This window comes from Physella acuta, unplaced genomic scaffold, assembly GCF_028476545.2.
Source record: "Physella acuta isolate Inbredline_101_S28 unplaced genomic scaffold, ASM2847654v3 ptg000648l, whole genome shotgun sequence".
Lineage (NCBI taxonomy): Eukaryota > Metazoa > Mollusca > Gastropoda > Physidae > Physella > Physella acuta.
Genome location: NW_026732167.1, coordinates 580399 through 652487, shown reverse-complemented (window position 1 = coordinate 652487; position 72089 = coordinate 580399). Strand labels below are relative to the sequence as shown.

At 38.5% G+C, this 72089-nt stretch overlaps 2 protein-coding genes across 5 annotated transcripts in view; both read left to right on the top strand.

Annotated features, from left to right (window-relative positions):
• The first annotated feature begins 26686 nt into the window (after positions 1-26686).
• On the top strand, positions 26687-54253 carry LOC131948552 (protein NDNF). Of its 4 annotated transcripts, none has more exons than XM_059310141.1 (5): positions 26687-26755; positions 32214-32449; positions 44073-44291; positions 49466-49566; positions 50413-54253. In XM_059310141.1, the coding sequence occupies exons 3-5, from the start codon at positions 44083-44085 to the stop codon at positions 51690-51692; spliced, it is 1590 nt and encodes a 529-aa protein (XP_059166124.1). In that variant the 5' UTR covers positions 26687-26755; positions 32214-32449; positions 44073-44082; the 3' UTR covers positions 51693-54253. The 4 variants fall into 4 exon arrangements, with proteins under 4 accessions (XP_059166124.1, XP_059166121.1, XP_059166122.1 ...); XM_059310138.1 differs by having other exon boundaries at positions 44068-44291; XM_059310139.1 differs by lacking the exon at positions 26687-26755 and adding an exon at positions 27898-27991 and having other exon boundaries at positions 44068-44291.
• A 7661-nt stretch (positions 54254-61914) lies between these two features.
• Positions 61915-72089, top strand: part of LOC131948559 (uncharacterized) — a 19217-nt gene continuing 9042 nt past the window's right edge. Inside the window, exons 1-5 of the mRNA XM_059310148.1 lie at positions 61915-62069; positions 67915-68046; positions 70462-70665; positions 70871-71042; positions 71923-72060. Coding sequence (XP_059166131.1) covers positions 70462-70665; positions 70871-71042; positions 71923-72060 — 514 coding nt within the window. The 5' untranslated portion in view covers positions 61915-62069; positions 67915-68046. The remainder of the gene's footprint in view (positions 62070-67914; positions 68047-70461; positions 70666-70870; positions 71043-71922; positions 72061-72089) is intronic.

The following is a 72089-nucleotide window of genomic DNA, read 5'->3' as shown; positions in this document are numbered from 1 at the left end:
CTAAACTGTGTTGTAATGTCCCCCCCCTTACACTTGGCACACAATGTCCTCCCCTTACAGTTGGCACACAATGTCCTCATGTTCTCCCCTTACAGTTGGCACACAATGTCCTATCCTTACAGTTGGCACACAATGTCCTCATGTCCTCCCCTTACAGTTGGCACACAATGTCCACCCCTGACAGTTGGCACACAATGTCCTCCCCTTACAGTTGGCACACAATGTCCTCCCCTTACAGTTGGCACACAATGTCCTCCCCTTACAGTTGGCACACAATGTCCTCCCCTTACAGTTGGCACACAATGTCCTATCCTTACAGTTGGCACACAATGTCCTCATGTCCTCCCCTTACAGTTGGCACACAATGTCCTCATGTCCTCCCCTTACAGTTGGCAAACAATGTCCTCCCCTGACAGTTGGCACACAATGTCCTCCCCTTACAGTTGGCAAAAATGTCCTCCCCTTACAGTTGGCAAACAATGTCCTCCCCTTACAGTTGGCACACAATGTCCTCCCCTTACAGTTGGCACAGAATGTCCTCATGTCCTCCCCTTACAGTTGGCACACAATGTCCTCATGTCCTCCCCTTACAGTTGGCACACAATGTCCTCCACTTACAGTTGGCACACAATGTCCTCATGTCCTCCCCTTACAGTAGGCACACAATGTCCTCCACTTACAGTTGGCACACAATGCCCTCCCCTTACAGTTGGTACACAATGTCCTCCCCTTACAGTTGGCACACGATGTCCTCATGTCCTCCCCTTACAGTTGGCACACGATGTCCTCATGTCCTCCCCTTACAGTTGGCACACTATGTCCTCATGTCCTCCCCTTACAGTTGGCACACTATGTCCTCATGTCCTCCCCTTACAGTTGGCACACTATGTCCTCATGTCCTCCCCTTACTGTTGGCACACGATGTCCTCATGTCCTCCCCTTACAGTTGGCAAACAATGTCCTCATGTCCTCCCCTTACAGTTGGCACACTATGTCCTCATGTCCTCCCCTTACAGTTGGCACACAATGTCCTCATGTACCCCTATCAGTTGGCACACAATGTCCTCCCCTTACAGTTGGCACACAATGTCCTCATGTCCTCCCCTTACAGTTGGCACAGAATGTCCTCCCCTTACACTTGGCACAGAATGTCCTCCCCTTACAGTTGGCACACAATGTCCTCCCCTTACAGTTGCCACACAATGTCCTCCCCTTACAGTAGGCACACAATGTCCTCCCCTTACAGTTGGCACACAATGTCCTTCCCTTACAGTTGGCACACAATGTCCTCCCCTTACAGTAGGCACACAATGTCCTTCCCTTACAGTTAGCACACAATGTCCTTCCCTTACAGTTGGCACACAATGTCCTCCCCTTACAGTAGGCACACAATGTCCTCATGTCCTCCCCTTAGAGTAGGCACACAATGTCCTCCCCTTACAGTAGGCACACAATGTCCTCCCCTTACAGTTGGCACACAATGTCCTCATGTCCTCCCCTTACAGTTGCCACACAATGTCCTCCCCTTACAGTAGGCACACAATGTCCTCCCCTTACAGTTGGCACACAATGTCCTTCCCTTACAGTTGGCACACAATGTCCTCCCCTTACAGTAGGCACACAATGTCCTTCCCTTACAGTTGGCACACAATGTCCTTCCCTTACAGTTGGCACACAATGTCCTCCCCTTACAGTAGGCACACAATGTCCTCATGTCCTCCCCTTAGAGTAGGCACACAATGTCCTCCCCTTACACGTGGCACAGAATGTCCTCCCCTTACAGTTGGCACACAATGTCCTCCCCTTACAGTTGGCACACAATGTCCTCCCCTTACAGTTGGCACACAATGTCCTCCCCTTACAGTTGGCACACAATGTCCTCCCCTTACAGTTGGCACACAATGTCCTATCCTTACAGTTTGCACACTATGTCCTCATGTCCTCCCCTTACAGTTGGCACACAATGTCCTCCGCTTACAGTTGGCACACAATGTCCTCCCCTATCAGTTGGCACACAATGTCCTCCCCTTACAGTTGGTACACAATGTCCTCCACTTACAGTTGGCACACAATGTCCTCCACTTACAGATGGCATACAATGTCCTCCCCTTACAGTTGGCACACAATGTCCTTCCCTTACAATTGGCACACAATGTCCTCATGTCCTCCCCTTACAGTAGGCACACAATGTCCTCCCCTTACAGTTGGCACACAATGTCCTCGCCTTACAGTTGGCACACAATGTCCTCCACTTACAGTTGGCACACAATGTCCTCCACTTACAGTTGGCACACAATGTCCTCCACTTACAGTTGGCACACAATGTCCTCCCCTTACAGTTGGCACACAATGTCCTCATGTCCTCCCCTTACAGTTGGCACACGATGTCCTCATGTCCTCCCCTTACAGTTGGCACACAATGTCCTCCGCTTACAGTTGGCACAGAATGTCCTCCCCTTACAGTTGGCACACAATGTCCTCATGTCCTCCCCTTACAGTTGGCACACGATGTCCTCATGTCCTCCCCTTACACACACAATGTCCTCCGCTTACAGTTGGCACACAGTGTTCTTTTGATATGACATCTTCAATATGTTTACCTGCATTTCGATTTCATATATAACTAGAATACCCGTCATCCGTTGGATAACTGTGGGTTTCGGGGGTCATCCATCAAAAAACATCACGTCTGTCACTCAGAGGCATAGCGACCCTTCCCGGCGCCCGGGGACATACTTTTCGATTTTAACCCCCCCCCCTCCCCCCAAGATTTCGATTTTCACCCCCCCCCCCCTCAAACTTTTGATGTGCACCCCCCCCCCCCCCAACTTTCGATTTGAACCCCCCCCCTCAACCTTTCAATTTATTTTTCCAAACCATTTTGGCGCCCCAACATATGTCCCCCCCCCACCCCCCCCGCCCCCCCTTCCCCCCTCCACCAGTGTCCCGCCAAGTCTCAGACAACATGTTTTTATCGTTTAAAAAACGATTCCAGCCGAGCATGTCTCTGACCACACTATCCTTTCATATGCTTAGGACAAAGAAACAGATGAACTCTACTTCACCTGCCCTGTATCCTGCCAAGTTCAGATAGGCAACTTTATCATTCACATCTAAAAAAAAAATTGAAAAAAAAATATCATTGACATATTGGTCTAGAACCTGTGCCACCCGCATGAGAGCGGACTACGCTACCAAGTTAGCTATTTACTCGTGACGTCACAAACGAATTTTTATACTATACTTTGAGTCTCCTTATGCAACTTGATTTACGCGCATAGATCTAGATCTAAGTCTAGTAGTAGTAACTTTCAAATTAAATTTTATCTTAAATTAGCCAAACAAAGATTTATATAAAATAATTAAGGCCTGAAATAGATTCTATGTGTATTAAGGCCTGAAATAGATTCTAGATGTAGAATTTACATTAAGTCTAGATCTAGAATTTACATTGAGTCTAGTGACCTAGATCTAGGCTAGATCTAGATCTAGGCTAGATTCATAACTTAATTAACTTTCCTTCGACAGCTGATCTTTAGATCTAGAGAAATTTATTGTAAAACTAAATGAAAAAAGACAGTTGAAAATTGATATTAGTGTTGGAACGTAATAAATACAGCAAACGGACGTATTGTTAAAGTTATGACCGACAGAAAATTAGATTTAGAACGCGTTAAACTTTTGAATGGGAACACGATTTTCTTCGATAGACGCCGCCATTTTATTGTACTAAAGAGTAAACAAAAAACTGTGACGTCACGGTCCCGCCGAGTGTAGTGGTCGTTCTAAACTTTTAAAAAAAATAGGGTTACTCTACGTATGAATAAATCAATAAATTAATTAACGTCTTTAAATAAATGTGTGATTAACAGTCTGTCTTAACATAAAAAAATTTCTCTACCTACATACTATTTTACAGCTCTCCACGATGAGTGCAACCATGCGCAATAGTCAATCAGCCAAAGAAAAAAACAAACAAAAAAACAAACAAACAAAAAAATAAATATTCAAACATGTAAACAAACTTGACTTTTAGTAGTATAATAGATGAGATTCATCAGAAACCTCTCTGTATTCTGTCTTCGAGATAAATAATGATATAAATATGTTCTATTTCACTTGTTTTTATGTTTCTAAAAAAATGGTTATTCTGAAGGTTGGTTTTGTGATACTTGTGTTTATTTTTTTTCACATCAATCTTTACGGTTACATTTCTTCTCCTTACACGTGTAAGCCACGCTAAACACATATTTCTTTGGATGACTACCTAAAACAATATTATAATCTGAAATATGTAACTTGTTATAAAACTTCTTTTATGCAATTTCAATATATTGCTGAATGTATGTATAAACACGATTATCTTTTAAAGTTCTTTAAAAAAAATTGTTCTCGATTGTTAGCGGACAACGAACCTTACTCTCATTAAATCAGCTTCCAGATTAGTTTCTTTAAACCGTTGCACCATCCTAATCCTATCCTATCCATATCCCTAATTAGCGATTAACCTTTCAATATCCCTATCATTGAATAACGGTGTGGATAGACAGGGGTTAATGCTCTACAGCAGTTTTTAAGCTGGGATTAAAGTTCAGGGGATAATTGATCTGGGATAATGACGATGGATTGACTGTTGGTGAGTGAAGGTGTTAAGTGAAAACGAGGTGGTAACGTCCATCTCTGAGTTTGAGTATCGGTATCATTTAATTGCACAATTATTATCCCCAAAGTGTATACAGTATCGCATTTTAGAGGGGGGAAAAAGCGAAACCTGCCAACTATTTTATCGGTATTCACGAGAATCGTCCAACTATTCCGTTTATATTGGCTGCAATATCGTTGTCTTGATCGATACCGCCCAATGATTCTTGACTTAGAGTTAGTAGCGCTCTGCTCTATCTCCTTTATCGATATTGTACATATCTTCTTTCTGTTCCCTTCGTGTTATTGGATCTTAATTCTTTTCAAATCGGTATCGCTGTAAGTAAGTTACCGTCTATTAAAATCGGTTCGGTCGTCCCTTGCTTCTGTACAGATCGGTATCGTCCTATATCTACTTAAGTATATATCGATATCGTCCAACACCGCCTTCAATATAAATCGGCATCGCCCTACACCTATTTCAGTATATATCGGTATCGCCCTACTCTGGCCTCTGCAGAAATCAGTATCGCCCAGCACTGCCTCCTGTACTAATCGGCTTTCTCTAGAAACGAAAAGGTCACCCAGTTCACAGACCATCCAGCGTCTACAGCATTTAACTCTGTCCCGGGCAGGGGGGGGGGGGGGAGGCAGGAGATGAGGGTTGGGGAGAAAGTAGTGAGATCATGTTTTTAAGCGATAAAAAGGACGGGGGGAGGGAGGGGGTGGGGGGAGAAGTTTAAAAAAAAAAGATGTAAGCTGTCTAGCAAATACAAAACACCTGCGTAGAGTGGGTGAGTCAATGAGAAAAGGAAGTAAATACAAACTAGTTAAATGTAGGAAATTAAACAAGGGTCATCTGATAGTTAACATGGATACTCATCTCGTATTTTTTTTTTAAAATATGTTATTTCCAAACCTGTAATGTAATATAACAAGTGTTTCTTCCAGACTTTTTTCTCCGGGGGCGCACTTGAAATTTTCGCGGGGGGGGGGGGGGGGGCAACCATTTTTGGATTGGGGGGGGGGGGGGGGCGGACATTGTCAAAAGTATATATTTTCTATATAAATTCTATTTCGTTCGGGGGGCGGGGGTACTTTCTTCGGGGGGGGGGGGGGGGGAGGGCGAGATGCCTGGAAGAAACTCTGAATATAACATGTATATTTCATTTAAATAGTGCATATTTTAAATGCAGACAGAAAGTTTTTTAAAATATTTTGTTAACTTCAAGCTTGGGGTTTGGTGATTTGATGATATTTTAGAACTTACGTTCGTTGTGTCAGGATTTGACTTGACTGTTGGATGTGTCTATATTGAGTCGCGACAGATAGATGTGTCAAATTTTAAACTTGACAGTTGGACTAGTCAATATTTAGCTTTGGCAGTTGGACGAGTCAACATTTAGCTGTGGCAGTTGGACGAGTTAACATTTAGCTGCGACAGTGTCAACATTTAGCTGTGGCAGTTGGACGAGTCAACATTTAGCTGTGGCAGTTGGACGAGTCAACATTTAGCTGCGACAGTTGGACGAGTCAACATTTAGCTGCGACAGTTGGACGAGTCAACATTTAGCTGTGGCAGTTGGACGAGTCAACATTTAGCTGCGGCAGTTAGACGAGTCAACATTTAGCTGCGACAGTGTCAACATTTAGCTGTGGCAGTTGGACGAGTCAACATTTAGCTGTGGCAGTTGGACGAGTCAACATTTAGCTGTGGCAGTTAGACGAGTCAACATTTAGCTGCGACAGTGTCAACATTTAGCTGTGGCAGTTGGATGAGTCAACATTTAGCTGCGACAGTGTCAACATTTAGCTGTGGCAATTGGATGAGTCAACATTTAGCTGCGACAGTGTCAACATTTAGCTGTGGCAGTTGGATGAGTCAACATTTAGCTGCGACAGTGTCAACATTTAGCTGTGGCAGTTGGACGAGTCAACATTTAGCTGCGACAGTTGGACGAGTCAACATTTAGCTGCGACAGTGTCAACATTTAGCTGTGGCAGTTGGACGAGTCAACATTTAGCTGTGACAGTTGGACGAGTCAACATTTAGCTGTGGCAGTTGGACGAGTCAACATTTAGCTGCGACAGTTGGCCGATTCAACATTTAGCTGTGGCAGTTGGACGAGTCAACATTTAGCTGTGGCAGTTGGATGAGTCAACATTTAGCTGTGACAGTTGGACGAGTCAACATTTAGCTGCGACAGTTGGACGAGTCAACATTTAGCTGTGGCAGTTGGATGAGTCAACATTTAGCTGTGGCAGTAGGACGAGTAAATATTTATTCATGAGATAGAATTAGAATGTGTTAAAATTCAAAAACTTGACCTTTAGATGTGTCAATATTTAGTCGCGACAGCTGGATTTGTCCAAATTGAACCCTTTCAGGTTCTTCAGTTGAATGTGTCAACATTTAAACTTGACATTTTGTGTCAATACTTTATCGCGATGGCTGGATTTGTCCAAATTGAACCAGCTCAGTTGGATGAGTCAAAAATTTAGCCCCGACAGCTGAACGATCAAAAGCGTACGCTTATCCCCCTTGCCAGAGGCCTAATGTCCTTCATCAATTCTCGCGGCCGGATTCCGCCCCACACGTTACCGAGTGACGAAATTAAAATAAAAACTATTTCGGAAAATAATTAATATTTATTTATTCAACACCCCCTATTTTCGTCTGAAAAGGCGTGCTCGGGCTGTGTTTCCCAGGAAATTTGTTCTTATCTTCTGCCTCGAGTCGTTTGGCAGCCCCGACGTTATGACTTCCTCAATGATTTGTCAAGAGAAAAAGAAATGCAAGTTTTAGCACTGCGAGCAGTTAAGCGGAATAATTTATCTGTCTGGCTGTCTACTAAAATAACTTTACGGCTATCGTGTGGGCGTGAGCTACAAAAATAGCATATGAGACATAAAAAAACACTAGGGTTACACTGTCGCGAAAGAGAGGGTAGACGGGAAAAATGTATATTTGTGGTCAAAAGGATTGGAATACTCAAAGAAGTATACTTTATGACAATAATCAATTAGTTGCTAAAAATAACGAAAATTTACAAAATAAATTAATAACACTACGAACACTAGGAACAACAAATAAAATATGTTCGGTCGAGTGGTACGGGGTACAATTAGAAATTAGCATTAACCAGTTTTTTTTAAAATAATATATTGTTTACAAATTAATCAAGGACAGATAATACCTAATCCGTGCACAGACAAAACATATTTGAGTTGTAAAATGAAGAAAGATTGGCGGTTTGAAGTAGATCAACACAAATATTGATAAAAAAACGGCATCGTACACAAAGAAAATTCTATTGAGAATATCAAATAAAAACCTCGACATATTATCTAATATATAAAGCTCAGTTCTGTAACGTGTGGCAAAAAAAAAAAAGTTTGTCGTTGACATTTCTACGGATTTAAGTGTTAGATTTTTTATCGTGCTCAAAGTCTAAATTTACGAGTCAAAAAATTACCATTGAAAGTCTTTAAAAACAATTTTCATTCTATTTACTTAGAAGAATAATTTTCAATTATGAACACGACATAAAATTTTTAAAAAGTGTATCGACGTTTATAAAATTTCTAAAATTGTGTCGGAAATGTATTGACTGCAAAGTTACTTCCCTTTAATGAAAAATAAATCCTTAAGAAGAGAGAATTAACATTTTATTATTACTTTGTTTTTGGTGTTAAGAAAAAAAAAATAATTACACAATTAGCGGGGATTGATTAAGTGCAATGTCGTTAGGTATTTTTAACACTGCCTTTTATTTATTCTATACACTGAACATACTGTTCAATAATTATTATTTTTTTTTTAAAATCAATAACATTTAATAAGCCAGGTCCTACAAATCATATACGTTTATTTCTTTCCATTTACGGATAAGCTTGGAGTATTATCATTTTTGTTCACTAAATTGAAACAGGCGCGTCCGCCGGCGCCCCTGCACGGTTTGATTTGGCACCCTGGGCTATCATGTGAGCGCTATGCTGCATAATTTTGTTTTAAACAGTGCGATAGACTATGGATAAGAAAGGTTACTATAGTCTTTAAGTGAATCAAATCCGGGCGTCCTCCGGCACCCCGACAGGGTGCTATTTGGCGCCCCGGGCCTTCCGGTGTACGCTATGGTATCTACGTTCGCGTGAGTTCAAAAGACTATAAATAAGTTATGCACTATAGGCGTTTACTAAGTTCAATCAGGCGGTGACGTCATGGTGCGTCCTCTGGCGCCCAGACAGGGTGCTTTTTGGGGTCCCGGGCCTCCCGTGTTCGGTTTCGCGCCTACGTTCATTAAAGTGAGTGCAAAAGACTATGAATAAGTTGGGGTACTATAGTCGTTTATTAAGTTGAAGTAGGCGATTCAGCCCCGTGAGCACTTTGCGTTTATATTCGCGTTAGTGTTTTCTTTGTGTTTAGGTTGGGTTTGCGTTAGTGGTTGCGTTTTGATTTGGTTCGTTTTTGTTCTTTCTTTTTTCGTTTTCGTTTGTGTTTTATTTTCATTGGGTTTGTGTTTGTATTTGTGTTTGAGGTTGGTTTTGCGTTTGGATTTGGTTTGTTTTCGTTTGTTTTTTCTTTTGTGTTTTTTTTCTTTGGGTTTGTGGTTGGTTTTGCGTTTGTATTTGGTTTGTTTTCGTTTGCTTTGCTTTTTCGTTTGTTTTTTTCTTTGGGTTTGTGTTTGTGGTTGGTTTTGTGTTTGGATTTGGTTTGTTTTCGTTTGCTTTTTTCTTTGTGTTCGTATTGGTGTTTGTGGTTGTGGTTGGTTTGTTGTAAGTTTTTGTTTTCGTTTGTATTTGTAATTGTGTTAGCGTTATGTTTGCGTTTTGTTGTTTTGGTTTTGGTTGGTTGTGGTTTGGGTGGGCAATGCCGGGTTTATGATGATTACTAAACACACAGGTAATGGTCTTTAACAGAAAGGTTTTTCACAGAAGCCAGAGCAGGGCCTGGCCGGGACGGCTAGTTATTACATATAATACGTTCATACGATTTTTGCGAACTTATTAAAAAAAATTGATTCATTGTGCTTAGTGTTTTAGTCTGTGTTGAATGCTTCGTCCGTCATGTTAACAAGATATCTACTTCTATCAAACCGATTTGTTTCCAACTTGACAACTACGTCAAGATCAGATGACAATGCTATGTCACATTACCTTTTTAATAATGTTTAGATGCCCAATTGTTTCTTTGTTTTACAAAGTAATTTTAGTTACGCAATTTGATTTTATTTAAAACAAAAATCCTGTTTTCAGTGCATATATTATATAAGCGTGTTATTTTTAACTTTTTTTAGATTTTTTTTTTAGAATTAGATTTGTTAATTTTGATCAGTAGCGATAGCGATCTAATTTGATGACATTACAATGCATTAATTCTTTTTAGTTTAGTTTTTAGTGTTAGTATGGCGTTTCATTGGTCTCTATATATTTCATAGTTATTTCGTAATGCCAATTAGATTCGTTGTTTTGTGATACAACTTCGATCTCTGTTGGTGTGACAATTGTATTCCGTTTTTAATAATTAGAATACTGTATAAGCTATTTGGTGGGGTTTTTTTATGTTTCCCTCGGGCTAACAGTAAACAATTTAGGTCTCTAACACTATCAGCATCATGAGGCAAAAATGAGAATATAGTCAAAGTATGTAGTGGAAAAAAAAGAAGAGACAAAAAAATCTTCACTGTAAGGCTTAAAACTTTTTATTGAAATACAAAACTACCTCCTCGTAATAATTGCTGTACTTCACTAAACTAACACATTCTATATTGTATATCAACACTCCACCATACATTTTTCCAACCCCCTCCCCCATTTCTACGCTGAAATTTTCATTCTACATCAAAATCTAATAACCCATCGCTACACTATTATCTTCATTCTAGAACACACTCCCATAACCTATATCTACACTGTAATCATCATTCAACACAAATTTACCATGAACCACATCTACACTAGAATCATAATTCAACACTAATTTACCATGAAACATACCTTCACTATAATCATCATTCAACACCAATTTACCATGAACCACATCTACACTAGAATCATCATTCAACACTAATTTACCATGAAACATACCTTCACTATAATCATCATTCAACACCAATTTACAATGAACCACATCTACACTAGAATCATAATTCAACACTAATTTACCATGAAACATACCTTCACTATAATCATCATTCAACACCAATTTACAATGAACCACATCTACACTAGAATCATCATTCAACACTAATTTACCATGAAACATACCTTCACTATAATCATCATTCAACACCAATTTACAATGAACCACATCTACACTAGAATCATCATTCAACACCAATTTACCATGAGCCACATCTACACTAGAATAATCATTCAACACCAATTTACCATGAACCACATCTGCACTAGAATCATCATTCAACACCAATTTAACATGAACCACATCTACACTAGAATCATCATTCAACACCAATTTACCATGAACCACATCTACACTATAATCATCATTCAACACCAATTTACCAAAACCCTTCTCTACATTGAAATTATTGTTTTCTTGTTCTTTGTTCATCATTGCAATATTGAAAGGTATATCAAGTACAGTGGGTCAGAATTTTGTGCACCAAATGTGGCGTTGACTCTGACGTTAGCCTGTATCCAATTTTTGATTTTGGTTTTTTCTCTACTACATGTGTTGCTGTCCCTATCTAAAAGGCCTCTCTAAGCCTGGGAGGGTAGATGTGATGGGTTCGAACACTTTTGGTGTTGACAGTCATACTCTCTCCCACCCGACCACGCCATCCCAACTCTAATCACCAAATCACCATTCTACACTACACCGCCATAACCCATATCCATACTGAAATCATCATACACCACCAAAGCACTACACCGCCATAACCCATATCCATACTGAAATCATCATACACCACCAAAGCACTACACCGCCACAACCCATCTCTACTGAAATCATCATACACCACCAAAGCACTACACCGCCACAACCCATCTCTACTGAAATCATCATACACCACCAAAGCACTACACCGCCACAACCCATCTCTACTGAAATCATCATACACCACCAAAGCACTACACCGCCACAACCCATCTCTACTGAAATCATCATACACCACCAAAGCACTACACCGCCACAACCCATCTCTACTGAAATCATCATACACCACCAAAGCACTATACCGCCATAACCCATCTCCATACTGAAATCATCATACACCACCAAAGCACTACACCGCCACAACCCATCTCTACTGAAATCATCATACACCACCAAAGCACTACACCGCCACAACCCATCTCTACTGAAACCATCATACATCACCAAAGCACTATACCGCCATAACCCATCTCCATACTGAAATCATCATACACCACCAAAGCACTACCGCAGCCTCTTCGCCAAACCTCGTCCTCTCGACACCTTAAACCCCCATTTTACTTCAATACATGTAACGTTTTCTTTTTCCTATGTAGAGATTACGTGTGTTGTAATTAGATAAATTAGGAAGGGGTACCTTCGATACAGACGGCAGGCCACCCGTAACTGTTAAAAACTTCAATTACTTTGTTCCACCAAAGTACCTTGTAATCTTTTTTTTTTCGTCTATCTATTTTTTTATGAAAAGACAGGTAGCGCGCTATCTTCTTATAAAAATATAATTATAAAAAGTAGCTTAAAAAACCGCCAGAGGTTCACGCTGCAAGGAGAGGGGGTAATATCGTTTACAAAATGCAGTCCAATTTCTTTTAAACAGGAACACGAGAGCCTTCAAAAAGTGGTTTCCGTGAAACAGAAGTTGTCTTTATCAGCCAACTTATCGGGAGTGAACTAGGGGAGAGAAGCGAGATTGAAAGAGTTAATGTTCCTGCGTGTTCCACAATTATTGGACGTTGATTAGAAAGTGTCTCGCGAAGATGGGCGGGACGGTTTAAAAAAAAATTACGATGGGAGGAACTAGTCACAGTTTTAATGAGCTGTGGGATAATGAGAGTAGCAAGTGTAAGTGTTGACACCGTGTTAAAGTAGCAAGTAGCTACAAAACGTTAAACAAGTGGCAGTGTTAGCAAAAATGTTAAAACAGCAGCAAGTAAGTGTCAACTAAATCTTAAGCGGTAGTATTAACAAAATGTTAAGTAGAAAGTGGAAGTGTCAACAAAATGTTGAGTAGGAAGTGGAAGTGTCAACAAAATGTTAAATGTAGCAAGTAGTAGTGTTTACACAATTGAGAGTAACAAGTGGAAGTGTCAACAAAATGTTAAAGTAGGAAGTAGAAGTGTCAGCACAATGCTAATGTAGTAAGTAGCAGTGTTTACACAATTTAAAGTAACAAGTAGCAGTGTTAACAAAATGTGATACAATATTTGCTCAAGGTCCTGCACATTGGATGCACTGCGCACCAAGGTTCATTGTGTCTGAGTATAGTTCCTGTTACATGGGTTCATGACGCTGACCACTGTTACGCGAGGGGTTAAAGATCAATATGATAACGCTGGATAGAATCAGTGGCGTAGCTACCGTAAAGCTAGCGTAAGCAAGGCATAGGGGCCCAAGGCAAATAGGGGCCATTTTTCGAAAGTTTGAGGGGGGGGGGGGGGGGGTGAAAATCAAAAGTCTGAGGGGGGGGGGGGGTGGAAGTCGAAAGTCTGAGGGGGGTGGGGTGCAAATCGAAACTTTGTCCCCGGTCGCCGGGAAGGGCCGCTACGCCTCTGCGGGGCCCACTAACACTTTTTGCATAGGGCCCAAAAATCCTAGCTACGCCACTGGGTAGACTGTCATCTCACAGACCAGTCAGATACTCAACATACCTGGGACCTCCGACCAACCCGAGGTCGGAATTGGAATTGAACTAGAGATTTCTCTCTCTAGACTTAGGAAATGTGTAGTGTAAACGTTTATCAAGATCAGCTGACTACCGTTTGTCGTACGTGAAAATATCTTAAGGAAAATGAAATGATGGTGGTACTGCCGATAAAACATAATGAAAAAGTACAGCAAACTTCTGCATGTAAAGAATGTCTACTCACAAGCCCCTAAAGAACAATCAGCAGAATGAGAGTTACGACAATCTTCTGCATGCGAATAATCTACAACCACCAGTCCTTAACTATCAGCATAAAGAAAGAGTTACGACAATCTTCTGCATGTGAAGAATCTATAACCACTGGTCCTTAAGAAGTATCAACATAAAGAAATAGATTATGAAAATCTTCTGCATGTTAAGAATTTGTAACCACAAGCCATTAACATTAAATATATATCAGCAGCATGGAAGCTTATGTCACCCTAAATTCAAACTTCTAAATGTAAAAAAGAACCTCAAGTCAATAACCTTGAACTTCAAGATTCTCTTAACACATAACTCTAAAGTACGTATCCTTGTATGTATAATTCACACGTAACTGGCTTCACGATTTTTTTTTGAAAAAAAAAATTCCCTTAATATCTAACATCATATAATTATTATGATTTGTATGTTTAGACTCGGGTAAAGGACGTTTACATTGGTCTAAATTTAGCAAATTTCTGGCGTGGATAGAGCAAAGAGTAGGAGGAAAGATGATAAACTATCCTCTGTTTTTATCATTTGCTTGCAAGTAATAATAACCCGATTCCGCAATCATTTAACAGCATATTCATACCATGTCATAGTACCACTGCTCTTGCCACTCACGTTCTTACAGCGCTGCTCGCTAGTTCACGTTAGACCGGTCGGTGTATTAAAGCAAGGTGTCGATAAACCGAGGTTCCCGTAGACGGCACCGGGACAAATTTGCTTACCGTGCTTTAGGGATCAGCGCACGTCGACTTGGCAGGGTCACCGGTTGGAGTTGGGGAGTTTACTTGGGAAGGTAGACTAGTAGGGTTAGGGGCGGGCTGTTTAGCCAGACACCGGCAACCTCACACAAACATATTAGATGGAAGTCTAGGAGTACTTGTATAAACATATCCTGCCCTCCATCCACCCTGTCTCATTACTCGGGTCTCCTCTTTACGTTGGGGGGAGGAAAAAAAATTCTCGCTGGTTTATAGTTCTTAACCTATCCGACGAGTACAGCATTCGCTAGCCGACTGCTGATTTTATATTACATCAGGCAGGCAAATACATGCGCTTTTCCTACTCAAGTTGATCTGCTAGGGTAATTGTTTAAAAGAGTCCTTTAGCAAATCATCTTAAAGTTTGAACATGACTCTGCTGAATATCCCGTAGCTAAAATAAAAATAGAACTTAATGAAACCAGTGGAGATACAAAGTGTTAGAGAACTCAGAGTCTTTTAGCTACAGTTATGTCAGTGGTTTAGTAGCGCCGTTGTAAACGGGCAGTGATCTTTAGTCATGGGTCAGCAATATCGATAGTCAGTGGTCAGTAGTAGGGAATGACGGGGAGAAGGGGCATTAGAACAAATTGACCTTCACGTTTAGACAAATCGGAAATGAAGCACGCTGGTTTCAATCCACCAAAAGACGGTATAATAAAGTTGGTACAGATATTTCTTCTTTTATATTCTTAATAGAAAACAATCCGTTAAAAATCTTAGGACTTCCCAATTTAAATAGAATAATGATACCAGCTTGGTATAAGTATAACTATAAGAATGTTCTTCGTGAGTAAATAATATAAAATTACATGTATATGAAACTTTAATGAATGAGCCAGCGTTTAACCGATCCTATAGAATAACTATTGAAAAAGAGTAGTATGTTTTAGCTTGTACTTGGAACAGCGCGAACCACCTCGCAAGAAAAATTTTTTCACGAGATAGCGATAAATAATCCCTAACAGCTCTGTGTAGCAGCAAAAAAACGTACCCTGCCACCCAAGCTCTTCATAAGACATCCCGACAGCAAAAAATCAAATCAAACAAGACAAGAAACATGTTTTTCTTGACGTTTAGTGTTACATGTTCCTGCCTTTTGATCCGAGATTTTATGAGCTGCAAAGGCTGGTAGAGATAAAATACACGTCGGCATTCAATATATGTAACTTCTCGGATCTAGTAGAGGCGATTATATAGATAGCGACTGGTTTATTTTCACCAGTTACGGTCACTATGTCTATTGGATAGTGTCTTAGTTTTATTATAGGCTTCTGCACTTAACTCATTCGTTGGTTAAAGAATGTAAACAATGGCATATTTTGAGTATAAGCTAAAAACAAAATACAGTTAAGACTTTATTTTAAAATTTAATACTCTGTTTATAGGACTTTGCATCCTAGAAGTAGAAGATTAGTTTTTAAATTAATTTTATTATTTATTATTTTTATTTTACCAAAGTGCTAGTAAAACAAAAAAAAAACTCTTTGACTATGCGCGGCGTATTTCATGAGCCAATCTTACAAAACAATTTATAAACCCTCTTGTCCACACTTAGTAAAAATAAACGTACACAATTAAACATCAATGTTATTAAACCTAAAGTAAAATTTACCACAAAATAAATAAATTGCGCAATTCGATTGCCAATCTTGTCGAACATGCAGACGGCCTTGTCCGGACGGAATCCAGTACTCACCCTCTCGGGTGCTGACGTCTATTCTGCTTCTGGTTCCCGCTGAAGTGGGAGACATTTGAAAGGTCAAAGGTGTAACCACTTACATAACTAAGATAGCATTTAGCAAGCGTATAAAAACAAAGGCTTCACAGGTGTAGGTGTCAATACACAACTCCATGATGGGTGCTGTTTTCTTTTGTACCCAAATAGACGGTTTGTCGTCAGATTTCTCCATGATGGGTGCTGTTTTCTTGTGTAGCCAAATAGACGGTTTGTCGTTATAAAATCTCTACGATGGTTGCTATTTTCTTTTGTACCCAAATAGACGGTTTGTGGTCATATTTCTCCATGATGGGTGCAGTTTTTTTTTGTACCCAAATAGACGGTTTGTCGTCATATTTCTCAATGATTTTCTTGCGTACTCTCTTTTGCCTTCCCTGAGGTTTGCTCAAGCGCTTGGCGTGTGTCTTTAAGTAATCATTTAGAAGATTATGCCCCACTCAGGGCCACTCCTCCGACTTATTTGCACAGTCATGGGCTATTACCTTGACATTCTTCATAGGTCTGTATTAGGTATATTCCCTTCAAACTTAACTCACACAACACACAACATAAATCACTTAAGTACAAGTTGCATGAGTTGTAATGTATACAGCCCACGGCTCTGATTGTCTCATGACCCACAAGATCCGGAGAGCCCTCGGCTCTGGTTGGCTCATGACCCACAAGACCCAGACAACCCATGGCTCTGATTGGCTCGTGACCCACAAGACCAAGACAGCTCATGACCCACAAGACCCAGACAACCCATGGCTCTGATTGGCTCGTGACCCACAAGACCAAGACAGCTCATGACCCACAAGACCCAGACAGCCCTCGACTCTGATTGGCTCGTGACCCACAAGACCAAGACAGCTCATGACCCACAAGACCCAGACAGCCCTCGACTCTGATTGGCTCGTGACCCACAAGACCCAGACAACCCTCGGCTCTGATTGGCTCATGACCCGCAAGACCCAGACATCCCTTGGCTCATGTATGCCTGACCTCCTTAAAAAAACGGAACATGTGCACATTGTCTCGCCAATGTCTGGCCTGAAAATCGGAGCATGGAGCGATGGAATAAACAGTGTATATCAGCGCAATATTTCGTAATGTCTTTTCAATTTGAAAACGATTCCAGTTCAGTGTCTGCTAGACAGTCCAGAAATAGAAAGTCTGTGGGCAAGATGGTGCAGAAGGACCACCGTTGTTTGCATAGAATGGGAAAGGGGGGGGGTCATCGGCAATTGGTATCAGCGTATGAAAGAAGAAAACAAAAAACGACCTTCGGTAAGTAATGGTGAAATATTTAAATAAAACAGCGGAGGAGGGCAGGGGACTTATTTGAAAAGATATCCGCAGTAAAAAAAATAGTTTGGGTATCTTTGAAAGAACATGTTGGCTAGTTTGGTTGTTTTAGCTGCAAAATTATTTTGGTAAAAATAAATACACGAACTAATGACAAAATATATTTTTCTGTATTTTGTGGATGTAACAGTAGGTAAATGGTAGAAAAAAATCACCCTGGACAGTCAGCCGTTTATTCTTTATGTGTGCGTGTGTGCGTGCGTGCGAGTGTGTGTGTGTATATATTTATACATTATTCGTTATTTGTCATTTATTACATTCTATTACAAGTATTGTAAACAAGGTTAGCCATGTTATAAATATTTAAAAAGCACTTTTAAGAAACAGTTCTAAAAATATCATTTATTTGAAAACCGTTACAATCCTAAATATGATAGATGAAGTTTATTTTAGAACACTCGCATCCGATTCACCAGCTCGATGGGATCTATTTGTCAGAATCTAGCTATCCTTTTGTCGCCTGGGTTTTGTTACCACATTATTATTCGATGCCACTCTTCTTAAAAAAAGATATTTAACCGTTCTATTAGGAATTCTATATATGAATGTATTTATGTATTTATGTATTTGCAACTATCTTTAGCACTTCACAGAGTTTTGTTTTAAATCTTACTTGAGCGATGGGCAACCATAGTGAGGTTTGAGGCTCCTATGTACAGTGATGTAGGAAGCTGACTATTGTTACTGTTAAGTAGGAGGCAGACTGCAGGTACAGTCACGTGTAAGACAGACTGTAGGTACAGTCACGTATGAGGCAGACTGTAGGTACAGTCACATAGAAGGAAGACTGTAGGTACAGTCACGTATGAGGAAGACTGTAGGTACAGTCACATAGAAGGAAGACTGTAGGTACAGTCACGTATGATGCAGACTGTAGGTACAGTCACATAGAAGGCAGACTGTAGGTACAGTCGCAAAGAAGGCAGACTGTAGGTACAGTCACGTATGATGCAGACTGAAGGTACAGTCACATAGAAGGCAGACTGTAGGTACAGTCACGTATGAGGCAGACTGTAGGTACAGTCACATAGAAGGCAGACTGTAGGTACAGTCACGTATGAGGCAGACTGTAGGTACAGTCACGTGTAAGACAGACTGTAGGTACAGTCACATAGAAGGCAGACTGTAGGTACAGTCACGTATGATGCAGACTGTAGGTACAGTCACATAGAAGGCAGACTGTAGGTACAGTCACGTATGAGGCAGACTGTAGGTACAAACACGTATGAGACAGACTGTAGGTACAGTCACATAGAAGGCAGACTGTAGGTACAGTCACGTATGAGGCAGACTGTAGGTACAGTCACGTATGAGGCAGACTGTAGGTACAGTCACGTATGAGGCAGACTGAAGGTACAGTCACATAGAAGGCAGACTGTAGGTACAGTCATGTATAAGGCAGACTGTAGGTACAGTCACGTATGAGGCAGACTGTAGGTACAGTCACGTATGAGGCAGACTGTAGGTACAGTCACGTATGAGGCAGACTGTAGGTACAGTCACGTATGATGCAGACTGTAGGTACAGTCACGTATGAGGCAGACTGTAGGTACAGTCACGTATGATGCAGACTGTAGGTACAGTCACGTATGAGGCAGACTGTAGGTACAGTCACGTATGATGCAGACTGTAGGTACAGTCACGTATGAGGCAGACTGTAGGTACAGTCACGTATGAGGCAGACTGTAGGTACAGTCACGTATGAGGCAGACTGAAGGTACAGTCACATAGAAGGCAGACTGTAGGTACAGTCACGTATGATGCAGACTGTAGGTACAGTCACGTATGATGCAGACTGTAGGTACAGTCACGTAGAAGGCAGACTGTAGGTACAGTCACGTATGAGGCAGAGTGTAGGTACAGTCACATATAAGGCAGACTGAAGGTACAGTCACATAGAAGGCAGACTGTAGTTATAGTCACGTATGAGGCAGACTGTAGGTACAGTCACGTATGAGGCAGACTGTAGGTACAGTCAGGTATGAGGCAGACTGTAGGTACAGTAACGTATGAGGCAGACTGTAGGTACAGTCACGTATGAGGCAGACTGTAGTTACAGTCACGTATGATGCAGACTGTAGGTACAGTCACATAGAAGACAGACTGTAGGTACAGTCACGTATGATGCAGACTGTAGGTACAGTCACATAGAAGGCAGACTGTAGGTACAGTCACGTATGAGGCAGACTGTAGGTACAGTCACGTATGAGGCAGACTGTAGGTGCATTGACGTAGGAGGCAGACTGTAGGTGCATTGACGTAGGAGGCAGACTGTAGGTGCATTGAAGTAGGAGGCAGACTGTAGGTGCATTGACGTAGGAGGCAGACTGTATGTGCATTGAAGTAGGAGGCAGACTGTAGGTGCATTGACGTTGAAAGCTTGTTGTAAGAAGGCCTACAGTTAAGTAGGAGGCAGACTGTATAGGCACAAAACAAACAACGCTCGTATAGTAGCTGACGTTTTAACTGTACGTAATGTAAACTTTTGTGGTTTCACAGATGTGATTAATATATTTGAACAGAAAACGTGATACAAATGGATTCTATAAAACTGTCAATCATAGGGCATATAGAATAAAAAATGTAAAAATGTAATAAATTCTTAATCCTCTGAATGTTATTGGATATGTGCCGGAGTTGTGTTTTTTTTATCCCTCTCCAACAATATCAAAGTTCTCGTTTGCTCACAATTGCCATAATTAGTGTTTGATGAAAAGTGTTGCAGAGTTAATGCATGGACCTTATAAAGTTACTTCATTTGTCTAGAAACGCGGCTACTATACCAGACAACTCACGCGCTGCTACCCTCAACACCCCCACCCCTCCCACCCTAAACCCAAGCACTGTCTGAACCCACAAGTTTCGTATTAGCTTCGTTTCGCCTTCACCTCTGCTTTGCTATAGCACTAATTATAAGCTAACGGGTTAGTAGATTGGGTAAACATAATAAAACCAGAAGGGGTCCCTGCAATGAATGTATTTCTCAGACACGCCTCAAGCACCCCCACACCATTATCAACTTACTCATCTCGGCCCCGCTCAAAGGCTCGGTGAATTAAGACGTGGAAATGTGGAGCGAGCCTGGGGTATAAAATCATTACAAGGAAACCTTGCGGTGGGATAATGTGCGTGTGTGTTATTCAATAGGGAGGTGGTTCCAACTTCAAGTGAGGTATCAACCTCCAAATGCGACACATACATTGATGGGGGACTGGTGAGACAAAGGTTGGATACAGAGTGATCGACAAGCTCGCCGGTACACCACGTGATGCCCGACTCTATTGTGAGAGGACCTACAACGTGTCATTGCCTCCTGCAGTACAGGTAAGTGACAGGTAGATATCCGTAAGTTGCAAGGTGTTGATACCGGTCTGGAATAATCGCCGCTTTTATAGACCGTAGTATCACAGTTAAATCAGCACGGTTTTAAAACTGATAACGTATTTTTAAAGTAGCCATTAAGATAATGGTTGGCTTACTATAAATTATATGCCGTCTGCGGAGTAGACTCATATATATATATATATATATATATATATATATATATATATATATATATATATATATATATATATATATATAGGCTACCCAGGGTAGAATGTATGTGCTCTCCCGTGGCATGAGATCCCGCATTGTTCACATGTAAGGCTGACGCTAAAGATGATAGTGTAGGTATGACGAGCGATGCAGGTGTGTGACGTCTAGACGGTGGGGGCCTGTAAACCAGGGTGGGGGAGGGGTGAGTCGAGGATGAAAATTGGGAAGCACAAGATAAGTAAAATTGCCTGTGATAAAAGCATTTTAAAAAATATATTAAAAAAGTCGGTAGTCCAGACAAAAAAAAAGTTGCTTTTCGGGTCGATTTTAACTAGATCTAGTTCACTCGGCCTACCTTTGCTGAAATAAAAGTTAAAATACGTGTACATTTTAGATTTTTTTTTCGTACATAAAACAAGTGTAAAAATCGTTATATCTTTAAGCTTTTTAATGTATAGAAAATAAAAAAATAAACTGAAAATTATTGTAAGTAGCATAGCAAAATTAAAAGCGTATTACTTTTTTTTACTACTATAGGCCTACTGTAGTAGAAAAGGTTTGCCTTTTATTTTTTGTTTTTTAAAATCATATAAAGTTCATTATTAATTGTATGCTTGTTGTATTTTCTACTTTTTCAAATTCAAATATTTAAAGAGATAACAGCATACGAGTATTTAGATGTATTACCTTATTGAGGGGGCGGGGGTGTGCTGGGTGAGGGGGATATATAGTACAATTGTAATTGTTGGGAGGGGGGGTTGCTAAGTCTCTATGTTGCTCTTGTGACCCTTCCATAGCTGTGCAAATATACATTGCGAAATTTCTAAAAAAAATGCAATCGTAAAAATAAAAAAATAAAAATGCAATATGGTTGTAAATTTGTATACGCCTATAATTAGCCTATACCCTGTTCCTCTTATTTCCCCTAATTAGTAGTTTTATTCTTTCCAAGACAATTGTTCTGGATTCAATAACACCCAAAACGAAAGAAAAGCTTTCTGTTCACCAAGTTTATACCCGAACTACTGCATAGCGTGAATATTTCTCTACAAAGATCACTGAACACAAATATTATTTACTCCTCTTTGCGTTTAAGTTATCGCCCCTACCTAGATACCAACCTTTTTTAATAATGAACAGACACATCATTAAATTAATTTTAAATGACTTATTTAAAATCTAATCAGAGTGAAATTGAGACAAGTTTTGTTGCAATCGGCAATGTTTGCACTATTGGTAGAAATAGTTATGATCTTACAGTATTTTGATCACAAACCTACCTGCCTTTTTATCTTGAATAAGAAACAGTGTTGTTGTTTTTTTAAGTTAAGGGCAGTCATGACAGCCATACAAACGAGTCGGGCCGTTTTAACTCATGTCAATTTTATTGGACGCATGTGGATGTAGGGTGTTGGGGTAAACGTCCAAGTGGTACATTTAATATCAATTGGCGTGTAGGTTATCAAAACAAAACATCTTCTTCACATAATGCATAGGCTACATTTACCTTTCTGGGTCGTGACATCACATTTTCTATATTTCTAAAAATAGTGCCACGTTGATGCTACGAACTTGATTTGGCCTAGTTATGCATGGAATACCGTTGGTTTATGAAGACGTTTCCATACTGTTATAAAGTAACTATAAATCGAATATTAATTTGATGGGTGTATAGCTTTGACATTTTAACATTGCATTAAAGAGGTATCCCCTACGTTTGAATAAACTGTGTATAATGTGCATCTGAATGAAACTTTACTAAAAGTGGTCATAAGTTAATTATGCCAGGAGCACCTTTGTATGGAGCCCAGTTTTCGGGAGCCCATTTGTCGGGAACCCTCTTGTCGGAAGCCCTTTAATCGGAAACCCATCCGTCGGGGGCGGATATGTCGAGGAAGTAAATATGTCAGAAGCTTTTTTAAATCCTGGAGTTCTTTTGTCGGGGTCCTTTTGTCGGGGCAATACTGACCGAGAGATAGAGAGAAAAATAGAAGTTTGACGCCCGCTCTATACACTAGCCATTTCCCATATACACAAAAAAAACAGGACAACGCCCCTGAACTTAATATCTAACAGGTGTATTAAAGCAAAGCATCTATTTACTTTTCAAACGCGAGCAGCGCTAAAACAAATATTTTAAGAGCAGATGCACTTGTTCGTGTGAATTGTTTACACGAGTGAACCGTGTAAATGAAAACAAATGAGCCTGAAAGGCAATAACACGGAGGCAACAATGAGGGGCAGATATGTGTGCCATTCAAGTGTCTAAATAACGTACATCAAACAAGCACACGTTCATAACATTACATTGGGTTTTTTTAAATGCCGGAAGAGACTATTTCCTATATCACGGTCTAGCCGGGGCAGATGATACAATAGTACAACCTCTACTTGTAGTGTACTACATAGCATTACTAATACAATAATTAACTCCCCTACAGTTTTTCTTTCAGACATTTTTCTCCGCGGGGGGGGGGGGGGGGGGCACTTAAAACTTTCGGGAAGAGGGTGCACTTAAAGCTCCGGGGCAGATACTAGTTAAAGTACATATATTATCTAGATAATTATCTATTGTTTCTGTTTCGTCCGGAAGAGGGACAAGTAGACAAGTATGCCCAAATCCTTCTCCCCCAGAGGCGTAGCGAACCTTCCCGGCGCCCATGGACAAACTTTCAATTTGGCGCCCCCTCGGGATCAACCTTTCAACTTTCGATTTGCCCCTCTTTCCCCCCCCCCCCCCCCCCCCTCAAACTTTCGATTTGCACCCCTCTCTCATATATTTTTTTTATATTTATAAAGCAAAAATGCGGCTAAAATGAGAGTTTAATTTGTTTTTCCAACCCATTTTTGCGCCCCCTAAGGTCGACGCCCGGGGACCTATGTACCCCCCCCCCTACGCCTCTGCTCCCCCCCCCCCCACGACTAGAAGCCTAAAAGAAACCCAGCTTCACTGTTAAGCGACGGTAGTGCTCCACGAGTATGATTATCTCACACGAGAAAAATGGCCCGTTGAGGAAGGATACACCGGGCGCTAGGTTGATAGTGCTGTCTCTTTTCTCTAAACTAAAACCAACCCACCCCCACCCCCCAACACCCCCCACCCCCACCCCCCAAAAAACATGTCTACCGTCCCATTCAACGAAATATAATTATATACTTTTTCCAGTGTTCGCCCCCTCCCCGAAAATTCTACCCTCGCCACCGAAAATTTCAAGTACCCCCACCCTTCTCCGGGGAGGAAAAAGTCTAAATTAAAACCACCCCCCCACACACCCCCCCACCCCCCACACACACACACCAACCTACCCCCCCCCCCCACCCCCCCCCCCCACCCCCTAAAAAAACATGTCTACCGTCCCATTCAACGAAATATAATTATATACTTTTTCCAGTGTCCGCCCCCTCCCCGAAAATTCTACCCCCGCCCCCGAAAATTTCAAGTACCCCCATCCCTCTCCGGGGAGGAAAAAGTCTGAAAGAAACACTGGGGTCGCGCTTAGCCACTACCCGAAGAATTGCATTAAAGAAATTGCAAGAAAACCACTTTTTAGATTAGACACATTAATTAGGCGGTAATTTTATTATAGAGTATCGATGAAGAAATTTCTTTTGAGTTGGGGAGGGGGGGGGGGGGGGCTCAGACGTTCTTACGCGGAGGGGGGTGGGGGTTCGCCCCTACCCGAAGAATTGTATGCAAGAAAATCTTCACGCAAACCATTTAGATTAGATAAAATTTCCTTTGTATTCAATGTTTACTCGATAATCAATGACGTCATATTACTGTGTGCACTCTCCGGCTTGAGATGCTAAATGTGGCGACGTCATACTTCGTTTTTCGAATTACTATGCAGGTTTTTAATTTGCTTGTGTTTTCTCTAGAGCGTTCTTGTCAGACAGATAGATAGATAGATAGACAGACAGCGAAACTATTAGTATTAATGAGCTTTGTTATAAAATTCGTAAAAAAACACATTTCAGCAAAGATATGCTTGTTTTTTTTTTTTCTTTGTAAAATTAGAATGTTGGTATAAATATATGTAAATGAGATTAAAGGTGATCACAACTGGTATCGTGAGATGGGAAACAACGTGCTATTAATATTAATACTGTTTCAAAGGCTATTCTTAATTACTGTTACTAAACATAGCTGGTACATTTTCTAATCGCTCACTTGCAAAACATAAATCAGTAAACTAAAGATGCATGGTTTGGTCCCGGTAATACTGCGCTGCCCGCGGTTATACCACACCTACCCAGGTTAGATGTTAGGAAGCAGGTTTGTGAACCACAAGCTAGATCTACACAAGGGTAGACGGTAGGTTTGTGAACCACACGCTAGATCTACACAAGGGTAGAAGGTAGGTTTGTGAACCACAAGCTAGATCTACACAAGGGTAGACGGTAGGTTTGTGAACCACACGCTAGATCTTCACACAAGGGTAAAAGGTAGGTTTGTGAACCACAAGCTAGATCTACACAAGGGTAGACGGTAGGTTTGTGAACCACAAGCTAGATCTACACAAGGGTAGACGGTAGGTTTGTGAACCACAAGCTAGATCTACACAAGGGTAAAAGGTAGGTTTGTGAACCACAAGCTAGATCTACACAAGGGTAGACGGTAGGTTTGTGAACCACACGCTAGATCTACACAAGGGTAAAAGGTAGGTTTGTGAACCACAAGCTAGATCTACACAAGGGTAGACGGTAGGTTTGTGAACCACAAGCTAGATCTACACAAAGGTTGACGGTAGGTTTGTGAACCACAAGCTAGATCTACACAAGGGTAAAAGGTAGGTTTGTGAACCTCAAGCTAGATCTACACAAGGGTAAAAGGTAGGTTTGTGAACCACAAGCTAGATCTACACAAGGGTAAAAGGTAGGTTTGTGAAACTCAAGCTAGATCTACACAAGGGTAGACGGTAGGTTTGTGAACCACAAGCTAGATCTATACAAGGGTAAAAGGTAGGTTTGTGAACCACAAGCTAGATCTAGTGCCATTTCTGAGTGTTAAAAAATTCACAGCAAGATCACACAAGTTTTAAACGAGCATTTTACAAGACAGACTGTCTATATAATCATTTTAAACACTTAAAAAGATATTAAAATTATTTTGTAGCAACATAAACTGTTTGTGGCAATGACTCAATACTTGATAAAAACTGCATTTCATTAATTAATATTTTAATCCTTCACTGATAAGCTCTTCACTGGGTTATCATTCTAATAGACAAGTGCAGCTAGTTTATCCTCTTTGTTATTGTCATGTTCATCTATAAGCAAATTTGACGCGAGTCTCTGAACTGAACCTAATTACATTAACACGTGTATCCGTTAAAAACAATCACAAAACAATCATAATATAGTGAGCTACAATTAAGAAAATGTGTAGCGAAAGAGGAGTGGGGCAGACGAAGAGGGAGAGAGAGAGAAAAAAAAACCTGTTTGGGAACCACTGGTATAAACAAACACAGTCACAAACACGCACGCGCGCAAACACACCGTCTGCAATTAGAACATCAGAGGAGCACGCGAAGCCGCACTCAGCTTACGATATGAGACGGCCCTCGCCAAAGTTACGCATGCTTGTACCGAAATAATGATGACCGACTGGGGGGACTCGGTGGTTTCGACTTGAAAAGAAAATATCAAAGGTAACGATTCTAACCGTTTCTTATCTCGTCACTTTTTATCAAAGCCCTGCCGCTGAGGAAGAAGCAAGGGGTGGGGGGTGAGGTGATCGTGTATACATTGTTGTGAGCTGGCTCCGTGCTGGGGTAAATTGTTCATGTCATAACCCGCCCGTCAGATCAGAGGAGAGCCGGCTGATCATGGCACAGCCGTGACCAGCTGTAAACTAATGGCTGGTTGCTGAGCGGAGGTCGCCGTGATTTTTATTGTGTGATTAATCGTGTATTCTTCTGCAATTTAATTAATGAGCTGAGTGGTGAAAAATTGTGTAATAATTAGTAAAAAAAAATGTGAAGGGATTATTATTCTTGAAGACCGTGTTTGGATTAGTAAGGGATGTTAATCATTCTTGATACTGGTATAACGAGTGATTTTATTAATTATACGTGAATTATGAACCAATTCTTTTTGACAATATTAAACAATTAATGAACATTTGATGATCGTATGAACCCATTCTTGGCACTGCTGTATAAAGTGATTGATGGAAACTTTGTTTCACGTGTTGTAGGTAGGCTCTAATTAAACGTTTATGATTAATTAGTTTAAAATTAATTGTAAAAAAAAATTATAAACATTTTTACTCTAGACGCCGTCTAGCTCCCCACGTCTCTCTCTTCGTTCTTACACTTACAGACATCTCTCACACATATGCGCAGTAAATGTGACCTTGGTCCTACATAAATAGTAGTGTGGCCTAAGCATGCACGTTCTAAAAGGGTATATGCAACTGTCAAATATTGTTTACACGAATAATTTTTTAAAAAAATAACGTTACATTCGGCCTTAACAAGTTTTGTTTATATAAAAATCACAAACGGTTTATGCGACTGTGTCGAGATTTGTTTACACAAAGTCTAAACACGCTGTCCAGTTTGAAATAAACAACCAGTCTGTCGAGTCGCTATTTCACACGTTATACATCGGGAGTACATTTATCATAACCTTTGTTGTCGTGGGTTTCAATCATTCCAAAAAACTACAGTGGCAATTCGTTTTGCACGTAGGGTAAAGAAAAAGTCTGTGTATGTGTGTGTGTGTGTGTGATAATGGAGGGAGGGGTGGGGGCAGCCGGTCAGCTTGTTGCAATAAAATATATTCCTGGCCCAGCCAGTGAGACAGCATATTGATCGGTGGCCGGCTCCATCTTATCAATAACCCTTGATTATACAGCCAAGTAAGGAGTCGAGTATCAGAAGGTTAGTAACATTTTCTACTAGACGCCAGTGGGGACTGAAACTGCTCAAACAAGTCTAGTGCTGGAGGAGATTGTGTTTGAAGACGTGGGTGCCGCTAGATGGAGGGACCCCTACAGCAGGATTCCTTGGCTCCTAGACCGACCATCTTTGGTTAATGCTGCGCGTGTTTATTTATAGCGTTTGGCGTGGTGCTGTATTGTGTCTGGGTACATTCTGGCGTAAGTAGAGTAAGAAAAGTAGTGTAATCAAACGTCCTGACTGTGGATTTCTTTACGTGAATATAACCTATACTTTTTCTACTTTCACTTTTATCATGCTAACAGCTTGTGATTTAAAACTTAATTTATATCCATTCATGTATGTTTTACTACAAAAATTGATAGCACTACTTTAGTGTTCTTTCTTGATTACAAATTAAGTGGACATATTAACGTTTAATATATCGACCTTACTTATATTCATTTAGTGTAAAAGTATATATAATTATATATAACTGTTTAAAAAAATGTGATGGTTGAAAACACGTGGTTGGTAAGAGAACTGTGAACACATGAGTAGGTATGCTACACTTCACTATTTAGTACTTTGTAAACTGTCATTGCGTGAGTATATCGGAGTGATAAGTAGCTCTTGTATATTATTCAATCTTCTGTTCATGTAACTACAGCATATTTGAAATGTCGAACCTAAAAACGTAAAATTGTTCAGTGAATTATATTTTTAATGAACAAACGCTAGAGCTGCGATGAATGTGATGAAACATGTACACATTTTGCAGTTGGCGTGATCGTGTTCAATGACTCACCATTCTATCCCGTCGTCTCGTTAAGTAAAGTGGGATACATATCAGACAAAGACAATGATGTACAGAACCTGGTTACTGCACAGCTGTCTGTGTGTGTGTGTGGGTCTGTGTGTGTGTGACCGTGACTCATCAACGGTCCACTCTGCATTTGGCGCTACACGCAAAAGGCGTGGACCCAGTCCATCGGGGGTTTTGACCAGGGGAAGTCGGTACTGGCCATTAGGAAGTGATAGGGTATTAACCGTGCGGATAAATAATGGGCGTTGGGGGCTAATTCGTGTAGCCGCGGTGTGTTTCGGCACTGGCTGATGTCGGCTCTCTGGTTAAACCAAAACATGATTAGTTGTACTGCATCCGTTGGAATAATTTTACAAGAAAGAAAATAATACTTGTAGGTTTCTTTTAAAATATAAATAAACTGATTAAATGTTATAAACATGGAATAACATTTTTTTTTTAAAATAGTAGACTATTAGGTAAACAGGATTTGTATATTTGTATATATTTGATGGACTAGAATAATCACTTTCGATTTGTTTCCATCAGCCAGTGTGAAGATTTATTTTAAAATTCAAGTGTTTAAATTAGACCGAGTGCACTCAAGTAAGAAGTTTTAGTAAAAACCGTTGTAAACAGTTTCAGCTCTTTCTTTAACAGCAGAACAGGTAGGTTACTAAATCTTTTAGGAATATATTCTTTTGTGAGGTTTAATATTAAATAAAATAAGCTTTTTATTTGTAATAGGCCTACTTGTTTGTGGTCTCTTTATAATGTAGAGCCCATATGATAAACAGTAAGGTGAATTTTTTTCATGATGAAAACCCAAGACAAATAGAGTGGAATAGCAACTTTTGGGCTATATTTTATTTAAATAGTAGTTGTTTTTTTGTTTTTTTTTGTAACCCAACAAAATTCAGCTGCTTTACAATTTGTAAGTATGTATCTACTTTTTCCTGCTGCCAATGGTTTAAGAGTTGCTTTCCTCGTTTCCAACTAAAGCTATTTCTGAACTGTATTAATCACACGACGAAGTACGTAGGCTTTTGTGCACTCTTCTCTATGTGTGTTTAGATACCCTTTCGCCTGTTTCTTTCAGCCGACCCACTCGATATATATGCGCATCTCACGACAGCAAATCATTCATAAACGTGTCGGGGAAATTTGGAAGAGGGGAGGGGGGGGGGGGGGCATAAGTGGGAGGGGGAGGGGACACGTTGTGGTTTTATGTGCCAGTTCACTGAAAATAACTGAAACATTCTATGATCGAAGTGTTGAGTATACAAGTATGTTGTAAGTAGATAATGATTTCTGCATACTGGCACACACACTATATATATATATATATATATATATATATATATATATATATATATATATATATATATATATATATATATATGCCTCGGGTACAAGTCTTTATCTCTCTAATGCGCTGGAGAGTGGGAATAGTTTAGATAAACCATGGCCTAACAGGTGGCTTTTCTATCTACACGTTTGCATGCGGGTGAGCTGTTGGCTGCTCTCGCGAAGAGTCGTTAACCACCGACCTCAAGCGTTCTTTCACCCGATATTCGGATACCTCAGCCTGTCGCGCAAACCTTCACCGTGTTTACTACCCATTCCTACACACTGTATAGACCGCACTAGTCCCCGGGACATAAATAAATGCCGATCTTGATTTGTGTTTAGTTTGTTGTTGTTTTTTTTTTTTATTTAATTAAACGCATAGACTTCGTGTGCGGTGTGCAATTACACGATGCAACCTTTAAGAACTTTTGATAAGAGGCTTATCACTGCACTGGTGTAGACAAACCATGTCAATACCGTGCTGATATTACCATTGCCTTGGCTGGTGAACCAACGCGGCACAGCTTAAGGCATTGATGAACGTTAATTGTTCAGACGGTGTTTGATCTTGGGAAAGGAGGTAGTTGTACGGCGGCCAAGAAGTTTATAACTATAGCCTCTCTTTTTTTTTTATCTACATATTTACAAATATAAAGCACGCATGACTCATACCAGTTCCAATTAGACAAGCCAGCATTTGCCCAAGTCTTTACCTGTGCATTGATTTTATAGTCAGTCAGAAAGTAGGAACAACATTTCTGTATTAAACAAGTGTTTTGTACTCAAGAATGATAAGTTATACTGATACTTTATTCCTCTATAGTGACCACTTCCTAACCTATAGGGTCATGAAGGCAGGGGCGTAGCGAGGGGGGGGGGGGGCGGGGGTAGCGGACCGCACCGGGTGACACCATTTAGGGGGGTGACACCAAGGCAAAAAATAGCAAAATATATAGAGAAAAACTTGAGGGGGGGGTGCAAATCGAAAGTTTGAGGGGTGCAATTCGAAAACTTGAGGGGGGGGGGGTGAAAATCGAAAACGAAAGTTTGTCTCCGGGAAGGGTCGCTACGCCTCCGGGGGGGGGGGGGTGACACCATTTAGTGCCACACCGGGTGACACCCGACCTCGCTACGCCACTGCATGAAGGTAATAATGGAGAAAATGGGTTTCAAAGCTTGGCAGAAGGCGTCAGCCTAAGTTCCTGTTGAACGTTGTTTAGCACCAGTACCATCCCATAGAATATATAAATAATTAGAAGTGACAGCTAAACAATCTAAAGTTAGTCTTTTATAAATCGAAAAAAATCTAAATACCTAGAAAGATTATACAGGCATAACCAGTAGGTGGGGGCGGAGAAGGTCCGCACTGGGCTACACCATTTAGGTGTGGGGGAGGGGTGACACCAAACCGAAATTATAAAATATACTGTTTTACCCATTTGCAACAATAAAATAGTAAGGAGAGGGGTGATACTAACCAAAAAGGCTAAATTGTTAGAAGGGTGGGGGTTCCACCTCCAGCAACTGCACCAGGTGACACCCGACATAGTAATGCTACTGGGCATAATGAAACTTGTGAAACGTTGTTTTTTATTTTATTTTGGATCACATCATTTTGTCACTAAGTTATCAGTTAAGACTTTCATTTTTAAGAAAAAGCACGTAATCAGGAACATTGTAGACCTACAACAAATCGTTGGCTTGCTGAACGAAACATTAATAGATCAAGTTGAGGTTGTGAATGTAGCAGTTTCTAAAGAAAAAGTAAAACGTGGGGATGCTGGATGTTTGGTCCCAAGATGTGTTAACTAGGCTGCTTCATTATTTTATCACACAATGCATCATTAAACTAATTAAAGAGATTAGGAGACTATGAAGCTAAATACTTACATATTAAGTAATTTCTGTATTTTTTCCATTTTGTTGAGCAATAGCGTGGCAGTAAATATTAGCATGAAATTGATGCATTAATAACGGCGAATTTTATTTCATCGTGATTCGTATTTGTTTTTCACAATTATTTTAATTATTTTTTTTTAAATGTCAAACAAGCATCTGTTTTTTTTACAGAAACTTTGAAGCTAAAAGCGAAGAATGAAACCACCCCAAACCATGCAGTTTGTAAAACTGGTAATGGATAAGTAACAATCAGAAGTGAAACTGAAGATGTAGTGGATTCACAAACGTGGCTTGATGTGGGCTAGCTAGAGGGATGGCTGCTTCAATATTCTTACATCCACTCCAATCGAAAACCACCAGGTTCAAACGCTAACGACACCAGATTCACAAACAATCCAATTTTACTGGTGAGTGCTATATTTAACATATTTTTATGTTTGGTGTAGATATCAAAAGTATTAGATGGAAATACAAAACTTAGGTCAATTTTTTTTTAAATCGTGGATAAGGTAAAACGATGTTTTTTAATCAACACGAGTAAACAAAAAGCAGCTTTCTCATAAAAAAAAATGAGAACAGTTTTAAAGCTTGAGCTATCATTATCACACTGTAGCTTTTTGTTTTTTCGCCATCCCTCGCGTTCTATATGGCTAGTGCATACAATAATTCTTATAGTGACCCCCTTTATCGGTGTATGAAGATACACTTTTTCATAAAACTTCATTTACCTGACATATCATGGAGCAGGTGAGGTATCGCAAACCTGTTTTGTTTTTAGCTCGATATATGTACAAAAAAATCAATGTAAAATCAGTAAATGTCTCCGGCCAGGGCGAGTTCAACGGCCAAGTGCTCTATACCGAGGCGAGACATTTAGATGGAGGTATCTGTCTGTGGTCAGGCATGGAGAGGGGTGGGCCCTGTCGTGCGACACTTAACCCTAGACACGCCATACAAATCCGTGGTGCCTCGACGACCCCCAAGGGTTAAGGGATTTTAGATATTAATCATATAAAATAATGGTTCACAAGGTTCCGGTACATTACCTGCAAACACTATCAAGTTTATATAGATCTAGTTAAAATAATTATAGCTGATTTACCAATCTGCGGGAAGGCATTTGCTTTAATGTGACAGACAGGTGATGTGTTGTAAACTACTAGAAGAATGACAGCTGTCTGACATTGTTAACGAAGATCTTGATATTACGGATCGTGGATAAGTGTGGTCACTTTATAGCACGTCTGGGTTTTTTTCGTTAATGAAGACAGAGTACAAATTAAATACATGATACACATGTATAAACTGGTTTCTGCGACAAAAGTGGTTTTGAAAGTTGCAGTGAGACAGTTTAAAGTTGCATCGCAGCATCAGGTAAAGTGGTAGATGTCTACTATTCTCTGGTTACTGTGTGATATGCTCAGTGTTTGTTCCAGACTTTTTTCTCCGGGAGGGGGGGGGGGGCGCACTTGAAATATTTTTTTTGGGGGGGGGGGGGGGGGGCGAGGACACGGTTAAAAGTATAAATTTTCTATATAAACTTCATTTCGTTCTGGGACGGTAGACTTTCTTCGGGGGGGGGGGGGGGGGGGGAAGCACCCCCAAAGAGATGCCTGGAAGAAACTCTGGATGTGCTGAAAGATAGTTTAACGTTGTTTTATCGGGTACAGTAGTAGACTAGTAGTGGTTTCCCGATACACCTGACCAAAGGCCGTATTTTCCTTTATGAACGTAATACTTTTTTCCAGAATACAGAAGGTAAAAACTAAAGCGCATTTGTAAGGGTACGTCTAAACAGAGGACTCATATTTTACATAGGCATAGTCAATGGCCTCAGACAAAACAAAAAACATACAGGACGACGTCAGCTATCTTGATGAAGGTTGAAAACTGACCGTGAATGACCATTGCTTAATATAAATTGTTTTGAAGTCCTAGACGGCTGAACTGACTGCAGAAAAAAATGTGGCCAGTTTGGGACAAATCGATAAGGGGGTCGAAACTCACTCAAGACAACTTGATGATTAGCGATGTGTATATAGTTTTAATATAATAGTAAGGTTTGGGATGGAATCAGGCTTTAGAAATATATATGATTTTTAACAAAACCGCTAGTTCCGGTTCACGGAAATCTATCAAACGGTTATAGAAATATACGTATTGGAGCTAATACACAGATAAGGAACTTTTTTCACCCATCTAAAACGATACTCTTTTCGTGTTCACAAGAAAGAGGAATAAAATACCTCTTCTGTTTATTTGAAATTACTCAAAAGGTGAAACAAAAAAATCATTGCTTATAAGATATTATACTTATATTTAAAATTTCGTCCACTTAAATGAAACGGTACTCAAGTTAGTATTATTTTAAAAACCGGAAGTAGAGTTAGTAACACTTCCGGTTACCGGAAATCCCTCAAAATTTGAAGAAAACTACAAATTGGATGCGATGCTTATGTATGAAATTTGGCCTACTTAACTGAAACTATACTCAAGTTATCGTGTTCTCCTACACACACATACACAAATACACACACAAACACACACAGACACACACAGACAATATTGTTAAAACTAAATTTTTCCAACTCAGGAAGGTGTAAAACATCAAGATGTGACAAAATATCACTTTCGAATTTTTTATACTTTTTTTTTTGTTTCTGTCATTGTAATGCTGGAAACAGAATCACCTTCATGTTATATCAAGGTACATAACACAACGTGCCTGATCCTAAAATGATTAAATTATGTTTTTAAAAAGGCCAAGCTTTTTGGCACGGCTCGCCCCCCGGCGTTGTGACAGACTAAACAAACATCTTCTTGGCCTGCGCCGCCTTTGGAGAATATCAATTTAAGAAAGAAGATAATTTAAACAATTTATCATTACCTGTTTTTATTACTGGAAGAAAGGGAATGTAAAAAGTAACTCCAGGCAATGGCCGTTCAATGAAATGTAGTAAATTCGTTTTAGCAATAGTTAATTAAGTTTTTGAGGAGTGGGGGTTTAGAGAGAAAACAACTTTGTATTCTATTACAAAACATTTGTATATATAAATTAACCAAAAATTAACATTTTAAATGAGCATCATCAAATCCTTTCAATAGTCGACTAAACAAGAGAAAAATAGACCCAAAGAAGTACAAAAAAGTTTATTGTATGTAAATGAAGAAGTTTTTAAAATCACACGTTTAAAACTTTAATTGTTTTATAAAAGATATAATGGAGAGAAAAGAATATGGGTTTACCTGTTTTTTTACATATTTTTTTTCTTTTTCCTAGTTTTCTAATGTATACGTAGATTTTCTGTGTGTTAAACCTACACAATTTAAATTATTAGAACGAACGGTTCATGCTGTTTCGCAATGATTATCTGCTCCTCCTACCACTGCGCTGCCGATGTCGTGAAAATAATGAAATGGATAATTGGTTCGCCTGCATGGGTGCGCCAAACGTCTAGAATATTAGCGTGAAAGATGCGTGCCGTCAAGATCGTCCGCCGTCATTTAAAATGGCGCAGTATCTTCACCCCATCTTTCCTCTTGACTTGTTGCCCCTGTTCCATCCAACTAGTTAGACAGGTTTACATTGTGCGCGTCTCACAGATTTCCTTGATAAATGGTTCTTCATCTGCCAAAACGCTGATACAAATGTGTATGCCTTATGCTTTTCTTGGCATCAATGCCGGGCTTCGTAATTATCGCTAGTGACTCCGGCTTGCTATCTCGTGTGCATGTTTATTTAGAATAACGATTTTTATTGATTGTTGGGAATTATATATTTATTATTCAATAAAAATATAAACGAAATATTTTGTAAAGAACTTTCTTTACTTTTCAACGACTTTTTTGTTCTTCAAAATAGGGTCGATTTAGTTCGTATTAGTATTATAGTATTATTCTCAAATTTTCAGTTGGTCTAATTTTAAACTTTGATTAAATAAATGAAATATACGTCGGTAAATACATATTCGAATGCCGTTTTCAATAGAGTGAGCAGGAAAACAAACATGGTTGTACTTTTCTTGAGAGCTGGTGTACTGTAGTTGTGAACGGTGGGTCACGACCCAGTACAGAGTCATGAATCATTAGCCAGGTCACGTTAAACTTCTTGACATTCGAGTTGTTTCCCATATTCGTTTTTTTAAGCGGCTCTTAATACACACGTAAAAACATTGGATAAAAATCTGCCGAATACAAAAATAAAAAACAAAGTAAGTTATAATAGGATTGCACTAAGCTTGCACTGGAGTTTGTAACAGGAAAATATCTCCGAATATAGATGACATCAATAACAACATAGTTATTTTTGACAAAGATAAACGTCATTGGCAGCCAAATCTGATTCACGTCGCAATACATATCGCAATGCACTCATTTAGATCGTTCAAAAAGTTGAAAATGTTTGGGAATATTTTTTAAAAATGTAACGGTTTTCTATTAATCAAGACCTGACAAAATGACTTTGCATTTGCTTTATAAAGCAGAAATAAGTGAACATTAGATTTCTGTAAGCATACAGGCTATATATTTACTCCGATTTCAGCTTGCTTTTCTTAATGGATATGCTGCTATACCCTTTTGTCCATCTAAGATCAAACTACAAAGCAGCAGTTGTTATATTTTGCCCAGGGGTTCGAACTCAGTACTTTTCGATTTAGCAACGAAGAAATTTACTGGCATAACCTCGCTGACCGTCGCATCTATACGTCCAATACATGACATCCTTAGCTAATCTTGATTTCTTTAGATTAGTCTTTTCTTTTTCAAAGTAAAAAAAAAACAACTAAACTCCATTAAAATTGTCATTAATTTAACAGGACATTTTTTTTTCAAATCAGCATTACTGTTTCATAAACACTTTTTTTTTCTGACAAAACAAAAAGAAAATTTTAATAAATTAGTCATGACAATGATAGATATTAAAATACGCTGTGTCCGCCCACTACTTCTATTTCCGATGTTTAAATACTTTAATAAGGGGGATAATGCCGTTCATGAAAAATGTATTTTTCCTTCTACGACATTATAAAAATAGAGCTGTTCTGTATTTTCCATATCTTAAATAAATCTTACGTGCTTGCTCTGAAGAAATGCTTTTTTAAAATAATGTATTTATCCAATAGGGAACAGCGAGTCATTTGTTAACATCAGCACTAAGTTGAAATAATGCTTTTTCCATTTGTCGTCTTATTTGATTGACTATATTTCTATTGTCAGAAGCAAAACAAATGGGGTGATTGAACCCAATTTATTCAGCCTACCAAGCACATACTACATCATCATATAAAGCCATGTCTTTCTTAGCTATGTAGTAGACACTAAGTGCTATGTCCCACTGCATAGAATCAGTTTATGCTTCTTCTTGCACTTATACAAGAAGAGTAATGTTGTATACAATGTTGTATACCATACTCCATATATCCCCATTTATCATGATATATTGACCTTACTTTATCTCTACACCTACCTACCATTATACATTGATCCTCTACCTCTATTTACCATTATACATTGACCCTCTAACCCTACCTACCATTATACATTGACCCTCTACCCCTACCTACCATTATAGATTGACCCTCTACCCCTACCTACCATCATACATTGACCCTCTACCCTTACCTACCATCATACATTGACACTCTACCCCTACCTACCATCATACATTGGCCCTCTACCCCTATCTACCATCATACATTGACCCTCTACCCCTACCTACCATTATAGATTGACCCTCTACCCCTACCTACCATCATACATTGACCCTCTACCCCTACCTACCATCATACATTGACCCTCTACCCCTACCTACCATCATACATTGACCCTCTACCCCTATCTACCATGATACATTGACCATCTACTCCTACCTACCATGAAACATTGAACCTCTACCCCTATCTACCATCATACATTGAACCTTAACCCCTACCTACCATGATACATTGACCCTCTAACCCTACCTACCATCATACATTGACCCTCTACCCCTACCTACCATTATACATTGGCCCTCTACCCCTACCTACCATTATACATTGACCCTCTACCCCTACCTACCATCATACATTGACCCTCTACCCCTACCTACCATTATACATTGGCCCTCTACCCCTACCTACCATTATACATTGGCCCTCTACCCCTACCTACCATTATACATTGGCCCTCTACCCCTACCTACCATTATACATTGACCCTCTACCCCTACCTACCATCATACATTGGCCCTCTACCCCTACCTAACATCATACATTGACCCTCTACCCCTACCTACCATCATACATTGACCCTCTACCCCTACCTACCATCATACATTGACCCTCTACCCCTACCTACCATCATACATTGGCCCTCTACCCCTACCTACATTGACCCTCTACCCCTACCTACCATCATACATTGACCCTCTACCCTTACCTACCATCATACATTGACACTCTACCCCTACCTACCATCATACATTGACCCTCTACCCCTACCTACCATCATACATTGACCCTCTACCCCTATCATAGATTGACCCTCTACCCCTACCTACCATGATACATTGATCGTCTATCTACCATCATACATTGACCTTACGTTCTCTGTCCCTATCGGCCATGATACATAGCCATCCCTATTTCCTTCTCGTATCTCCAATTATACATTGCTCTTACTATTTTCACCGGAACGCTTGCCAATTATTTTTAGCTAGCCACTATTTGGGTTTTATCAGTGATTGATGGGCACCAGAAATGCTAAATATCAATCTGGTTGGGTTTTTTTTTTGTTTTTGTGTTTTTTTGTTATCTAGACAAAATGTTTCAAGGACAGGCTCTGTCACGTGACTCATCATTTATTTCTTGTGGAGATTATGGGGATATTTGTTTCATCGATTATTTTCTGAGGTTGTGAAATCTATGTGAAGGAGGTTTGTGGTGAGTCATACAACTGGGTCAAGTTATATTTGTCAAAGTCTAGACTGGGAATGTCCATCCTTAGATGAAAATGTAATGAGTGTTACATCAAATATTACCACGCGTGGATAGGATAGAACGGAAATTGTGTGCTTAAACGTTTACGGTTGGGGTTATAATATAAGTAGTCTACTGCACACATTATAATTGCTTTACTTTATATTATTTCAAAATAATGTAATATACTAACAGTTAACAATATAACAATTCATGTTAATTGTGATTTTATTAAAACTAATGCATGAAAAATGTATATTTTGAAGAACAGTTTTTTTTTTAGGATCAACATCAAACTCCATAGCTCTCGTGAAGTTTGATGAACAATTACATTAAGAAATTTTGATCAAAACTAAAATATAGGCCTGTATAATTATCTTAGGAAAACGTGAAATAGATATAGATCTACTACAACATTTGTGTTTGTGTGTGTGTGTGTGTGTTTACAAGATTATAAGTAAAGTGCTGTTTGCATCTTATATATTTATCGTATATATATATATATATATATATATATATATATATATATATATATATATATATATATATATATATATATATATATGTATACATGGTGTCTGTGAGATAGCATTGGGTTAAACATTGCTTATCTATGTTGTAAAACTCAGCCGACTACACAAACAAGGCGGATGACTCACCAGGCTTGGACTTAGCAATTACTATATGGGCCAGACACTGGGTATCCCGCCGTCCCGCCCTCCCCCTCGGCTGGATATATTACTGGGGAGTAATGCCCGTTTAAACACAATCATGGGATCATACAGGCGTGAGTGGGGGACGTGTAGGATTCTAAACTTTTCGACATCGCCGTTTATGGCACGGTCGTTTTTTTTTCTTCTCCCTTTTTCGGGCGAGAAGACACTGATTTACATTTGTAAAGGAAAATAATAAAACTTATTAATGTAAATAATTTTTTTTTCAAAAACCTTAAAAAAAATATTTCGTGTAAATTTAAAAAGTTTATGTAACAAATGAATAATTTTATTCAACGTGCAAATACAAGTAAACAAGCCAGTCTCAAATTACATTAGAAAGATTTCTAGAGTTTGTATCGTACATGTTTTTTAAATATATTTTGTTTTCTACTTTATTAGTGATTTAATAAACTTCATAAAACTTATACAACATTTATTAAGTTTTTAAAACCTTTAATACCATGTGTAAGCGTGTGCTTTTCAAACCATTCGTAATTCATTAAGGCATAACATTCTTCTATAATATACAAACTATACACCAACCTACCAAAGTGATCGCCACCACCTTCTGACTAGCTATACGCGAACAGAATAATTAGTGAATACCAGCTCAGCTAACTTGCGCTGCTTTGGTAATGACTAATTAAATATAGATCTAAGCTAAGATAGAAATTGAGGTACTACAGGATGGGTATTGTTATTTACTAGTGCTAGTACGTATGTGTAAAATTTAAAGCAAATCGTTGCGGCAGATATGTGTCTAGCCTCAGATACTTCATTTGAGTTAATCACAAAAATACAAAAAGGATCACACTTATATAAAAAAAAAAGTTTGTGGTTTGAGTTTATTTTAAATAAATTACACTTAACATAAATGAACAAGGTCTTAACCCCCTTGACATTTAAGCTCAAGGGGGGGCGGGTGACTTTTCAGGACACATGTTAACTACGGGGGGGGAGGGGGGGGCGTGTCCATGTGGATGTCCACTCGTTACGACAAAAAACAAAACTAATGACATAGTGATAACATAGTGATAACATCTAAAAGTCGGCGTCTGTGTTTTACACAGGTCAGCCGGGAATTCAATCACGGTATCTATATTTTAAAAAAAAAACTTACTTCGACTGTAAGCGAGCGAAGATTGAAAGAAACACAAAATAAAATGCATAAACACGATATGACCTTACAATTTGTTATGATGCTATGTTCGACATCAGAAAATTTCGGATTTCAAACGTTTACTATCCATAGACACATAAAAAATAATTGTTTATTTCCTTGCTTCACTTTTTGGCTGATATTGAGAGAAATAAAAATAAAACAAGTGTTCGTCATAAATGCATATTTGAAGTAGATTTTTAAAATGATAACATACAATTCCGGAAAGAATAAATCACTATATAAACTATTAGAGATGTACGGTAAACGTATATACTGTCATGTTATTCAATTAGTTTCGTATAGTATGTTAAAAAAGGATGATTAAATTGTGGCGAACCGCATGAAAGAGGGAGGGGGGTCGGTCTTAAGTGTACGAATGTATACAGAAAGGGTCTACAATAGAAATGTGATTGTGGACTTCATAAAAGGATGACCCCCGACTTTCTTCGGGACGGGGGAGCACCCCCCCCCCCCCGAAGAGATGCCTGGAAGAAACTCTGGTTGTATGGAGGTCAGTTTTTACAAACAAAATGCAATCATAGAATACAAATCACGTCTCAGGTTTAATGTTATTTCGTTTTAGAATTATTTTTACAGCTTGATATTGTCAGGTGTTGATAAATTGAGGCATGGTGACGAAGTACTGGGATTGAAAGTGCTAACCCGGAAGTCTCAAGTTCGAATATTGAACTCGAATCTGTAGAACGTCTCTGAGTCCACCCAGCTCTGGTGGTTACTTGAATCACGCTAAGAAAAGGAATGCGTTGGGGCAAAGTGCTGACCACACTATCTCTCATATCCCAAGGTCACCGAAAGAGATTAGCTCTACCTTATCTGCCCCATGGGTCTTGGACATGAAGGGAAAAGCATGATGAAAGTGAGGCAGTAAGATGTAGCGGTTTATAATCATCCTGTAAACTAAGAAAAGAACAAGTTGTGTGCCTCCTCTCAAACATATTTTTTCCTACTCTCAATTAGCAGACTCCATTTGCCGTAACACTTGCCCGAGGTTGTAAACACCTCCAGAAATAAATGGTACTTTATAATTATTTTACCATCTTCATGAACTGCACAAAAACTTCTAGAGGAAATATGATGAAAAAAAAAACACAACTGAAACCCTTTTTAAGTTTACAAAAAAAAAATACAATATGCTTATCTTTAAAGAACTAACCAAGCAATCTTGTAAACCTATTATCTTATTTGTAAAACCCACTTTGTTCCCAAAAAAACTAATCGCGTCCACAGAAAGCAGTATCAAGTTTTTTAAACTCCTTGTCTACGTTCTACACTAGAAGCATTAATTTCAGCCTAGTACAATGCATAACGCTAGTCTGGCGCCTTAGGATGCTCATTTGAAAACCATACTATTTTAATGGCGGAGCCATTGGGGGCGAATTAGTCTGGAACAAGAAAACGAAAGCTAAACACGGATCGTTTTTAATAGCCCTTGAACTTGTTCCTTAACCTGAAAAGCAGCGTTGATGTAGATGCACTTGAGTTCGGGGCAGGCTTTTCAAATAAATGTTGGTAAGGGACGGGGTTGAAAAACAACACCTCCCGTCGTGTCACCGCTAGCTGTTATTGGGATCTCGTTCAATTAGCGCAGGATGCGGTGAATGATGGTTTCATCAACTTTAATTACAAGGCCGTGTCCTAATCAGAAAGCGCACAGACACGCGACCATTGGTGTTCTCGCTACGGGTGGGTGTGAGGCTTTGTTGGAAGGGTAATTTTTACAGAAGGAATATAAAGTGATTAGGTAAACTGTTGCAGATGGAGTAGAGCTCATCTGTTGTTGTTTCGCTTTTTTCTTGGCATATAAAAATTTATAAGGTTTACAATTCCTAACAAAATTGACTTCGGAGAATGGTGGGGGCGGGGATGGGGCATTTTGTCGTCTACTTGTTGCATTTGATATCGAAATACGTATGTATCATAACAAACGAATATCCTCTAAAAACACAGCTTAGTTTTTAAATGAAACACGGCATCTATAGTACCTATTTGTTTTAAGTGAACAATGACCTTGAAGTAAACATGCAGAATGGTATGAACCCTAGACGGTATTACGACGCAATAATGTAATGACTATAATGCTTCTAACGTCTGCAGAGAATAATATTTTTAAGTCTCATGTATAACTACATAAAGTTTGTGATTTTTAGAAGAAGAAAAAATTGCTCTGTAGCAAAATGAATCTAGCCATTAAAATGAGACGTTTATTTAAATATACTCTGCAATGGGTTCTATCTAGGACATTATACCCCAGGTCAATGACTCCCCCCCCCCCCCCCCATCAGAAATCTTCTGGTCATTGTCCTCGATGCTATTACCTCCCCTCTGGGTAATTATCTCCCCTATCCCTAACATAATCCCTACCCTTAACCTTAACTTAACCCTAAAGATAACTTTTCATTGAACTCTAAAAGATTGAGGTTGTTGTCCTACTGCAGGTTTTGGACAAGGGGGTTATTTTTCCGGGGGTGATGTTCAACTGCAGTTTTTTTTGGACAGGGGGTTATTTTTCCGGGGGTAATAACGGAGAGTGTTGTTTTTAGACTGATCTAGTTTTTAATAACTTGATCCATATTCTGTGTCATAAGTGAAAAGCTAAGCATCACTTTATCTATACTACCCGACGTATTGTTTTCTTATTCGTGTACTTTTAAATAATGTGTACTAGAGATAGTTATCGTGGTTAAGTCAATAAAGTATACTACGGGAAGGTAAACTGTAAGCTTGTTTTTTTTTTATTTATCTTTTTCGCATAAGCAGATTACTTAATCCTCCCCTGAGCTGGTTTAAATAACAGTGGATGAATAATGGATGGGTGGGTAGTTTTATGGGTGAATGTATAAATAGAATAACGGTGGTTGTGTGAATGGGAGAGTGGTTTAATGGGCGGCTACTTGCAAATATGGGTTTAAAAGGTTGATAGGTAGACAGGTAACTTATGGATAGTGTCATACTACAGTCATAGAAAGATGCTTGTATTGAGGGAACTAAGCGCGAACATGTTCACTGAGGGAAGGGTTTAGAAATGGAAGGGTGAACAATAAAATTAAAATGATTGTTATTTTTAGTAGGCTACTTTAAAAAATGTTAAGCTATTCACACGCATTGATATTTAAATTACCCAAAAAAACATGTTCCTCGTTAAAATGCTGCCATTTTTTTTAAATTAGGTTAGGCAGTGGACGATGCCTATGTCCAACTCAAGTGAACTCGTGGTAAAGGTCGGCGAATCGTTGTTGCTGCTACTACTGCTGATGCCGTTGTTGGTTCCTCAACATCTTGCCCAGCAATTACTCGCCAGAAGCGACAAGTGTGATACCATCAACCAGGCCTCTCATGTTTTATGCTTCGGCGGGGAGACGGAAAGATATTTATACAAGGGAGCGAGTCAAAAGTGAGTTGTTGTTTTGTTTTCGTTTAACTTTGTTGGTGTATGATGTTGAGTAACGTTTTGTATTGTTTCGCAAACGGGCGTTATGTAGAATATAAGAAGATAGGGGTCGGCGAGGTCGAGTCGGTAAAGCACATGGTTGATAAACCAAAAAGTCTCGAGTTCGAACCCTCGGGCAGATTAGGGTTGTTAGCTGGGGACATCCACTCTTCTAGGATGAATGGCGCATAACCAGTTATCACGTATACTTAATTGTGCTGGAGGCTATCCCTTCCAACACAAAAATTAAGAACGAAGAATATAATTGAAGAGGGGATGGATTTGATAGCGCAGGATAAAATAAAATGTTTTGCATACATTTAAAACCAGAGCTTCATCATTTAGTTTTTATGCCCGTAGTATCTTCTATATATATAATTCTCCTCTTCGAGCCGTTAGAAAACAAGCTGCAAACGCTCTCCCTACCTCCCCACCCCTACATGGTTTTAGTGAGCTGTGTTCACTCTAAATGTTTACAAGCAGAACCAACGATTTTAAACGTAGGGGGGGGGGAGGAGGGGGGAGGGAAGGGGGGGGGGTTATGGTCCTTAACGAGCTACTTATAGTGTTTTAAAGAAATATTTTCAGTGTCAGCGTTGGTACTGTCGAATTCACAAATTATGAATTATTGAAAATTAGAAACAACTAAATAGCGGCGTATGTTATGCCGCGGGCCGGCTCGTATGTTTAGTTTATGTCGTTCCAAGCTGTATATAACCAAGATGTTAGTGATCCTAAAATATCTTGAGTGTTGTCGAAGAGGACCAAACTAGGCTCTGTTCAGGTTTTTTTTTACAAATAGATCTAACAATAAGCATGAACGCGTTCGTTCTGATGATAGAGTTTGTCAATCTAAAAGCAATTATGTTAAAAGTGCAGCCTAATTTCGTTCATGCCTTAAAATTTAAAAGTCATGTTGAATGGTGTTGTTTGCACAAACGATGACCTAAATTTGAAACGGCTCATCGCGTGACTTTTTATTGAAAGTTTTGTTTATCGAAAATGGAACATGAGTGCCCAAAAACATGAGTGATTGTAATGAGGGAGCGGGGTTGGAATTGAGGATGGGGGAGGGACATTGGTGAGATCACCTACGCGTCTACTTTGCGCAATGCCTCTACTCGATCGGACCAGTGGCGCGGAACAACCACGCCGCGTGTCGTTTATATCAGGGGTCTCCAAACTTTTCAGACCGAGGGCCGCATTAACTATCAAAGTTCATTTCGGGGGCCAGTTTCTTCCAGACATGTCTTTGATTTATCTGAGTAAAGTTCCCCAGCCATCAATAACAAACGTTTTTTTCCGTGGACAAAAAGATCTCCGCGGGCCGGATGAGAGGACATCGCGGGCCGCATTCGGCCCGCGGGCCGTAGTTTGGAGACCCCTGGTTTATATGATAGTTGATGGAGGGGGGAGGTAGCTGAAATCCGCTAGCAAAACTATTCATACTTTACTAGTTACTCCGAATTTTAAATTTAAATGCGAAACGACTCTTCGTTACTGTAACTGGTGTAACTTGGATTACTATAAGCAGAACAACAGCTTTGTTAATTCACCAGTTGTCCTTTGAGTGGTGGGCCTTCTTGGGGTCTTGCTTGCTTTAGTACTGCTGATAGTTTTTACTAGCAACAGTGTATTTTAATAATTAAGTAGTGTTAATTAAAATCATCTTTATTTTTCACTGTCATTGTACAACCGTGGAACAAATGTTGAGGGGGGTGTCGTGAAAATTAGACATGGCCCATCTGGAATTTTAGAGGCTCCAAAAATGCTGAATTTGCTGGTGTTCACCGCACATGACAAAGCCTACCCTTTGACAATCATCATCAACAAAACGACTCCGATAAAAGGCCCAGACAAAATGAATTCAAAGGGCTAATGATAATTAGGAAATAGTGGCGTAGATAGAGGGCAGAGGGGGTGGCCGCTTAGGGCGCCTATCCTAAGGGGATAGTATGGCGCAAAGTTACTTGAAAGAAAGAATACACTTCCTCCAGTTTACACGTATGTCTGCCAGTATACTATTTGGTCTTCCAATTCGTCCGTCATGATCCTTTCTAGGTAGATACTGAAAAAGATTGGAGAGAACAAGCAGCCTTGCATTACCCCCATCAATGTTATAAACCATTATCCTATCCTATAGTTTTGTTGAAAACTGTTGTCTACATCAATTGTGTTGCACCATAATAAAAACATTTACGAGATATTGACTGGTAAAAGGCGCCACCAACATTTCCAACCGGGGAAATAAGGCAAATGAAATATAGAATCTACATGTGCATGCCATAATTAAGAGACAGATTTTGTTGGGAGTCACTTTGGCGATAAATGTTTTTCGGATGTCCAAATGACTGAGTCATTGTGTCGCAAACCAGAGGCGTGGCGAGGCAGGGACGGAGTTGCGGGCCGCACCGGGTGACACCATTTAGGGGGAGGGTGACACCAAGACAAAAAAAATACAATAAATACGTTGTTTTTTTTTTGTTAATTAGAGTTAAAATGTATTTTGAGTACATAGTGACGATCCAAACAAGGGAGGGAAGGATGGAGACACCATGACGTCCGTAAAGATGCAAACTATAGAGTTTGGGGTGGCACCAACTGCATAATTTACAGAGAAAAAATTGGGAAGGGGGGGGGGGGGTTACACCATGAGATGCCACAACGGGTGACACCCGACCTAGCAACGCTACTGTCGCAAACCAAGTGAATGGGACCTTATAGTTTGATTACCGTATTGTTGCTGTTTTTCTTAATTAATACATGTTTATCATATCACTATACAATAATATAATGTATCCCCTTCGTGGATGATTTGTCAAATCTTGATATTATAATACTACTTATATAGATTTCATAGCAAATATTTGGTTCCTGTTGAAAAGAAAACTAATAGGCCTAACTCTTCGACTTTCTTAATTTGTAGAAACAGAAAAGTTTCACATTATTGCTGTTATGCCCTTGCCTGAATATTATTTGCATGAATATTGTTGTTGCATTCATCATGTGTAAACCTGACTGTCTAATATGTGCTTATGTTCGTTATTCAATAAATTTAATTTAACAGAGACAGTGTGAATGAATTAGTCACCTTGTGAATCAGTGATTTGACGAAACTCTTGGATATTTTGTAATTCTGTATTTAATATAGGTCATATTTTTTTGCTTAGACTATAATCAAATAATAATTTTGAAATAAGTGAACACCAGAAAACAATAGAACAGTCGTGTAAAGCCTTTTGTATTCACGTACAATAAAATAATAATCAATGATTTCCATTTTTATTTTGTGACTATTACTAGTTTATATTTTAGGGACTTTTGGAGAACATTCTCATACTACGTTTTCTCCCTTGAACTTGAACAGTCAAAGAGTTTATAAATGGGAAGTAACTGATATAAATTGTTCCAATTAGATAGCCTACTCCAAAAAAAAATGCAAAATAAGCCAATAGTGATTATGTTATTATTGTATATCAAATTAGTCCACTAATTGGATCTAATGCATCTGAATGTTTATTAGCCGTCCACCTTTTCACAGCATAACGTTTAATGGCATGGGGGAATCGACCTCTCAACAAGACTGAGGCTCTATCACCTATCCTATCCTGTATTCGGTGTACAGTGATTGGAATTAATTTCCTTCACGTTTATCACTCTCTTCCTAAGGAAGTTTATTCCAATGGTTTTCTCATATAATCATGAGTAAACCAAGAAACAATACATCAGGCAACAAGTAATAATATTTCTTCTAAGAACAACAAGGTCAAAACAAAACAAAAACCAAACAGTAACAATTATTCACTGACTATTTTTAGTTATCTGTGTGGGAAAATATGTGCTGGGCATGATGCCACAGAGCTCGGGGGAGGGGGGGGGCGACGACGTTGAAGAGATATCATTGATGAATTAATTATGCTTGTAAAGGTCAGAAAGTGTAGGGTACCCATGGGACTATGATTCACCGTCTGAGGGGTCGTCTGTAAATGACGAGGGGGAGAGAATTTTCTGACGCTGTGTGACGATGGGAGAGAAGGGGTTGTCCAAAAGTGTGAAGACACACTTTTGCATTTTAAAAGTAATTTTAAGAAGCGGATTTTAGTCGTATTTCGTGGTTGTTTTTTTTTTTAGCTTTTATTTTGTAAATAGCGCCAACCATTGATGAATATACTCAATGCTGACCGGAATAAGCAAATATTTTACAATGCAACGAAACTGCAATTGTAAGAAGATGGCAGGCTGTTGTGTTATGTCTTTTTAGGTGGGGGGGGGGGGGGGGCTTTTCCTTTTTGTTATGGACAACAATAAGAAAGGGGAAGAGGTAAAAATCGTTATAAAAAGCATAACAGTTTTTATGGATGATCCCTTAATATAACATCAAAATGAATTCAATGATAATTTTTCTATTAAATAATTGTCTTTTATAAATGGCGTGGTGCACCTCACTAGTCTGGTGGTCCATGGGGCAGATAAAGTAGAATTCAAATGTTTCTGTGACATAGGCGAATGAAGGGATAGTATGATCAGAGTTATCCCCAGCCGACTTTAATTTCCATAACTTAAGCCAGGTACGCACCAAAGATGGGTGGACCCAGGGATGTCCTGCGGACAGTGAGATATTTTGTCATGAAACCGTATAAATATATATATATATATATATATATATATATATATATATATATATATATATATATATATATATATATATATATATATATATATATATATAATATATATATATATATATATATATATATATTATGGTTGTGTGGGGTGGGGTGTGTGGGTGGGTGGGGGTGTGGGGGTGTGTTGCTGTACTGAGAGCGAGAAAGTGAGCATAAAAAAACAACACTTTTAATGGCTGAAATAAGACGATTCAAATGTTTTAAAAATTGTATTAACCAAAAAACCTAAACTCGTGCTAGTGAAATTTCCAATGTATTTTCAAGTGGAAATAAAGTGTCAACTGATGGGTATTTAGAAGGAGAGTTAGCAAACATTTCCTATCAGGCTGCTGCCCATACACTTCAATAGTTCAGCAACAAGTTTGGATCAGACCATACAAGAAAACTATTCTAAAGTAATAGCTGGACTATTCTGTTTACGCCGACCTGACTAACACTATTTTTTCCTTTCAGCTTCACCTTTACGCTGAAAAGTAGAAGCACTTTCTCCATCACTGTAACACCGTGTGCTTCAGCGATAACCTGGTACCTTCTTTTCCGGAAGGACAAACCAGGTAGGTGCAATTATTTTATTTCAAGATGGAAAAAAAGGTATTTGTGTGACGGCCTGAACAAATTACTGGTTGTAATCTTAAAGCTCTTAAAGCATCACGTGACTTTCGTTGCGCTTTCTGAGAAACAGTCTGTTGCGGCTGAGCCCATTGTGCACAAAGTTTTATTTTTAGCATCAGTTGCTCTAGTCTGAATGTTTTGATCCGTCAACAGTTCAACCCCAGCAGGCATGAAGTTTTTTTTTTTTTTTTAAAGGATGTTGTAAACATAATTTGCTTTGGCACGCATAGCCTGTGATGTATCGAACTAGATACACCCTGTGTTTATAAATATTACTTAGGTAATTGTACCTAGGTAATAAATGATTATGAAGACGGGTGGTCGAATGGTAAAGTGTACGACGGCTTATCCGAAAATCTAGAGTTCGGAACCCGGGCTCGAGTCTGTAGGACACACTGAGTCCACACACGTTTGATGGGTACCTGATTTACTGTAACGAAACTAAGGCGCTTAGCCATAAAACTGACCATACTATCCTCATGTATACCGAGGTCATTCAAACTGATGAACGCTGCTTTATTTGCGACATGTCTGTGGCTCGAATGGGAACAGGTGACGCTGATGTATAAATGATACTAAGAGTTAAGGTTAATACATTCAGCACCGAGAACTATTGTATTGTAATCTTAAATTACATAATAGTCAGTGTAGCTTCAGTGTTGTGTTGTTGGTTAATCGAAAAAGAGAAACACGGCGTACCGAAGTAGAATTAGCAACAAACACTACGACTATGCAAAGCTATTGATAAACTTTGAAATGTAATGTATTGTGTATTGTTCCCTCGGTAGGTTATGCCTGGAGTGTCGAGCAACAGGAGCGACTACAAAAACTGGAAGAACTGACCAGATACACGGGCGAGAGCAGACATGCGTATCTCCACAAAGACGGCCTGCCTGGGGTCTACATCCTGACAGTCACGTCCATAGAGAGCGACTCGTACGTTCAGATCCTGATGCTCAAGAACACGATGACGACATTCTACCCACTGGTACCCACGGACAACAAGGTCAGCGTTGTGGGCAACAAAACAACACTGCAGATTGACTGGCCGGATGCGGCGTCGATCAACCACGAAACTGTCAAGTACTGTCTCACCGTCAGCCGCATCAAAAACTTTCACACCTACTGCGGTGCACTGGCTTACTTAAAAGGCGATAAAAAGCCGAACGTTGCTCAATTTGGATTTCAGTTTGAAAACTCTATCAAGAAATTGGCTCAGCCTGTCAAGAGGGTCCCGTCTAGGATGCTGTTTCATCAGTGCGTGTCCGAGAAAACGCAGTTTACCCATACCGGAGTTAAGAGAGGCAAGACGTATTTTGTGGATGTGTTTGTTGTGAACGGTGAAAGAACTACGGCGTATAACGGGACGTGGGTAAAAATAAAAAGATCCAAACGCCAGCCACGGGCCAGAATGCAAGTCGGCGAGAGGAAGACGATTCGACTCAGACACAGGCACGCTGTCGAGCTGAAGCTGAACACAACCGTTTCTAAGCTGGCGTTTGAGATGGTACCATGCAATGGTAAAGCTTCCGTGCTGCTCTCGTACAATGGTAGAACCATTCAAAGAAAGACACCGCTGAAGCACTGGTACCGCCGCTTGATCCCCGTGGCCAGACCGGGCACCTACCTCATGACATTCCTCGGACAAACAAATAGAACATTTGTAACCGTTTCCATTACCTCCAATGTGACTCAGTCTAAAATTGCACAGCCAAAAGAGTATAAAATCAAAGTTTACAACAGTTTGGTCACCTGCTCTAATGTGACATTATCATGGGAGATCACTTCCGTCAACCAGAAATATTGTATTTATAAAAGAAAACTCAACAGGGGAAGAGACTCTAGACGAAGGCGATGTCTTTGCGCAGAAAAACGACCTGCGACGGATCGCATAGATTGCATCAATGCGCGGGCGAAGACGGCCGAACCCTCAAATACGGTCTACAACATCACAGATCTTAGCCCAAACACTCAGTACAGATTTGATGTCTACGTCAGCCGCGGACAATCGGCATCCGTGCCGTACAGAAGTGTCAAGGTAAAAACAAAAGCCCACTGTAAAGCTTGAGTATAGGAACCTGTGTTTTTCTAATGGAACACAAAGCAAGTAAAGTCTCGAGTACGTGAATACACAGTCGGTATTGACAGAGGGAATGCGTGTGGCTTTCTGTGTGAAAGAATGGGGTGTGGACACCAATTATCAGTTTCCTATTTAAGGGTTTATGCTGTCTATACAGAATTAATGATACCACATGTCATCATTTCAGTTACTTATAGATTTTGTTGATGGTATTTTAAGATTATGTTGGTATGCTATTATTATTAGCTGCAGTAATATCCCTTAGAGCTGCAATAGTAATCAGGCGTCAATGGCATGGTATAGTTTGTGAATCATTTCACGGCTTCTTTGAACGACAATAACATATATTGAAAAGCTGCCATTTTTACGATGGAGAAAACTGAAACGGATGGGGCTACTTAGAATATAGATACCAAAATATCTCACAGTGAAAAAACTTATGAAATCGATACAAATGGCAAATGTAAAAACAAAAATCGGACGATGTTGAAATATTGAAATAAGGTGAACAATCTAAAAATGAAAAAAAAAATTCTCTTTGTTACTCTAAATAACGGGAGAACCATCTAAACAACAGACTGAGAACCTTCTAAACAATAGCATGAGAATCTTCTAAACAACAACCTTCAGATGTTTGATATTTTAACGTGGTCTCGCTGTTTCAGTCACTGCTGCTGTTTATGACATTCATCTGGTGGTGTGGCAACTTCCAAGATTCAAAAGTTTTTTGTTTTGTTTTTTTTTTGTTGTTTTTTTTTAACATTTATCTATTTATTACAAATGTGTTTTAATTATTAATGTTAATGTTTTCAAATATTTTTTTTTTTGTGAATGTGGTGTTTCTGGTGTAAAAATAAATAAATATAACAACTGGCAATAACATGCGAAAATCAACGGAGCTTTCAATTAGCCAAAGACGAATTGCTTAAACATTTTACCTCATTTATAACAAACGTGTATCCAAGTGAGAATGGAACTAGATTCATGCGGATGGGGAATGTAACATGCACAGCTAAGTTTTATATTTTGATAAGGTGTTAACATTTTTAGAATTATTGTTTTTAAATTAATTTTAGAGTTGATGATACTTAATGCAATAGTCAGAAAAAGAAATTACATTTTCCTACTACGGATCAAAGATGTTTGAAATTTGGAAGATAAGCAGTACTATATAAAAAGAATGTATTTTATTTTCAAGAAAGAATATGTGTACTATAGGTAAAACTTTTAAAATCATACGTATGCACAGTTTTGAAAAGCTTCACTAAAGCTGGCCGCTGGCTAAGGAAAGACAGACATAAAGGAATTTTATTAAAGGTTATCCTCATAAGTAGTATTCGTCTATAGTGATATAAATACGCTTTAAAAATAAATTCTTGTCACAAATATCTCATCCGGTAGAGATTAGAGAGTTTAAAACATTTAAAACAGAAGGTATTTCTGCTCAACTTTAATTTGTAAAGTCGACAACTTATCGCGTGGTATCGTATTTTTAATAAGCTAGATTTATACAGGTCACTGTATTTTTTTTTTAAAAGTTAGCAATGCGCGTATTGCAATGAAAAGCGCGAGACATAATGACAATACACACGTGCGAGCCGGATTACTTTTGTACAGCGAGGGTTTATATTGAGACTGGTTATTCAAGTCGGATTGGTTCAATAAATTGTATCCTATCCGTCATTGTATGAACAAGCGGGTTCTGTTACAAAACTATCTATAGTACAGGCTTTATTTAGATAACAAAACCGTAAGATCCTATTGCTCTCTACTTCATGCATTAAGTCCTTCTTAATCAAACGGCGATCTACTGTTTAACCCAAACTATAGAACCTACTGAGATATACTGGGGAGAATCAGTTCCAAAAGGATCATTTGTTTGTCGATCAATCAGCTTGTTACATTATTATGCGCACATTAATGTTGATATTTATTCTATGTCTAGTCAATGTTATACATATTTAATGTTATTTAATGTTTATTTCTAGATTAAGTTTAATGCAATCACTTCCACTTTTTTTTTAAATAAACTCCAGAAGCAGTGAAAGACCTCAAGGTAAATCAAAAAGATGTTTGGGTCTTTATTAACAAACGAAAGACTTAAGTCTAAGAAGAGTTGTTAGACCTACTACTACTAGATCTATTTTCAAACTGTTAACGGAGGTTGTTTTTTTTTTCCTCAAGATTATCTTTGTGTCGCTGTTTGCGTTATTGCCGCTAAAATAGATATTGTTTTGTGATACATTGAATGTTGTGTTGAACTTATTTATTATTATTTCGTCTGTAAATAATGATTAATTATTATAAATGGTTACTATACATTAAGTATTATGATTGTGTTTACCTTCCAAAATTGTATTATTTTACGTGATATAGGGCTAAATGAACGTGATACAAAACGTGTGCACTGTGGATACCTCATCTTGGCGCTAATTTAAGTTTTTGAACACATTTGTAAACAAATTTTTATTTGTAATGCGTTGTATTTTTTTTTTCAGTATATGTTATCGGGGAATCGTGCTAAATTAAAAACGTAAAAGTTTTTTAAACTGTGTTTTACTTTGTTTTTTTTTTACGAATGTAATGGTAACTAATCAATCAAGGGTGGTGCTATGATGCAATTAGGCCTTTGTGTAAGTCACCTTAAAAGAGACGAAATCAAAGTGTAACAGAAGAAAGTTACTTAAAGAAAAGATAGTAATGAAGGGTTAACATTTCGACATCTGGAAATATCCCCCAGACGGCCTGGGGAGACAAGTTTCTGGGTGTGGCTGTAAAAAGTGTACTCACCATCAGTGTTTAACAGTAATCGTGACACGAGGGTCTAACCGAGTAGAATGGTAATGTGACATCTTGTAAGTGAAGTACTGTAAAAAAGATAACATAAATTTACTTTATAATCTGTATTAAAAACTAGGGGTTGGGCATAACCCCCTCCACACGCACACACACTAATTTTCGAAAATTGCGTTTTTAATCAGTTTTGCTCCTGAAACATATTTTACATATATTACTTACCACCCCTCCGTTCCACATAACTACAACATTACAAAACAAAAACTTAAGCTGTATGACATCATTTACGAATGACCCCCCCCCTTTCGCCCACACACACACACACACATGCATCAACTAAAGATTCAAAATGACAAATCGTAAATCACCAGGCTATTAACATACTCACAAAAAATGGCATTGAATCATTCAGCAAGTGCTTGACGTATCTTTAACTCCGAAATTAGCTGTAGGGAAATGCAAATCTGACCGGTAATGGAAGCAAAAGAGGGTGTGTTTTTTTTTTTTAAGTTTTTTTTTTAAGCTTCATTATGACGTTTTTCATGTGACTCACGTTTTGCAGGACGTCTATGAATCCACTCTGGTCTAAACGAGTGGCTGACGTCACTCGATGGGCGTCTGATCAATGTGATAGCCATAGAAATCAGTACACAAGATGTGGCGATTAACACATTAGCTCTACTTCATCTGTTGCACAGATTCCGCAGCCTTTACTTCTGTTACTTATATCATTCTGTAAAAGGTTATCAATATTTTTAAGTGTTTCATATGTATATGTGCCATAACAGCTTTAAGACCGTAAAATTGTTGTTTATAAGACACTTTTGTAATGGTAGATATAAAGCAACACGAGCACACCATCGCCTTAGATTTTTAGAAGTAGCTTAACTTGTGACAATTTTCATTTTAGAGGTCTGACGAATGCTGTTCTAGCCTATCCATCGAACCCCCCCCCCCCCCCCCCCGTGTCGTGCGTCGCTGTAAAGGGGAGAGATGTTTTAAGTTTAATGACCAGGTTTTTTTTAACTCTCAATGAATCATTATTGACGATTATTCCAGACAGAGTAGCGATCAAGGCGTTTTATCAATAGGCGTTGAGAAAGAAAGTCTACGATGTAGGGTTACTTATTGTTACTAAAAAGTTTGTAAGGAATTAAGCAACCAATCCAATCAGCCATGACCTAAACACAACTAGTAAAGTACCCTATTAAACTTTACGGTCTATGGGGCAAGTGAAATAGATCACCTGTTTCTGTGACTTCAGCATAAGAATGGATAGTGTTCTCAGCACTATGCCCAGTCGCCTTTACTTTCACTAGGGACGGTGTAAAAAGAGGAAAACCAAAGAGGCTCGTGTAGTTTAAGAACCGGTGATGTACATACAAAAAATACACCGTAAAGCGGAGGGCGGTATCGACTACTCTCACAATCTCCGATACCACGGGACTTGCATGAACTTATAAATAAATTAGCCTACTTCAACCTGACCCAGACGATAAGTCTATATAAATAGTGTATTGTTAACGCACTGTTCGTCGGCATTGCACAACAAGGCTTAACTGAACAAGCCGGGCGCTACTGAGTTAAATATACACACACAATATAAAAAAAATAAAGCTCCAAACGCAATGTCTATACAACTATTGTCTACTATGCTACCAGCACGTGTGACCACCACAAACTATCATCAGCACCGCCAAAATTTCAATTCGAGCATTTGCAGGGCCAACACGGCATAAGCCCGAGGCCCCGAATTTTTTTAACTAACATTCGATAAATTAAAGTTGATTTAATGTTCCTTCTGGTTTATGTTTTTACTAGTTAAAAGATAGGTTACAAAAAAAATAAAAAATAACAACAACATAAATATGAGTTGTTCCATCCAGAAAATATTCAAAAGGCACCTACCAAATAGTATTAACTTCAGTTATACCGCCTCCTGCTTGGGCACTGTTTATTGAATATCCATTTTTGAAATACCAATGGGTTGGTCTGTATTTAAAGAAAAACTCAAACTGAATCTCATCAAAATAATTTGGATAAAGATATGTCAATTATGACGTGTTAAACCTAATCATATCCATTACTTTTTTTTAGATCAACACGAGTCTGTTCACCTATATAGTCCTAATACAAATATTACAATATGAGCTGGCAGCATGCGCCCAAACAAGCAGAGCTACAGGCTATAGGTTAATAACCCTATCAAAATAGAAAAATGTTTAGGCCTACATTTCCTGCTGCCTGTAACTAGTGTAACGATCGAAAACAATCTACGCGATTAAAAAGGTAATGAGAGATGTTTTGAGATGATGCTATTAGAACTGAAATTTTAAATAGTTTTTTAATTATCAGTTTGAAATGAATTAAAACCAAAGTTTTGTGAGCAACAAAGACTAAGACTAAGTGAGTATTTTATTAAAGAGAATGCAAAATGATGGTGTAGGCTAAATGTGCTAAACTTTGGCTTTCAAAATGGTCTACAGATTTAACTAAAAAGGGAATGTTAATCTAAAAAACATAGCAAACATAATAAAGCAAGGAAGAAATGTGCAAGCTAACTGTTAATTTCATTTTATGCTATAGGCAGTTTAAAAATAGACAAAAGTGGGATTAGGGCATTACTTCCTGGCTGTCCACGCGATGCTATCTGTTACTTATATTTGTAGGTACTTTGTTTTGTTCGTGATTGATGATGCAATATGTAGGGAGGTTTGAGATTTTCTGTTTTCTCTGAACTTCTCGTTACCCTAAAAGGGCCTTTTAAGTATTTCTACCTGTTAAAATATATCTTAAGTTTAATCTAATTATTTTCATGTGTCTCCTAAATAATGCATTACATATATTTTGGTGGATTCAATATTTGTTGTGTCGTTTAAAACGTTCATTTGTGTTTGTATTTCCAACATTCACACTCCTAGACTAAGTTTTGAATGATGAAAGATATATGAATCAAATAAACATCGTCGGATAATATGTAGGCGATAGTTATGATCTAGGAAGTAAAGTTCCTCTTTAGATTTTGCGATCCATTGGGAAGATGATGGCAGAGTTCAAATGTTTCTTGGCTTCGGTATATGAAGGGATGTTGGTATCTAGCTAGTTGCTAGTATACAGAATCTACACCATGTCTTGAAACGAGTACACTAATTCCTGAACTATAGCTTCTATGCTCCTCGAACCAATTAAACATATTAAGTGACAAACTGAAAAATTAGAATTGTGCATGTCTTTAAAATCTTTATCCTGTTTCAATTCTTATAAATTATAAACGTATTGTTGATTACCTCATTTTTTTTAACTTAAAAAGATAATGTTTATTTAATGGAGGGCAAAAAATATAGGCCTATATATATTTCGGTGAGACCGACAAAAATATTCAGCCAAGGACCCTGCTGAGACATAATCCGCCGCTGAGTTCATGGAGAATGGGTCAAAATCCGAACAAAATATGTACCAGGCCTTTTTTTTCTCCATAATATAGCTAATTATAAATTAAGCAGCTCTATCTTTCCCCCCTCAGTAAACACTCAACACGGCGAGTTTATCTTGTTTACAGAGTTCTCGGGATTTCGAGGATTCTTCCTACAAACTGTTCTTGAAAGGCTTTTTTTTATGTAAAGTGAAATATCACTAGGTGGGGCAACGCCTCACGTAGAAAAAAAAAAGAATTTTGGAAGCAATTTAGGCCAACAACTTTTTTACACTTTCCATTTTTGTAAATTATTATGACTAATGTTTTATTTGCCTTCGATAATACTAATTTATCAATAGGGGTAGTCCTATTACAAGCAGTATATTCAAATAGAAAAATGGCAAAAAGTACTACATAAATGGTATTCAGCAATTATTAACAAATATAACTATGTCTTTTGCTCAACGGAAATTTAAAAAAAAATAAAACATGTGAACACTATTTCAACTAAGTCAAATGCGTTACATACAGACGTAGCAGAGGCGTAGCGATGGGGGGCAGGGGGGTACATATGTCCCCGGGCGCTGACCTTAGGGGGCGCCAAAATGGGTTGTAAAAACAAATTAAAATGTCATTTTAGCTGCATTTTAGCAGTTTGAGGGGGGGGGTGCAAATCGAAAGTTTGAGGGGGGCGCCAAATTGAAAGATTGTCCCCGGGCGCCGGGAAGGTTCGTTACCCCTCTGAGACGTAGCCTCAATAATCCTCCCCCCCCCCCCCCCCATCGCCGGTATTGGAAATCAGTATGGTTAACGACACTGTTTCACGATTGGATGACTAGAGCTTGTGTTATCTAGACTACAAAGGTTGAAACACTGAAGTACCCGGTACAAGAACGGCGACAACTTTATCCTGTGTATGGTCGGCCACATAAACATGCGAGTACAGCAACTGAAACACTAGTTCTATTCCCACCTGGGGGGTGTGGACGGGACGGGACGGGACACAGCTACATTTTGGGGGGGGGGGGGGGGGGTAGACTTTCTTCGGGGGGCCTCCGCCCCTTCCCCCCCCCCTCTCCCGAAGAGCTGTAAGATACTCTACTGAAGGTTTAGATTAACTTAGATTACACAGCCGCCATACTTAACTACACTCAGACGGCCACTATTGGTCCAGCAACCTGGGATCGATATAGGCTACATACCAGACAAACAAGAATGGACATCGGACTGTCCAAATAGGAATAAAAGCTACTTCCATAGAGCAAGTCGGCGTCAATGTTGCTGGGTTTTTTTTCTACTATCGTTACAGTAACCCTAGCACAAAAGGAAACCATTGCCCTAACCCTAGCCTATTCCTTAACAGTGACACTTGAGCCTAGTAAGGGGTCATCCGTAAATGACGTCACGCTTTTTTGACGATTTTTACCACCCCCTACCCTCCATCACACATCGTCACAAAAAGCCAGAACCCCCCCCCCTTTTCTAAAATGACGTCACACCTCAGCCTACAACTCCCCCTCAAAATTGTAGTTGAATTTTTCTTAATACATCTATATTTTTCCAATATCGTGTCTGAACTCTGTCAACGTAGAGCATTTTAATCAATTCCTATTACAATTTATTACAACCGTTTTCTAAAACGCGAAATAAGGGCTAAAACTCGTTTTCTAACATTGCTTTTTTATAATGCAAAAGTGTGACATTACACCATCTGAATGCCCCCCCCCCCCCCCTTGCCCCTCATCACACACCGTCATAAGCTTACGGACCCCCCCCCCCCCACTACGAAGGTGACGTCATTTATGGACGACTCTTAACAGTCATAGAGGCAAAAAAAGTAAGGGGTCAAGACGTAAAATCTGTCAAACGAGGGCGAGTGAAAAAATTGGGCGGAGCGTGAGGTATTAGGTAGTAGGTGCACTATTCAATAAGCCTATGTTGTAGGACGTCCATGAGTCCACCCAACCCTGAGGACTTGACTGTCGGTAAGAAGAGTAAAGGTGGCTTGGTATAGTGCTGACCACTCTTTGCCCTCTGTTGTATGGAGCAGAGACAAGGAGTGTCTCTAAAGCTAGCACAGCCAGAGGCGTAGCGAGGGGGGGGGGGGCGGGGGGTGCGGACCGCACCGGGTGACACCATTTAGGGGGGCAAAAAATAGCAAAATATATAGAGAAAAATTTGAGGAGGGGGGTTGCAAATCGAAAGTTTGAGGGGGGGGGGGTGCAAATCGAAAGCTTGAGGGGGGGGTGCAAATCGAAAATTTGTCCCCGGGAAGGGTCGCTACGTCTCTGGGGGGGGTGGGGGGACACACCATTAAGTGCCGCACCGGGTGACACCCGACCTCGCTACGCCAATGAGCACAGCGAAGATACCGACCTTCAAAAAAAAGATGCCTTATACCGATTTTGATATTGAGGTGGCAGGACAAAGTGCCGAACATAGAATTATGGAGAAAAGCAAGGCAGGAGCCTATGACTGTGCAAATAAGAAGGAGGAAGTGGCGCTGGGTGGGACACGCTGCGAAAGGCTCACTCAAATGTGACACGCCAAGCGCTTCAGTGGAACACCCAGGGAAAGCGGGAGAGAAGGCGCCCAAGATAGACCTGGAGGTGGAGTCTTCTCGAAGAATTGAAGCCAACAGGGATGTCTTGGGAGACGGAAAAATTAATAGCCGGGGATCGGATAAAATTGAGAGGACTAAGTCAAGTAAGTCACTCTTTCCCCTCAGTTGCCAAGGTCAAGGTAAAAGTTGAACTCTACTTCACTTGCATAATGAACCTTCGGTTTCGAAAAGGTTTGCCTGGCAGACTAAGCTCGTTAGCAGGGGACAGCAACTGATCTAGGTGAGAAAACTTCGAAATCAAAGAGGAGTGGAGCCCCCTTCTTGGGCAATTTAGGATAACCAACTCTTTTTTTTTCCTTTCGGCAGCTTCTGCAACCAAAACTGGTACCGAACGTATTGCTTAACATTCCTTTGGACAATGCCGGTCAAGGAAGAGATACCGATGCATCTTTATTCTATAAACAACCCATGATCTCTTCATCTAATGCCCTTGTACGCGACCTATATAATTCCACTTCTTTGCTTGCATCAATTTTCTCATTAGGCAAAACGGAGACATTAAATGGGCCTAAATGATGACTATCGACCAACCATTCAACCCCCACCTCGGGCCACCTCCTATTGTCTCACGTTGTACAAAAAGCATTACCACTCGTTCCAAAAAGACCTTAAAAATTCCATCCCCTCTAAAAATTCTTCCCTACCTCTAAAATAACCCTAATCAAAATCTAAATTGTCTTCTTTTTTTAACATTTTTGTTTTCGAAAATTAGAATTAAAGTAGATCTATGTCACATTACACTACAGGAATTTACACTCCCCTTCTTAGCACACCATAGCACAAAAACGCCCCTTCCCCCTCCCTCCGTTATGTTATGTGAAGGCATTTGAAACTTGATACTAATGAACTTCCCTTGAAAGAAAATAATGGCTAGGTTTTTGATAGAGAAGCATCAAAGATAAAATATAAGAAAGGGGAACGTGATATATAAACATTAACTTTCTTACATAACAATAAGTTAATAACTTACATACATTACTGTTGAAAAATATTACACCTGGATTTAGAAATAGATACTAGATCTAGATCTAGATCTAGATCTGAGCTACTAAAAACCAAAGATCGACTACCAGAAAATTGTCGTTTGGTCGTAAAGGTGTTAGAGTAGTCTTCTCTTGGTTAATTTTGATTGTTCTGCCTTGTCTTGTTGCACTGTATTTATTATTTCATCGATCTAAAATTTAATTTCAGTATTCGTAAGAATTGTATGAATTATGATGCATGATGCTTTGATTTAAGATTTTTTAAGTATTGTAAACATAAGTTAAGCTTAAAATTATATAAAATAATCATTTTTCTCAGCAAGTTTTTCAAAAATTAAGTTTAACCTTCAACAATAAAAATGAATCAGGCATATGAATACAAAGCAACAAAGAATGAAAACAAAATCAACGTAGGCCGAAGATCTGTAAATAAATAATTAATTTTGTATCAGAATGTATTAGACTTATCCTTCTGTCGGCAGAGGCCTATTTATATAGATCTATTCTATTAATCTACGCCTACATACCATACGTAATTAATTACATTGGTAATTCAGATATTCAATTTATAAGACAAGAGTGCTTATTGTTATATTATACACTGTATAATATACTGTATATATAATATACAGTATTATACACTACAACAACAGTGACTAGATAGTGTAGATAGTAGATAGATCCAGCCAGTCAATGATTCATTTTTCATTTTATTGTGACAGTACAGTGTTGTGTTTACTAGTGTGTAGTATAACTTAAAATAATAGTAACAGCACTGTAACAGAGTGTAACTTGAATTAGTAGAATAGTAGTATTAGTAGATCTAGTACTAGTATCATCTAGTAACTTACTCTAGCTATGGCCTATGGGATTGAGAGGCCTAAGCCTAAGAGTAGACTGTAGACGGGTAGAGAGTTAAGAGAGTGAACGTTGAGACGAGAGGCAGTTAGACTGCTAAACCCCGAAAGTCTCGAGTTCAAATCAGGGTTTAAGTCAGCAGAGCATAGATCTACCTGAGTCCACCCAGTTCTGAAGGCTAACTCACAAAAAGCTAGACCCCTCCCTAAAATGACATCTATCAGCCTACAGCCCCTCTCAAAATTCAGTTATATTTTTTTAAACATACATTAACATTTCTTTCTAAAAATTTTACTGAGCTAATCTATTTCTTTTACGCTAGTTTACAAAAACAGCTTCCTAAAATACAAAATAACTACTAAAATTCAGTTTTGAGCATTATTTTTTACTTACAAAACTTAAATGAGATTTTGACAGTTTTTTTTTCAGCTTTACACCTGCCTACTTTATCATATATGAACTATAAATGATGTAGGGTAATTGCGCTAATAATATCTTAGTCAAGATTTGAAACATTTTGACGTTTTATAAACTTCCGAAGTTGGAAAAACTTAGCTTTTGCAATCCTGCCTGTATTTGTGTATGGAAGCATAACTTGAGTACCGTTTGAGTTAGGTTAAAAAAATTGCATATATAAGTATTGTATTAAATTAGTAGTTTTCTTTCAAATTTGGAGCGATTTCTGGGAACTGGAACTTGCTCTACTTCCAGTTACTCAAAAGCCTATAGCTACAGTACCTTTTAGGTTAGGTAGACAAGCATTGGATTGTATGAAAAGGTTTCTTTTAACTTTTGAACAATTTCCTATAACTGGTAGTGATACTTTACTCTATTTCTGTGGGAACCAGAGGCGTAGCTAGGGGAGGGCGGGGAGGGCGGCCGCCCCGGGCGCCGACCCTAAGGGGGCGCCAAAAGGGGTAGAAAAAAAATTAAAAGCTTATTTTAAGCTGCAGTTTTGAGTTATAAACAGTCAAAGTAAAGAAATTTAACGGCTGAGAGCCTTTGCATACTGATTTAACTGTTTTCTACCTTGATTGTGTAACTGTAAAACATATATCTTTAAGAAACAGTGACTGGAAAAACCGTTTTCCAGCTTTACTAGGTGGAGGGGGGGGCGCTTTTTCGAAGACTAAAATCTAAAAAATTCACACCGGATTAAGGAATAAATAACCGATATCACTCAGAAAAGAAACCCATTGAACTAAAGCGTATTTTATGATTGTGTAACATAAAAAGAGTTAGTGGCGTTTAAAATCCGCTCTACCATTTTTGTCCAAGATGGTTGGGCGCTTTTTCACGAACAAAAATCGCAGGATTTGTACTGGATCGGTTGCTAGATAACTCTTTTAACACTTAGAAAAGAAATCAATTGTATTAACACTTTATGTACAATTTCACTACCCAGTTTTGCTAAGTAATAACGCGACTAGTTCTTTGTACAATTCTTACGATTCTCTCAACTTCATCGTGAGAGATCAGATACTTTTACTTGATTGCATTACATCTTGCCTGAATCACTGCATTAAGAGAAATAAATATCACGGATTCTTGTATCGCTATCCGATCAGTAAAATAGCAGACTGTCGGAGCGGGTGGATGGGAAGCGACACACTTTGCCAAAATTTTAGGAGAGAAGAAAATTAGTATATTGTACTGATTATTACTTTGTTCAACCTAACTGATAATTCAAAAATGCAAAATTGGCCTATTATTATCGAAATTGTTCTAAAGACACGACCAAAAGTAAACCAAATAAGGCTTGCACCTTCTACAAAATACACTCTAAAGCAGTGGTTCTTAAATTTTTAGAATACCGAACCCCACCAGTTTCATATGCGCAATCACCGAACCCTCCTTAATAGTTGTATCGTCCACAATGACAAAATCCGATCGTGAATCCTATGAGTCGGCTGTGTGTCTTGACCTCCGCGGAAGCCCTGAGACTGAATTACCAAACCTCTCGGATTCGATGGAGCCCACTGTTCTAAGCTCTTTTGATTTTCTACTTTTTATTCGTTTCGACATCTTAAGGGGAATTTAATTGGCGTCCAGTGAAGTTTTAGGGAACGACAATCAGCTTAATTGTTAATTTTTTTCCAGACTGTCGCACACACAAACACATATATATATATATATATATATATATATATATATATATATATATATATATATATATATATATATAGGGGGCGCCAAAATGAAAGATCGCCCCGGGCGCCGGGAGGGGTCGCTACGCCTCTGGTGGGAACATGACAATTTGAGTACATTTATTTTGCAGATAAATACACCACATTTCATTTGAGTAAAAGATCTAATACTTGGATTCCTGTCAAATTTTGAGTGACCTCTGATATCCTGAAGTGGTACTTGCCTCTGTTTCTGTTATCTAAAATACCAATAATAGTACTCTTTCAGGTAGATAGATGAAATTTGATACACAGGTATAAGATCTTATTCTCTTGATTCTATCAAATTATTTAATGTTTTTCAGTAACAGTACTTTACACTATTTCCGATTTCTTTTTCTATTTGACTCTACTCTATTCAAAGGGTGCTTAAGAGATTGGAAAATTAGTGCTTTAAAAAGAGGTATTATTCTCTATTTTTGATTTCTCTAAAACTTCAGAATTTGATAATTTTATTGTATATCATATTCTCATAAAACATGTTCTCAGATATCTTCACCTCTATAATAATAGTTTTTCTCAACAAAACAAAGCTGATTGGTTATCTCATGAACTCCTATATTTCTATAGCTTAAGTGCAATCCCAAAAATATTGTTATAAAAGAATATACAAGAATGTTTAGGGGAAATCACTCCAGCATAATTTAAAGAATGTGACATCACATTTTCTGAACCTCCTCCCCCTCATCACAATATACAATAATAACGAAACTGATAAATTGCAAGAATAATTTTAATTACTCATAAAAAGTCATTACTGCATTAAAAACTTATTTATCATTAGCTACTATAAGTGGGTTTCATTTCTTCTTTGAAGTCTTTTGTTCTTTCTCTGATGAGTTCACTTGAAATATTAGTTTCTGTTGACACTAGGCGTCAATGTATGTTGAAGAGAATGATTGCAAATGTTGTCAGTCGCGACCTTTGGTGATAGTGACAAGCTGTGTATTTAGTTTGAGTATACTGTCTAGCCACTCTGCCCAATGTGGGTTATAAATATTTGCATATAGATAGTATGGTGAACTATTCAGCTTATCTGTGACCTCTTAATTATCAAACTCTTCAAAATCTGGTTAAACTTATGATTTTATTAAAACTTTTGACAAAAATGTTCTTGTCCAGATCAACTCTTTCAGCAGCATAGAAATTAATTACTTTATAAGTGTGAGTAACCACAGTTTTAGAATAAGAGATCTCCATCTCTACATTTAGTGAAACTAAGAAAATCGACTTTAATCATTTTTTTTTTGTTTTTTTGTTCAAATTATACAATGAAAACAAAAATTCATAAGTGTCAGGTTTTTATTTGAAAAAAAAATGAATTTACTATTCCACTTTGAAGTTTTTTTTATAGATCTTGATAACACTAAAGTTTGATATTTGATGCAGAACTAAAAGGTTATGTATCTGATATTTAGTTTTTAGAATGCTAAAACTGACTTTTGAAGTCACACACATTGTTGATAGTGGTGTTTGCAGGGACTGTAGACCAACAGTGGTTGGACTTAGTAAAATTATTGAAACCTGTTTGCATAGAAATATATATATATATATATATATCTATTTAGTAATATATAAACATACCACAACTTTGCTATCATCATTCGTTCCCTGTTAACCGCAGGTGTCGACTTTAGCATTCCTGGGAATGTCCTCCACACAGTTAGGTATTACTATTGGTCAGTCCGTTCTGGGCTGTAATTTGATACCCTTGGCATTCGTTCAGTTCACATGGCCTGTGGGGATGTCCCTCTTAATCATTAGCCTAATGCGTCAATACCGGTCAATCATTAGCCTAATGCTTCAATACCAGTCTGTACGTTCTAGTCAGTGTTTCAATACCTGTGTTATCCACAACACAAATCATTATGCATACCAACCCCATTATTTCTAACTTTCTGAATCCATTGTAATGTATTACTATTTTGTTACGCTATCTATTGGTTGTTTTGTTTTTTTTTCTAAAAAATGCATCAGTACTATTCACTTGATTGTCTGCATTTTAACACGTTTTTCTTAACTCAGCTTCGCGTTTGTGGATTTGTTTGTTGTTAAAATTGACATCGAAAATTAGCCCACTTCTGATTGCTCTACAGATCTGAAATTTGGCATGCAGGCTACTTTCGCCTAACAATTTCAAATGCAATCATAAAAACTAGCAATTAGAGACCGTAATTAGCTTAATTTAATTACGCCCCAAGGACCATAAAATTGAGGACATGATTTCTAAAGATACCGACAAGACGAGGCCTATTGACACAGTTACTTCGGCCCCAATCGATGTGAGCGCGCTGGCCGTGATCGTATAGTGGTTAGTACTTCGCGTTGTGGCCGCGACAACCCAGGTTCGAATCCTGGTCGCTCAAGATTTTTAGTCCGTGTATTTATAAACACTTAGTCAAGTCATACTTAATCAAGTCATTAGATAAAGTAGAAAATAAACTATATAAAAAACTTTTTTAAAAACCACGTTTTTCATGTGTAGCAACGGACTAAAAAGGAGAAAATAAAATACTTAAAAAAAACTTTTTAAAAAAACCACGTTTTTCTTGTGGACTAAAAAGTAGAAAATAAATTTTTCTTTTGTGCTTCCTCGAGCTGTGCAGATTCTTGTGATGACTGACAAAAAACGTGGGTCGGGCAGATGGGTCGGGAAATTTGATGGTGAACGTACCCACGTTTTTTGTCAGTCATCACAAGAATCTGCACAGCTCGAGGAAGCACAAAAGAAAAATTTATTTTCTACTTTTTAGTCCACAAGAAAAACGTGGTTTTTTAAAAAGTTTTTTTTAAGTATTTTATTCTTAATTGCATCAGCTCTGGCAAAATATTAGCTATGTTTCTTTCTTGAACAATCCCCTTAAATCAAACTATTTTAGTCCTTGTATGTATGATTTATAGATACATTGTTAGTGTGAGAATAACATTACAAACTTCTGCTGACTCTATCAGTTTATTATATAGTCATCAACAAAAACAGTATTGTTAGAGTTTACATATAAAATTTAGACTTTACGGCTTGATCTATCAAATACTTTAGAGATTTGCTCTTATAGTAACATTAATGAATTTGTTGTTTATTAATTTATTTTGTAGGTAATTACTGCTACTGTATTTGTAATTAATTCTTTGTTTTATAATATGCAGGATACCTAAGATAAACAATCTTAATAAAGTTTATAATATTCTATTAACTTTTCACTTCATTTGCTGATTCAGAATGTAATTAATGGGGAAATTATGAATGTTTATAGCTTTGTTGAAGAAATTTGGGTTTAAATAAACATAGGCCCATTTAGTAAAATACAGAATGATAGTTTTTTAAATGATTTATTAATTTGTATTTCAGTACATTTCTTCTAATGAGATATCTAACAAACATCTGAATAATATTCTGGCATTATACAATGCATGTGTTTAAAAGAGAAAATAAAAAGGAATAAACAGCCACATTCAGAATAATAGGCATTACATCGGACAGGTAAGGAATTTTTATTTGAGGCCAGATTAAAATATATGTTTACGAATTAATCTTTCTTTTAATTCTTTTTTTTTTCTTCTTTTTTTTATCTGTTCTGTTGTCTAGATGGGCTGTTGTGGCACCTATAGTGTCTTTCTGATTATATTCCTCTATTTCACTTCCATAATATCTTTCACTCTATAGGACTGTATTAGATTATCTGTCACCTTATATGACGGTATTAGATTATCTGTCACCTTATAACACTATTAGATTATCTGTCACCTTATAACACTGTATTAGATTATCTGTCACCTTATAACACTGTATTAGATTATCTGTCACCTTATAACACTATTAGATTATCTGTCACCTTATAACACTGTATTAGATTATCTGTCACCTTATAACACTGTATTAGATTATCTGTCACCCTATAGGACTGTATTAGATAATCTGTCACCTTGTAGGACTGTATTAGACTATCTGTCACCTTATAACACTTTATTAGATTATCTGTCACTCTATAGGACTGTATTAGATTATCTGTCACTCTATAGGACTGTATTAAATTATCTGTCACCTTATAACACTGTATTAAATTATCTGTCACCTTATAACGCTGTATTAGATTATCTGTCACTCTATAGGACTGTATTAGATTATCTATCACTCTATAGGACTGTATTAGATTATCTGTCACCTTATAACGCTGTATTACATTATCTGTCACTCTATAGGACTGTATTAGATTATCTATCACTCTATAGGACTGTATTAAATTATCTGTCACCTTATAACGCTGTATTAGATTATCTGTCACCTTATAACGCTGTATTAGATTATCTGTCTCCCTATCTCTATCTATCTATATATATAATTCTCTTCTGGGAGCCGTTAGAAAACAAGCTGCAAGCGCCTCCTTGCAGTCCCCTCTCTTTCTCTCTATCACTATCACTACCACCCCCACCCCACCCCCACATTGTCTGGTGAGCTGTGGTCACGCTGTTTACATTTTACAATCATAGAGACGGGTTCAGTGACAGCTATTAGGGGCAGATAATTTAGTTTGAAACGATTTTAAACTTAGAGGAGGTAACTAAGAGGAGGCTGCTTTCACGTGGGGGGGGGGGGGTTTAGTGTTTTAAAGCAAATATTTTCAGTGGCAGCATTGGTACTGTCGAATTCACAAATTATAAATTACTGAAAAGTAGAAAAAAAACAACTAAATAGCGGCGTATGTTACGCAGCGGGTCGGCTCGTATATATAATTCTCTTCTGGGAGCCGTTAGAAAACAAGCTGCAAGCGCCTCCTTGCAGTCCCCTCTCTTTCTCTCTATCACTATCACTACCACCCCCACATTGTCTGGTGAGCTGTGGTCACGCTAAATGTTTACAAAGCTAAATGTTTACAAATCGTAGAGCCGGGTTTCTATTAGGGGCAGATAATTTTGTTCGATTTTAAGCTTACAGGAGGTAACTAAGAAATAACTAAGAGGAGGTTGCTTTCACGGGGGGGGGGGGGGTGTAGGGTCGGGGTTAGGGGGGGGGGGGGGGTTAGTGTTTTAAAGCAAATATTTTCAGTGGCAGCATTGGTACTGTCGAATTCACAAATATGAATTACTGAAAAGTAGAAAATAAAACAACTAAATAGCGGCGTATGATACGCTGCGGGTCGGCTCGTAGGACTGTATTACATTATCTGTCACTCTTTAGGACTGTATAACATCTGTCACTCTATAGGACTGTATTAGATTATCTGCCACTCTATAGGACTGTATTAGATTATCTGTCACTTTATAGGACTGTATTAGATTATCTGTCACTCTATAGGACTGTATTAGATTATCTGTCACTCTATAGGACTGTATTAGATTTTCTGCCACGCTATAGGACTGTTTTAGATTATCTGTCACTCTATAGGACTGAATTCGATTCTTATCTGCCACGCTATAAAACTATATTAAATTGCTTTTTTTTCACTATTTGTATGCAGCTGTATACGACTGTACTCGATTATCATCCGCCAACCTTTAGGACAGTATTAGATTCTTATCTGCCACACTATAGGACTGTATAAAATGACTCCTGCTCATGTAACGCATGACAGTAATAATATCCTGTATGACAGTAGGGCACAATGAGGAAGTAGCAGTTTAGCCAAATTAAAGTAGAAGGAATGTGTCTCACCCACTAAATGTCAGCACTAGGCCGGGGTCACACCCCTGACCCTTAGCTTTAATATAAAAACCATTGTTGCTTCTCACTTGCTCTAAGCCGTTATCTTTATGCTGGTTCTTGTTTTTGGAAAAACTTTCACAATGGATTTGTTTAGTAGTAGTAAGTAATGTTAATTTAATTTTAATTACAATTTTTTTTTAATTTCATTATTATTGTTTTAGTATTTTAAAAAAAAAATTGTATTTGATTACTTAGATGAAAATGAGCAATTCTCTGAACATCAAGTACCAGCCTCTGTCACAGTCCATACCTAGTGATGATGAGGATGAGGGTTTTGATGATAACATTCTCTATGATTCTCGGCTGGTTAATGGACCAAAGATGGATCGGAGAAATGTATTTGAGTTAGAAAAGTTGGGTCAGCCTAGGGTCACCTCGCCTCCCAATATTCAGTTTATGGTAAATTTTGTTTCTGTTATTTTAAAATAATTTATGCTAAACTAGTGTATTTTTCTCATGAACTTTACGGCTCTCAATTAAGTAAACTTTTATTTTTTTGTACTTAAACATGCATGTTGACATATATTTAAAAAACAAATTATGATATGATTTATGGCAATTTTTAATATTTTTTTAAAACTAAACTTACATTTTTTTAATCTAGGGTAGAGGAAGGAGAACTGTGGTTCTTGTGGCTGTTCTTCTTGTCATATTGTTAGGAGTAGCAGCTGCCGTAGGTTTCCCTGTAATAAACCACCTCTTTAACCATGGGATTGTGATTGAAACAATAGTGGGGCAGAACACAGCAGACTGGATGAAAGAGTTTAATAACACCTGTAAGTTTGTTTTAATAACACCTTTAAGATTGTTTTAATAACACCTGTAAGTTTGTTTTAATAACATGCGTAAGTTTCTTTCAATAATTTGTATGGGGCTACATAGTTGTTTGGCGAATTACATGACTGCATGAAAGTCTGGTGTTAGGATCCCAGACTCTATAACATCCCTGGGTCTACCCAGCTCTGATTTGGTACCGGACTCTTTGTTAGGGAAATTAAAGGTGGATCAGAATAGTATTGAACACATTATCCCTATACATGTCAAGGTGATAGAAGCTGATGACCTCTACTTCTACTGCCTTTTATCGTATGCATTGATTTAGAAAAGGTGATGCTAAATAAAACATCACTTTTTTAAAACAACAATGGCCCCTCTACAAGTTTACTGACACAAGATTCTCTATTGAAATAAAAACTGTTCACAGTCAGGTGTATTTGCTGCTTTTCATTGACATCAGTCAATATTGTAAAATACCTAGATATCACTAATATGCAGTATGAAAAGTTAAGAAGTGGTAGGTAGCGTCATAACCTTTCTGAACTGGCAGACAATAGAGCAGAAGAAGTAGAGTTCACCTGTTTCTCTTACTATAGAAAGGTATTGTTTTAGATTAACACACTATTTATTTCCCTGACTCGATTCGGTTTCCATCACAGCTTTTGGACTTGCCAAAATAATACTCACACCTGGCAACCAATTGGTGGTTCACTACACCTACTCTAGGTTCTAAAGGTGTGCTTGACCACACGATACCACAGGTTGTGAAAATGTGCTTGACCACATCAAACTACAGGTTGTGAAAATGTATAGGTAATTTAGTAAAAAAATTCTGATTCTGGATTCTTCTTTTACACCAGTGTTCCTTCTGTTTTGTAGGGACAGAGTCAAGCATCCGAATGATAGATGTCAATAATGACAGAATGGATGACATCGTCATAGCTCTGACTAAGAAAGATCTCATGGATTCTTTAGTTGAACATGCCCAAGGCATGGTGAAATACTGCTCTTCTATTGGTGAGACAAATTGTCACTGTTTATTTTTG

Bases quoted from the DNA above. Each gene is read 5' to 3' on its own strand.
- LOC131948552 (XM_059310141.1), top strand. From the start codon at position 44,083: ATGCCTATGTCCAACTCAAGTGAACTCGTGGTAAAGGTCGGCGAATCG. The intron at 44,292-49,465 runs GTGAGTTGTTGT...TTTTCCTTTCAG, and splicing joins TACAAGGGAGCGAGTCAAAA to CTTCACCTTTACGCTGAAAA. The intron at 49,567-50,412 runs GTAGGTGCAATT...TTCCCTCGGTAG, and splicing joins TTTCCGGAAGGACAAACCAG to GTTATGCCTGGAGTGTCGAG.